Raw genomic sequence first — 72,089 nt, forward strand, 5'->3', positions numbered from 1 at the left:
TTTTATCATATTTGCTTTTTTGACATAATATCTAGAATTACCCATAGTCCCTCCCTAACCTATAGATAGGAAGATAATGTTCATACCAATCGAGTTAAGACTCAATTAGCAAATGAGTAATTTATTGTATAAAGAGATTTAAGAAAACGTAAGTACAAAATGTCAATGAAAAGGTAAGTACAAAATATGTTGATTGATTTTATTAAATTTAATAATTATTTTTTAAATTTCTAAAAGTTTTCATTTTGGATTTTTATAAATTTTAATAAGTTTATAATTTTTAATAAAATTTGGTTTTTTAATTTTTCAAAATTTTCATAACATTTTAATTTAAAAAGTATTATCGAGCTATTTTTTATTCTTTGAGATTTTCTTGATATTTTTTGGTTTTTTAATTTTAATTTTTAGTTATTTTTCTTAATTTTAAAAAATATCTGTACACTTAATTTTATAAGTTGATGTGAGGATGAATGTGTTATTTGTAGTTGTTTCAGTTTGCATATGGAATGTTTTAATGTAGGCAAACTAGCCGTGCTCAAAATGTGAAGGTTATATGGTAGTCTTGAAATAGGTACCTAATGGCTCAAATTTTGTCAAAAACAGATTCCATGTCCTGACGAGCAATCTTCCTTGTTGCAATGTCGGTTGACAGTGAGTCACATTTTAACGTCGAGTGGCCTGAGGTCACGATGTGACAAATTTTTTGGCAACATCATACCATGAAGGAAGTGACGTCACGACGTCAGTCTTGAAATTTTAAAACTTTACGATTTGATCCTATTTCACGCTCAGACAAACAAAAGAGATTTTGTAAGCTCGATTAAGACTCGAATTTAATTGTGTATCATAATGTGAATGTGTTTATGATATGATTGAATGTTTGAATAATTTATTTACGGTGTATTTGATGGTTGTTGCTTCGGCAATGAATGTGACATCTTGTAGTTCGGCCCAACAATTGAGTCGGGTAAAGGGTGTTACAGATACGCTCAAATCCTCCATTTGCCTCCATTCTCAGATGTCATTTACACTTCAAAGAACATAATTTTTTTTGTCTCTACCACCTCATATTTTTGGTGCCTCTTAATAAAGTACAATTGCATAACTTTTTTCAGTTCTGGCTTATCTTGGAAAATTAATACTTTCTTTAATTCAAGATCAGGATTCCAAGAAATAGTTTCAATTTGTGGAGCTTAATTACAAATAAAAACATCATTACCTCTATTAATATTTGTGAAGAATGATATATTTGGCTCTTGAAGTGGCACCTCTAAAGGGATAGTCTTAGTTTCTAATCCAACTTCTTCTAGAGATTGGGCAATGAATGGAGTTACAGAAGCCTTGTTATTATTAACACTTTCATCTTCTTCAAAATCATCTTGCTATTCATGTGCCTGATTTTCTTCTTCAAACATTCCACCATCCATATTCGTATTCTCAAACATATCATTAGCTTCGAACAAAATTAATCGTCCTATTGTTTTCATATTTTTGTCTTGCTGACTAGTTGTCCTATAATTTGAGAATCCAAAACCATTATCGATGTTTTTGCCTTTGCATTCTAGATTCATTTCTTGGAAAGAATGGATAATTAGCATCATTAAGCAATGTGTCATTTTCTTATATCAATACTCGAGTAAAGGATTCAAAACCCTTATATTTACTCTCACGTTTAGAAAATTGAATGATTATGGATTCAACTTCTAAATACAATTGAATGATGTATAGATGGAATTTCCAACATGAAGTCTATGTTGGCATCATCCAATAAGCTTTTCCAAATGGAGAGAACTCGGGTTTGAGTGAATAGAACTATTATTTAATTTTTATTAGAAATTTATGATTTAAAATTGAAACGCTCAAACTCGGCTTAGAAGTTTAAATCGAATATGGATGAGTTACACCAACGTATTGAAAACTGATTTTAGTAATTATCCAGAAAACATTCAAAATTTTACTTGATTCATGGCAAAAAATCTTTTTAAAGTTTAACATTGAAAACCGAAATTCGTTTTATCTAGTTGAGTGGTTTTGTACTGTCACATTAAAAATTATCAATTATTGACGAGTTTAGCAAAAACCAAGACAAGCTCAGAACACACTACAAACCCAAAAGATCAAAAGCATTTTTACATTATTGCAAAACAATCCGAGCTCCCATATGTCGTCCGGTCCTAAGTCAAAGACTTACCTGAGCACACAAATATAAAACCAAAAGGTGAGCTATAAAGCCTAGTGTATAAGCAACATCAATTACAATTAACAAAACATAGTTTATTAATCAGAGTAACATAGTGAACTTAATAGCGAGTATAAGACCAGAATGAAACTGACTAGTGTTTCACGGAGGTTGCAATCATGCTAATATAACAGAACAACACAAACCCAATAGAACAAGACAGAGCAGAGCAGAATGGAACAGAGCAAAACTGAACAGAACAGAATAGAGCAGAATTGAACATAACTACACAGAGGATGTATGTTCATGCAGACGCGGTATTTTTCAAAACCGATCAGAATGCAGATTTATCAGAAAACATCATACCCAACTCCGTTACACACCAAAATAGAGTCCCCCCCTGAACTCATCCAGCCAAATTACACCAACAGATAACTGTGGACAATGCTACCAGAATTTTACAGTTAAAACTGTTAGATCGGATACATGTGGTCAAAAGCCACTATATTGTAGCCAAGCTGCCATAATAGAAACGTGGATAAACCAACAGATAATGCAGATAATCAAACTGCCAAAAACTTCCTCCTTTCACATCATCTCAAGTCTTATGCAATGTGTCATGGCATGCATATACAAAAGTAGAGTGATAAACATGTAAGTCATGCTATCGTACAGTAACAGAGTCAGTAGGCATGGAAGTCCATGCGTTATAAAGTAGATTTATCAAAACTTAACAAATAATATCAGATTTTCCATGAAGTCACATGCATGGTTATAAACCAGAATCAGTACCAATCAATTCAACATATTTGAATATAACATGTTCTTAAGCAAAAAAGTCACGTAAAGGCGTACCAACAAACCTAACAAAATACATATCGTACCTAGATAATTAGCACACTTTAGACAATAGCACATTACGTTCTGACATGTCCTACATACTTAGGTTCAAATATAGTAGACACGCGTATAGATTACAGGTTGTTCATCATCAGATCATCATATATCGAGTTAAATAGCCTAATTTAGACCATACGGACCCTACATTAGGCCTGCGTTCATTTCAAATGACACTTGTAGCCCGAGGGAAAAATTCCAAACATTGGTCTACACACTCATATGGTTTCACATGGCCTAGATAGCTGGCCCGTGTGCCTCTACACAGTCTAGCCCACACCCTTGTACTTGTCTGTGTGTCCTACATGGTCTGATACACGTCTGTGTCACCTACCTATTTGGTCCCAATTCGCAATCAGTGAGTTACACGGCCTGGACAGACGTTCGTGTCATTAGCACGTGTGAACCCTGCATAACACATAACCGCACACAGCTTGGGCACACGCCTGTGTGCCAAGCCTATATGCCTTCAATTTTCATGAACAGTGAGTTACACGACTTGACATACAGCGGTGTGGCTCACATAGCCTACCACACAATCATGTGGCGTCGACAGTCACTTTTTTTTATGACTAAAATTCGAAGAAGAAGGGGTTTCTGATACCCACCTGTTACAGATTTGATGCAGGAGAAACAAGGATGAATTCCCGTCCCTAAATGACAAGCAATTTCCTAACAAACGATTAATTCATAGTCAAATCGCTAAAAACTAACATTTCAAAATCTAAGTTATGTTGAAGAAATTTCGACACCAAAACTTTAAATCAACTTACGGGTCAACGAATTGAACTAAAAAGGAGAAGTCAAACCCCGTATAAAATAAGTTCGGCATAACATAGTAAAAAAATGTAGTTTGAAGAGAAGAATCAAACAAAGAAAAATAAATAAAGAACGGAAGAATGGTAGAAACAGAAATGGCAAGTACAACGAAAATAAAGCAATATCATCAACTCAGGAGGTTTTTGGGAAGTTTACTTAACCACCTGAAACTAACTACCACACAAAGAATTTCAAAAATAAAATATTCCTTATTGCTTTCGCAAAGATCCGAACACCGACCAAAGAGTATACAAAAGCCTAACCATTGAACTAGTAGGCTAATTCTTGTCATCAATTGGCTGAATTTAACTTATAACTTGCATATCTAAAAATAGGGATTTAATCAAAAGAAGCAAAATTTCAAAAGATAGGATTCGAACCTAGAACCTCACACATATAACCAAAACACTTAACCACTAAATCAAATCAAATCACTTGTCAAAAATTTCTAAAATCTAAACTCAAAATCAATGGATGACCACTCTTGGTTTCAAAACCCAATTTCTTCTAACCCTCTTTTTAGGGTGTTACAACTCTCTCCTCCTTAATATGATTTCGTCTTCGAAATTCCCACAGTCTCATCAGTTCTTAAACTATAGAATCTATATTGTTCCTATTCATACAGACCACTACTCAGTCACTGCGCAACTCAAATTTAATACAAAACAAATAATATTTTCAATGACTTTTTATTCATTAACGCAGATTATTACAAGAACACATCATAGAAATAACTAATGATTTTGTAACACCCCTAATCCGTATTCGTTGCCAAAATAGGGTTTCGGAGCATTACCGAGTAACCATAATCTAAATCATTCATTTCAAATATTTCAAAAATCATAATATAATTAATCATTAACATGCATAATATCCTTTATTCATGCCTTCGAGGCTTAAAAATAATTTTAGAAACAATTTGGAACTAAATCAGAAACATTTGAAAAATTTAGGAAAAAGTTAGAAAAATTTTAACTGCAGGGTTTACATGGTCGTGTGACTTACACGGCCAAGTCACATGCCTGTGTGTTTGGCCATGTGGGCATTCGAAGTAGGGACACATGGCTGTGTCCTAGCCCGTGTAACACATGACTTGGGTCACATAGCCAAGCCACACGTCCGTGTGCTAGGCCGTGTAACCCTCGAAATGGTCTCGCACACCCGTGTGCTAGCTGAGTGTCTCACACGGCCAAGTCACACGCCCGTGTATCTGGTCGTGTGGACCTAAAATGTGCCTTAAACCACAAGTTTACCATTTCCTACTTGCTTGGGCATTAAGCAACTCAAAAAACATTCGTTTAATCTATTCAAAACATGATCAAACACACTCAAAACATGCCAAAAAAATCATCCTAGGTGCCTAACCAATGTACCCTCATTAGTACTACATTTATATCATTAAAACATATCATCAATGCATCATTCAAATCAAAATTTTAAACATGCCAAAATCCATCAATTTAGCCTAGCTCATATCTACTTAAAACGTCAACTTATATTCACATACACATAACAAGAATTGGTTCAAAACAACATGCCAAATTATGGCTTCAAACACAAACAGACATTTATATACCCAATAACTTTATTTACAATCCATCCAGAAAATAACTATCAACTAGACATCCTAGGTACATACCAAAACAAAAAGATAAACATCACCACATTGGAGATCAGGATTGTTGCTGGGTGCTGAATCAGTAATCAAAAGAGAAGTATCTAACCTACGCACAGGAAAAACAAAATTGTATGTTGAGTAAAACTTAGTGATATTTCTATAATTCAAGCATTTAAAGACAAGAGAATACAAAATGTACAATAGAATTATAAACACATATTAATGTCTAATATCACAACTACCATATGCCAACCTTTTGAATTCATACATAATAGCATATCATTTCATACTATATTCAATTTACACATGCTGTTATATTTCATTTGTTTAACAAATGTCCTAATTCACACACTTTTTATATAAATAGCTTTTCACATATCAAACCACATTTGTTTATACAATGGCATTATCCATTCAATATTCAATTCATGAGTACATAACTCATGTATCTCATTTAATCACAACATATCTCATTTTTCATATTTCAAATCAGTATCTCATTTTCAATTCATATACAATATCATTCAATATTGATTACAGAACTTTATTATTTGATTACCTCTATTAACACGACTCGGACTCAGACGGATACATGGATCCAACCAACACACCAGTTTCGATCCGAAGTAATAACTGCATCCAGCGCTATATAAATTGACACCTAGTGTCTCATCGGTTAAATTGAAGTATATCTGACTTAGCTCGATACAGTTAATAGAGTTCCAACTCACTTTCCAAAGACAACCAATATCCAATTATCATAATTGCATATTATCAAATTTACACATATATTTATTTCAATTCAAATAATCAATACATTCATAATATATATACCAATTCAATCCATTTCAACCAACTATAATTTCAATTCAATATCCAAGTGCCAAAATACTCACCTCAACCATTTAACATATGCATTAAATCAAAATATAACAATTAGTAACTAGGTTCGGATTATAGAAATACAAACCTTGGATTCTGAGCTATTTGACGTCGATTGTATCATTTCCCTTTTTAGTCAAGGATTCTGATACGATGTTAGATACGTAATTAAAACAATTAAAATACATCAATACAACACAATTTAATTTCATATTGAATATTTTAAAATTTTACTCAATATTTGCTTAAATTCCAATTTAGTCCCTAAATAGAAACTAATTTTTATCCCTAAACCGAGACTAATTTTATTCTCACATTTAATTCTATATTTTATACAAATTTCACATTAAAAAATATAACTCCCTATTTTTATTAAACCCTAAATTTTAAAATTTTCACAATTTAGTCCCTATTACCCAAAATTTGCAATTTTTTCTACAATTTAATCCTTTTTCATTTCTAGCTTAAAAATATATCTATTTAATCCCTAATACTAAAACTATTTAATAATAAAAACATTTAAAATCTTAATAAATGCTAAAATTACAACATGGGTCGAGCAGCCCTAGCTACCGAGATTCCAAAAATATAAAAATTACAAAAAAAATGACTAAATTGACTAACCAATTAAAGTTTGAACCTTAGAAGTCCCTAGGCCGTGCGTGACTTCCTTTCTCCCTTTCTTTTCTTTTTCTTTCTTTTTTCTTTCTGTTCTTTCTTAATTTGCATGCCACTACTAGTTTTATTATTCTTTTATTCTATTTTCTTTTCTATTTCATTTTATTATACTATAATATTATTATAATACATATACATATCTTTAACTTTTATTTATTACCCAATATAATATAAATATAATAAATTTATATATATTATACATTAGTGTCGACCACCAGAACAAGGTAAATATATATTTATCATTTTAGTCCCTCTAATAATTTTAATATATAATTATACTTCTAATACTTATGCAATTTAGTCCTTATAAACCCTTAATTCAAGTAAATTCGCTTAATTGGAACCTAATTAAATATACAACTAGCTTCGTAAATAATTTTTAAAAATATTTACGAGTCTGATTTACGGGAACGGAGTATCAAAAATACACTTTTTGACACCCCTGACTATAGGGTCGTTACAATTCTTCGGTCGCGGGTTCAAATTAATAGCACTCACACTCCCCTCATAGTTGGAATTGTTCCATCTAGGACTTTTGCCATAGATTCAAATTGAGTCTAATCGATCCTTTCGAATCACTGAACACAACCCGAGCACCGCAATGTCCCATGTTTCCTTATTATCGCCATCAGATTTGAGCATCTTTACAGATTCATAAATTCTCATATTGGGCTCATTGCTTCAAAAAAAGGACTCAACTCAAGTCGTTCAATGGTTAAGGCTACCTAGACTTATTATACTAATCTACAATTTCAGAGATTCTATGAGTTAACTTACGTTTATCAACAATCTTAAGTTTTAGGTTTTAACAGAAGTTTTCATAGAATTTTCACAATTTTAGCAGAATAGAGTAACCAAACACTATAGTATGTGTTAGCTCATTTAACATAGCTAAAGTAGAGATACTTACAGATCAGCGTCGGAGTCTCGGATTCTCTGTTTACACACTCGAAAATAATCAAAATCTGAACATATACTTTTCAGAAACCTCACATCTCAAAGTTAGTCAGAAGTTACATTTACTTAAAACATTTTCCAGAAAGACTTTTAAACCCGAAAATCATAGCCCTAGTTTTGCAAACCTAGCTCTGATACCACCAAATGTAATATTCAAACCCAACCTAGAAGTTTAAGTCGAATCTAGATGAGTTACACCTACGTATTCAAAATCGATTTCAATAATTATCCAAAAAACATTCAAAACTTTACTTGGTTCGTGGAAAAAAATCTTTTCAGAGTTTAACGTTGAAAACTAAAATCCGTTTTATCGATTTGAGTGGTTTTGTAGTGTCAAATTAAAAATTATCAACTATTGACAAATTTAGCAAAAACCAATACGAACTCAGAACACACTACAAATCCAAAAGATCAAAACTATTTTTACATTATTGCAAAACAATCTGAGCTCTCACAAGACGTCCAATCCTAAGCCACGGACTTACCTGCACACACAAATATAAAACCAAAAGGTGAGCTATAAAGCCTAGTGTATAAGTAATATCAATTACAATTAACCAAACACAGTATATCAATCAGAGTAACACAGAAAACTTAATAGCGAGTATAAAACCAAAACGGAACAGACTAGTGTTTCACGGAGGTTGCTATCATGCTAATATAACATAACAACACAAACCCACCAGAACAAGCTAGAGCAGAATAAAACAGAGCAGAACTGAACAGAACTACACAAATGATGTTTGTTCATGCAAATGTCGTATTTTTCAAAATAAATCAGATGTAGAGTTATCAGAAAACATCCTACCCAACTCCGCTACACACCAAAATAGAGTCCCCCTAGAACTCATCTAGCCAAATCACACCAATAAATAACTATGGATAGTGCCGCCAAAATTTTAAAGTTAAAACTGTTAGATTGGATACATGTGGTCAAGCCACTATATTGTAGCCCAACTGCCAAAATAGAAACGTGGATAAACCACCAGATAATCAAATTGCCAGAAACTTCCTCCTTTCACATCATCCCAAGTCCCATACAATGTGTCATGGCATGTATATACAGAAGCAGAGTGATAAGTATGTAAGTCATGCTATCGTATAGTAACAAAGTCAGTAGGCATGGGAATCCATGTGTTATAAAGCAGATTTATCAAAACTTAACAAATAATATAAGATTTTCCATGAAGTCAAATGCATGGTTATAGATCAGAATCAGTACTTCAACATATTCGAATATCATATATTCTTAAGAAAAAAAAAGTCACGTAAAGGCATACCAACAAACTTAACAAAATACATATCATACATGGATAGTTCGCACACATTAGACAATACTACATTATGTTCTAATGGATCTTACATACTTAGGTTCAAACATAGCAGAAGCGCGTATAGATCACACATTGTTTATCATCAGATCATCAAATATTAAGTTATATAGCCTAATTCAAACCATACGGACCCTACAGTAAGCTTGCATTCGTTTTAACAACGCTTGTGGCCCGAGAAAAAAATCTAAACATTGGTCCACACGCTCGTGTGGTTTCATACGGCCTAGATAGCTAGCCCTTGTGCCTCCACACAGTCTTGCCCACACCCTTGTGCTTACCCGTGTGTTCCATACGCTCATGTCACCTAGCTATGTGGTCCCAATCCGCAATCATTGAGTTATACAGCCTGGAATGATGCCCATGTCATTGGCACGTGTGAACCCTTCATAAGACATAACCACACACAATCTGGGCACAAGCCCGTATGCCTAGCCCATATGCCTCTAATTTTCATGAACAATAAGTTACACATTCGTGTGGCATTGAAAGTCTTGTTTTCTTACAACTAAAATTCGAAGAAGAAGGGGTTTCTGATACCCACCTGATACAGATTCGAGTAGGAGCAACAAGGATGAATTCTCATCCCTAAACGACGAGCAATTGCCCAACAAATGATTAATTCGTAGTCAAATCGCTAAAAATTAACATTCCAGAATCGAAGTTACGTCAAAGAAGTTACGTCGAAGAACTTTCGACACCAAAAATTTAAATCAACTTACCAATCAACAAATTGAACTAAAATGGAGAAGTCAGACCTTGTATAAAATCAGTTTGGCATAACATAGCAAAAAGAAATGTAGTTTGAAGAGAAGAATCAAATGAAGAAAAATAAAGAAAGAACGGAGGAATGGTAAAAACAGAAATGGAAAGTAAAACAAAAAAAAAAGCAATATCATCAACTTAGGAGATTTTGGGAAGTTTACTTAACCACCTGAAACTAACTACCACACAAAGAATTTCAAAAGTAAAATATTCCCTATTACTTCCTAAGAGATTCGAACATCAGACCAAAAAATACACAGAAGCTTAACCATTAAACCAACAAGCTCATTCTTATAATTAATTGGCTAAATTTAACTTATAACCCATATATCTAAAGATAGAGACTTAATCAAAAGTAGCAAAATTTCAAGGGATAGGATTCGAACCTAAAACCTTACACATTTAATCAAAACACTTAACCACTAAACCAGGTCAAATCACTTGTCAAAATTTTTCAAAATCTAAACTCAAAATTGAGGGATGACCAATCTTGGTTTAAAAACCCAATTTCTTCTTAACCGATTTTTGGGATGTTACAAAAATTTAATTTGAGTTTAAATTTTAATATTTAGCATTTCATTTAGATTTAAAAATATAGAAGTATATTCAAGGTTGTTTGAATTGGATTAGATTGGTTGATTGAATTAGTTAGGTCGAGAATTGGCCGGGGTAACGATTCAAAGAAGCATTGAACTAATATGGACTGGTAAATTTTGATTGAACATAATTTTTAATATTTTTATGAATTTTTAATAATTTAATTAATTGAATTGGATAGATCTATCGAACCGATTGAATAAACAAATTAATGATTAATCGATTTGACCACCAATTTGGTTTTAAAACCTTGAATATATCAATAGAAAGTTAGAGGTTATTTTATTAAAATTATTAATAAAGTTTTAATTTTAAGTACATAAATTTAAGTTACGTTATTAGAACTATTATAATTATATATGACCTAACTTAAATGATTAAAATTATCAAATTTCAGTTTGAATGGTTTAAAAAATATATAATTTCAAAGACTAAAAGATACGAAAAATTTTAAATGAGGGTTAAAATGATTTTTTATAAAATTTAAAGAAAAAAAAGTTATTATGTGAAATATATGTCCAAACAAATTATAAAATAAAATAAAACTATTATAATCACAAACAAATAAAGAATCGAAAATGATCCAGTTAAAACCCATACATTTATAATTTGTATAATAAAACAAAATACTCACAAATATGTAATTGCATAAGGTAAAAATCCAACCCCAATTCTTAGACATGAAATAAACAAAATCAACTATACTTGCAAAAATACATAAATCATCAAAATTAGGTTACTTACATGAAAATAGCTGGAAAAAAAACTTAAAAAAAGAAACCCCAATAATCCCATTTCTTAGCCGAAGCATCTTTTTATTGTTTGGTAGCAGTTATCTTTGCCTTTAGAGGTGTGCATGGGCCGAGTCGGGCCGAACTCATAAAAAAATTCAGCCCATTTTCAAGGCCCGAGCCCGGCCCGGCCCGAAATATGGGCCTAGAAATTTGTCTAAGCCCGGCTAGTGAAAAAAGGTAGGCTCGAGCCCAGCCCGGCCCGGCCCTGCCCGGCTATATTAATTTTTTTTTACTTTTTTATTAAATAAAAAACTTTAAAATATAATAAATCAAATACATTTAAAAACATAAAACAAATATTAAAACAAAAACAAATAAAAAATAGACTAAAATAATTCTTAAAATAATACATAAATTAAAAATATAATAAAAAGTAATTATATTAAAATTGAAAAATTGAAACAAATTAGAACTAAATTAAGAACCAAATTATATTAATAACAAAAGTTTTACAATATCAAAATAACATTAAAAACAACAAAAAGAGTAAAGTAAAAGTACTAAAGTTACTTAAAATTAAAAATAAAAAAATTTAAAAAATAATTTAATATTAAAATCGGGTAGGGCCAGGCCCAGCCCGGACAAAAAAAATCTTACCCGGGATCTAGCCCATTTTCTAAACGAGACTCGTTTTTGTCCAAACCCATTTTTCGGGCCTATATTTTTACCCAAACCCTCCCATTTTTCGAGCGGACCTTCGGGTAAGGTCGGGCCACCCGACCCATGCACACCTCTATTTGCCTTAGAAGCAGGATATAAATTTGAATTAAAATTATAGTAAATAAATTAATCATCCAATAAATTATTAAAATTGCTACTTTTTGTTTCCCTCAAATTATATTTTAGTCACTTATGTTAACATGTTATAATATTTTAATCACTCAAATTACATTTTTGTTACTTATTTTTGAAACGTTACGTTTTAGTTACTTAATTAACATGTTGTAACATTTTAGTCACTAAGCTATTAATTGTCATTAATGGTATTACGGTAAACTGATGTAATACGTTCAAACATCATTTCAAACAAAAATTTTAGCTTAAATTACTCAATTGGTCCCCATATTTTTTCGTTTTGAGCAATTTATTTTTTTCTTTTATGCTCTTTTAACTTTCCTTTTTTTTTCATTCTCTGTTGCTTCTCCCTCTATTTTCCTTCATTCTCCATCTCTTTTAACGTAAAAGAAAAAAAATTAAATTGCTTAAAAAGGAAAAAATATAGGGTTCAATTGTATAATTTAACCTAAAATTTTTGTTTAAAATATTAACTTAACGTGTCACATCAGCTTACAGTTACACTGTTAATAGCAATCAACGCTCAATGACTAAAATGTTACAATACGATAACATAAGTGACTAAAAACGTAACATTTCAAATATAAATAACTAAAATATAATCAGAGAAAAATAAAAGTAATAATTTTAATAGTTTACCATTAATCAATCATCTGAATTAATTGATAATAAATTAAATAGTAAACAAAATTATTATAAAAATTTAAAATAAAAAAATTTCTTATAAAATTAGGGGAAGGTAAAAAAGAAAAAAACACCTGTCAGTTCTCGAAGGGAAGTTGGCAGAGTGTATTTTCTTTGTTGAAAACCAAAATGATTTCTACAATCGTTTAGACTTTTTCTTCCATGTGGTTCCCGATACTGCGTCTCATGAGCTAATCGAACGGTTGGAATTGGCTTGGGCTCATGATTCTTTAACTGCTCTGAAGTTGATCTGTAATCTCAGGGGTGTAAGAGGGACGGGGAAATCTGACAAAGAAGGGTTTTATACGGCGGTGCTTTGGCTTTTCAGTAAGCATCCCAAAACCCTTGCTTTTAATCTTAAGGCGATTTCTGAATTTGGGTATTTTAAGGATTTTCCGGAGATTCTTTATCGGATCCTTGAGGGACCTGAATCGCGAAAGATCCAGAGAATGGAGTGGCAAGATAGAAAGAGAGGGGGGAAAAGGTCCTCCAAGAAAATCAAGAATCGTGGAAAATTCAAGCAAGAAAGTAATGAGAAAGTAGAGGCTTCAGAAAAAAAATTTGAGGGTGTTTTAGAGAACGTAGAGGAAATGGGTAGGGGAATAGATAAGGAGAAAGCTAGAGCTTTGAGGAAAGAGAGGGAGAAAGCGAAAGCGAAAAAGGCTTTCGATAAGTATTATTCTGATTCAAATTATAGGCTTTTGTTTGATTGTGTTGCTGAATTCTTTGCTGATTGCTTGAAATCCGATTTTAAGAAGTTGAATGATGGGAAATTGTTTGCTATCACTTTAGCTGCAAAATGGTGCCCTTCAATTGATTCATCTTATGATAAGGCTACTTTGATATGCGAGGCGATTTCTCGGAGGGTTTTCCCTCGTGAGAGCGAGAAAGAGTTCGAGGGATTGGAGGAAGCGCATTATGCATACAGGTTTCGGGATAGATTGAGGAAACAAGTGCTTGTTCCGTTGCATAAGGCGCTGCAGTTGCCGGAGGTGTACATAAGTGCAAATAAATGGAATTCTCTCCCTTATAATAGGGTGCCATCCGTTGCAATGAAGACTTACAAGGAGTTGTTCAAAAAGCATGACAAGGAAAGGTTTAGGGAGTACCTTGAGCGGGTGAAGACCGGGAAGGCGAAGATTGCTGCTGGAGCGTTGCTTCCCCATGAAATAATCGCGTCACTGGAAGACGAAGATGGAGGGGCAGTGGCTGAGCTCCAGTGGAAGAGAATGGTGGAGGATGTGGGTAAGAAGGGGAAGCTAACGAACTGTATTGCAGTTTGTGATGTTTCGGGGAGTATGTTTGGGATACCCATGGATGTTGCGGTGGCCATGGGATTGTTGGTTTCAGAGTTGAGTGAAGAGCCTTGGAAGGGGAAAGTGATGACTTTTAGTGCAAATCCACAGCTGCATTTGGTTAAGGGAGACAGTCTTAAAGCCAAGACTGAGTTTGTGCGTAAAATGGAGGTGGGTTTTAACACAGATTTTCAGAAAGTGTTCGATGAGATATTAGCGGTTGCGGTGGAAGGAAAACTCAGTGAGGAACAACTCTTAAGGAGGCTATTCGTGTTTAGTGATATGGAATTTGATGATGCCTGTGGCAATTATTCTAAATATATGAATATGGAGAGTGTGTGTAATGATGATGAAGAGAAACCGGATTATGAAGTCATAAGAGAGAAGATGAAAGAGTGCGGGGGTGAGATGTGGAAGACAGATTATGAAGTTATAAAAGAGAAGTTTCAGAAGTGTGGGTACAAAAGGGTGCCGAAGATTGTATTTTGGAACCTGAGGAACTCGTCTTCGACTCCGGTGGTTGCTACTCAGGATGGAGTGGAGTTGGTGAGTGGTTATTCCAAGAATTTGCTGACATTGTTCTTGGACGAAGGGGGAATTGTGAACCCTGAGCAGGTAATGGAATTAGCCATTGCTGGTGGAGAGTACAAGAAGCTTGTCATCCATGATTGATATGTAATACCAAATAGTGGTAAGGTTTTTTTTTTATTTTTTATTTTTTTTCAGAATTATTATAACTAGTTACTTACTGTTTCTTTGGTTATAGAAAAAAATACAGCTGAAATCCAAAGGTTTTGAATAATTACGTCTTCTTTTATTTGTTTAAAAGATTGCTTATCCACTTCATCTTGCCTATCTCATTTTTTTTATTTATATTTTACCCACAATATTTAGTTATATCAATTTAAAGATATATTATTGTTTTTTTAAATGTATGTGTTACGAAGAGCGTTATCACATCGTAACTCCTTAAAATTACATTTGAAATTCTTTGATTTCAGTCAAAATCTTAAATTTAAAATTAAAACCCTAAATATTAAAAATTTTAAACTTAAAAATATTAAATACCTAACTCTAGGAGAGAGAAATGGAATTGGACTTGCTTTCCGTTTCTCACTCTAAAAACAGTACATTCCCGAAATAAATAAATAAAACGGCTCATAAACCTAATTAAAAGAACAGGCATATATGGTTAATTTAGCGGAATTTTAAGTTAAACAAATTAATTTTTATTTTAGAATTAATTTTAACTTGTTCTCGATAAGATGGAAAATTTTGAGTTTAAAAAATTATCTTTTTATTTCCTTTAGTGTTTTTTTAAAAAAAATAGTTTTAGTTTATTTTGGTAAGAGAGAAAGAAAATTGTAGAGATTTTTATAATCAATTTAGTTTTAGAAGAATTACTGGACTTTTATAAGGAAAAACTTGAATATTTTGATGCAATTGAATTATAAGTGAAAGAGTAGATTTTATATTAATAGTTGAATAATTTAATTCATTTGTAAATTTCAGTAATTTTTTGAAAAATAAAAATAAGTAATAAAGTAAGATTATTAAAATGAGTATAGGTAATGAGAATGATTAAAATGATGAAAGTATAGCAATATTAGAAGCCTTTTATTTTATTTCCCAAAATAAGAAAAACAGTTGGGTCTCTTACCTAAAAAAAAAATGGAACAGATTTGTTTGTGCAGGAATTATATGGTTTTATAATATAATTAGATTATAAAAAATGGAACAATAAAGCTGGAAGCAAAGCAAATGGAGAGTGAGATTATCTTTCCAGAATGCGACCATAGCTTTGAATATATTCAATCTCATAGCTGCTCTCTTCTTGCTTTCTTCTCGTACCAGGAACCAACCCAAATGAGGTTTAATGGTTTGTTCTTTGAATGAGATTAAAGCTGTGGGATTTTGAGACATGGTATAGAGGTGAAGGTGGGAGATTTTGTTGTTTAGGGGTTTCGGAAAGCTAAATTAGGGTTTACACACATGCATTCAGAAAGTAGTTTTTGTATGCCTATTTTCATCAACCATCACTCGGAAAAGAGAATCAATTATTAAAAAGGACAGCATCTTGACGCCGCCAACTTTAAAGGTGACCTGTTTCTCAATCATAAAACACAATATGAATTTAGTTTGAGGCAAAGCTTCTTCCATTTTAATTAGTTTGCTGCTAATGAAACAAGTCACAGTAATTCCTTCGTTGCCGTTCGACTAATGGTTATGGATTTTGCAGCTCTTGAAGAATGGCGAAAAAGGAAGATGGAACGAGCTGGAGAAAAATGCTCAAGCTTAACCTCCATTTTATGTGTCCAAAGCATTGGGGTAAGATTTGGGAAATTATTGATAGGTTATAAGAATACTACTTGTATACATGTAGATACAACCAATACTATTAAAAAGAATTAAATAAATTTAAATTGTAATAGAGTTAGTATTTATTATATAAAATAATATCTTAAATTTCTTTTCCATTATGACTTAATTTGAAACAAAAATTACATTTACAGAACTATAAAAATTTAAAAATATTTAAAAATATTAATTACATTACTCAATAATTGATATTTTTAAATAATAAATATTTAACTCTGTTCCAATCACATGCGATTTGATACTTTTTAATAGTATAAGAATTGATCCATTTAATAATTGAGGATTACTTTGATTGTATTCCTATAATACGTACATTCACGAAATAGTTACAATAAATACAATAATGTAAAATTTCCATTAAATTTTTCTAACTTTTGGTATTATAAAAAGTACCAACAATGTAAAATAAAATTTTCAAACCCATGACATTGTAACAATATCAGAAGAATCCTATAAACAAGCCAAAGATGAACAATGAACTTTGTAAAAAGAAGAAACCTTTTACTTTCATAAATGGGTCATTTAATGTGAAAGACAATTTTGTTGGAAGCGTTCTGAAGTTTAGTTTTATTGAAATGGGATAAATTTTAAAATTATATATATATTATAGTTTGATATGTAATTATATATATAAATTTTGATTTTGTATAATTTTATACATAAAATTTTGGTTTGATTCAATTTTATAAATTATTAACACAATTATTGATATAACATCATTTTATGTTTATATATTGCATACATAAATAATTATATTTATCTAATATAAAAATAACTTGAGGTATTTATTTCTTTAAATGTGCATGTCAAAATTAAAATTTCAAGTATATATTTGAATCACAAATAGAGTTCCATGTGTATAATCGCTTTTGAATTAAAGTTCATATATACAATTACATACTAAATAAAATCATGTATAATTTTGAGATTTATCCTACTAGATAAACTTTTCGAGTTAAATTAACTGATTTTAAAGACTTTTCGAGTTAAATTAACTGATTTTAAAGTTAAGTTAAATTACAATTGGATTTTAAAATTTGGGTTGATTTAAGAGTTAAATTGGATTTATTTGTAATTTTACTTTTGAGGTAAGTTAAAGCTGATCCAGGTTCTTTGCTCACATTAAATTGATTTATTATTGAACTCACTTTGATTAGATGGTTGGTTTGATTCAAGGCCAATTTTCCAGTTTGAAGCCCAAGAATATAGTCAACCCTAAATTCAGTTTTGAATCCTGTTTTGTATTGCAATTCAATCATATTTTAAGCTTCGGTTTTAGCAACTTTAAAATGATATTTGTTCAAAGCCCACTTCATTAGTAGAGGACGTTGATAATTTCTCTTTGCAATTTAAACTTAAATTCTTCCAACATTGAATGCAATCTATGTTTGTCTCGTATTTTCCATTTTTATGAGCTTGTGAGCTTGATCATGTTGATAATGCGACAAGTGTTATACAATCAATTGAGGAACTGTCACTCAAGTTCTTCTCAGTTGTAAATCATTCTAAGCTCGAAAATAGTGTACCAATCAAAGACATTTCCTTTCAATAACCAAACCAACTGTTTCACCATGAGATCTCTATCAATATTAGCACTATTACAAGTTTCCATGCTGATGTAGATTTTCTTTGCCATTAAACTATTGGAATTTCGGAGATTGATCAATTTTAGGCATTTTCAAATGATCAGTCTTCTGAGTGTAAAGCTTTAGGTGTGTTTATGAATACAGAGCAACATTTTCAACTTAATCTTTGATGACCTTATTGATGAGCTCCTTGAGTTGATCTAAATAAACATTTTGAAGTCCTCATTCAATGACTTTAGTTTCACTTACAGAGTTTGATGTTGAACTTTCTTGGTAGGAGTTTGGTTGTTTCCACTTAAATGTTCAATTTGAGCCATCGTGAAAACATCTTTATCATCCATTCCTTTAATGCTTGTTGCAATAGATTCCATAGCTTTTGCAAGAGAAGCCATTGGTTCTTCCAATGTTGTGGCACCAATTTTTATAACATTCAACACTTTAAAATTTGGTTTAGCAGGAAATGTCCGAAGGAAAATGCGCTCAGTTCTCATCAATATATAGTCGAAGTAACCTATACTCAATCTATCCTATGGCAAGCCAATTATATCTAATTAGCCCAAATAGTTAATAAGGTAACTAATAATCCAATTTTATTATATAGCTTGATTCACATTTTATCGTTTTCAATTCATAATCCAATTCATCATTTTATAACATAACATAACATAACATATTTCAACTCAATTTCAAATTAAACACCATAAATCATTAAGCTATGTTATTTTTCATTCTATTCAATTTAGTCCTCTATCTCGATAACCAATCACAATCATATCAATTCCAAATAATCATTTTTGACTTACTTCAATATTACACTATGCAAAACAATATAAATATGCAACAATTATAGTGATTCGAATTATAACAGCCCATTTTTAGAGAAACCGAAATAGTGGTTTCGGGACCACAAATTCAATTTCGAAAAGAAAATTTATTTTAATATTATTTTATGGTCTGTAATATGATAATAATGTTGTGTGAAAATTTCGTAAAGAAATTTATCAATTATGTGCTTAATTGTGAAAAGGATCAAATCGAATAAAATGCAAAAGTTAAATTCTAATAGCTAAAAGGAACAAATAGCTATGGAATTCAAAAATTGAGGTCCTTATATGGTAATTAGACCATTAATGAAAAAGTAGTAGATATTTTTGGATGATTCGTCCATGGAAAATTAGAAAAAGGCTAAGGACTAAATTGGAAAGTGATAAAATCAAAAGATAATAAATAATTAAATAGAAATAAAAATAATTTTATATTATATTCTTCCCCAAATATTCCATGGAAACCGTAGGAAAGAGAAAGCAAGCTTTCTTGGCCAAATTAGGTAAGTATTCAAGCCCCATTTTTAGTAATTTTTATATTTTTGAAACCGGGATAACTTAATCTATCTATTTGGGGGATCAATTTGAAAAGTTATCAAACTATAGAAATAATGTCATGGATGAATATGCTGAAAATTTGAAATTTATGGTAGAATATGAAAGGTTGTTGATAGATAAACAACTTTTACAAAGTGATTTTTGATGAAAACATGATTTAGGGGCTAAAATGTAAAGTTGTGAAAATTGAAGAAAAATTATGAATTTTATAGAATACATGTTCTGTAAATTTTATATTGTATTTTTGGTTAGGCTTGGAATAAGGAGTAAATTGCTTAAATTTTATTTTTCGAGCCTAGGGATGAAATCGTCATTAATTAAAAGTTTAAAGGCAAAATGGTAATTTTGCCTAAGATGTGAGTTGGACTGAATTGAGTTTAAATTGTATTAAATTGATGTTAAATTTACTCGTATAGATCAGGATAGACCAAATTTGGAGTTAGAACGAGGAAAAGAAAAAAATATCGGATTAGTAGATTTTACGTATACGAACATTTGTCGAGGTAAGTTCATGTAACTAAATTGTGTATATTTCTATGCTTGAATTTAATGTTGTGTTTGTGAATTGTATAAATATCATATATATATGACATTGAAAACATATCTGACAAAGCCCGATCAATGATAATGCCCGATAAATGATAAATGATAAAAATGTTACTTTTATACTTGAAATGAATGTGAAATGTGTTTATTTGAATTATATGAATGTTATAGATGTATGAAATAATTACATGCCTGTTAATGCCTGAAAAATGTTAAACCCTGTTTCAATAAATGAAAATCGATGTATAAGTGTGATTTCCCTTATTGAATGAAGTCTTGCATTTGTTGTTAATTGGATTTAGCTCAGATGAGTAATCCTATTGACCTCATTACGGAAAGGATTTAGCCTGGACTGGTAATCTTAATATAAGTCCTCTCGAGCATATGTTATGGATTGGATTTAGCCCGGACGGGTAATCCAGATCAAGCTCTTTAGAGCATATGTCATAAAAAGGATTTAGCCTGGACCGGTAATTCTGACTAAGCTCTATTGAGTAAATATATATTGGAAACAGGATTTAGCCTGGACTAGTAATCTTGTTGTATACATGTGTGGCTCGAGAGTGTACTCTCTGAGATAGTACGTTGTGGGTATCATTGGACATGAATTGATGGATCCTAATTTGTACACCTCAAGTGTACTACCTGTGTATCCATCGATATTCCCAATAAATTCAACGGGTAAAAATCTAGACATGAGAAAATATTAATAAGAAATGGGATATTACACATATCTTCCTGAAATACATGAAATGATAATACATGATAATTGATATATGGAAACATGAGATGATGATATTTGTACACGGAATTTATTTGATGAGTATGTTCATCCTTGATTATAGATTTGTACACCTTAAGTATACTACTCGTGTGAAATTGATATTTCGAATTAGAGGAGTTAAGTTCTGACATAGAATAATCTAAACTCGAGATGAATTGTTATGAAAATATACTTGTAATATAAAGATATGATTTATACGTGTTGTAACAGCCCAAATTTGGGGTTAGTCAAAATAGTGGTCTCGGGATCACAAATCTAGAGTTTAATAAATTATTTTATTATTAAATTGATGTTATGGCATGTTTATAAGAGTGCATGAAAAATTTGATGGATTAATTTTAGCATTTATGAGCCCAATTGTGAAAAAAGACTAAATCGCATAAAGTGCAAAAGTCTTGAATTGATAGCTAAAGGTGTTAAATAGTTAGAGAACCAAAATTAGGGGTCTTTAAAAGGCAAATAGACCCTTGGAAGAAGGCATAGCAGGCCATAGAGTCAAAGAGGAGACAAACTTGTCAAAATTAGGTGAGTTGGTGACCAATTTTGACTAGTTTAAAAATAAAATAAAGGGAAATGATATCATTTTTTTTCTCCACCGAATATTCAGAAAAATTAAGGGTTTGAAAGCTTGAAAAATTTTAGCAACTCATTCCTCTTGCAAGTAAGTGATTTTTATAACTTTTCTTGAATATTTTTGTACTTTTAAGACCCTTGAAGCATAAGCTTTCTAATGGGGGAACTATTATGCAAAACGATTAAGAGTCTAGGGTTTTGCCATGAAAGGATTTATGATTTTTTCTGAATTTTTATGGAAGAAAATGAGTCTTGTGTGTCTTATAAACAACTTTGTGAAAGGTGTAAGCATGAAAACACTAAAAAGACTACACTGCATAAGTTGTAAAATAGATGTTAAATATGTAAAATGGTGGGAATTTAGAGTTTCTACAAGAGCAAAAAGGGTTCAGCTAGACTTAAGATGTGAAGAAATTCGATAAAAATTGATTTTCAGGCTTAAGGGTAAAATGGTCATTTTGCAAGAGTCTAGAGGCAAATTGGTTATTTTTCCCAATTAAGAATTTTAGAGAGCCTAGATTTATAAAGTGACTAAATAATTGCATTTTTCTATTATAGATCAAGAAATATTGAATTCGAACCTAAATCGAGGAAAAGCCAAGTAAATCGACTAAATCGACTAGTCGCCACATTTTGTAATCTGAGGTAAGTTGTATGTCAATAATACAACTACATCATTGATGTATATGTGTTGAATTGTATTTGAATTAATATAGCATGAATTGCTTGATTTTGAAATTGAAAAAGTATGATGATAATAGAGATGGTAAAGTTCCCGTTCGAACCTAAGGAATATATCGGATATTCACGCCATAACATATGGGTTATTGTGGGCAAGTGTAAGACATGTCTGGGACATGCATCAACCACATTATGAGAGCCAGTGTAAGACCATGTCTGGGACATGGCATCGGCATCGAGACAGGTGCTAGTGTAAGACATGTCTAGGACATGCATCGGCCTCGAGACGTAAGCCAGTGCAAGACATGTCTGGGACACGCATCAGCTATAAGATGATAGTCAGTGTAAAACCATGTTTGGGACATGGCATCGACATGAGATATGAGCTAGTGTAAGACCGTGTCTGGGACATGGCATCGGCACCTTACCCACGTTTGAGGCTTAATACATATCTGGTAGTGTTCTGAATGGTCTAACGATGGGTATTATGACCTTAAGTTAATGAGCATGGCATAACTGTGTTGTGAGTGGTATAGGTTCCTATTTGAAATGTATGAGATATAACCTCGATATATGCTATGAGATTTATATGGATAGTGATGAGTAAGTTATGCTTGCGCCTACTTTTGTGTTATGAGCATGTTAATGAATGGTAAATTGTTGTTGTATATTTATTTATATGCAACTTACTAAGCTTTATGCTTATTCCCTCTCATTTCTTTTTTCTTATAGTGCCGCCTATCAAGCTCCAGGATCAACAGAAGTCAGAGATATCGATCACACTGTCAATCGAAGAATTCAGTATAGTTTGATTTATATTTTGAATATGGCATGTATAGGGAATTAGACTTATGTTTTGTGTTAATATTAACTTGGCCAAATGTATTGGCTTGGGGTAAATCCCTCATTTTGCATTAAGCCTTAAATGATGGCTAATGTTCATTTTGATTTATATTGACTGTTGTCTATTGTGGATGATTTGGTTGCTTGAGATAGTCTTATATTGGATTTGGTGGTTATTGTGTAGGTTATGTAAGTAAGGGTGGCAAAGGGACTTGGTAAATAGCCTTATATTGTTCACACGGGTAGACACACGAGTGTGTGTCTAAGCCGTGTGTCACATATGGCCAGCCCCATGGACGTGTTGTCCAGCCGTGTGTCCCCTACATGTAAAAATTTCAAGTCAGTATGAATGGTAGTAAACACACGGGCAGAGACACGGCTGTGTGTCTCAACCTTGTGAGGGACACGGCCTAGCACACGGGCGTGTGCCTTAGCCGTATGACATTTTGGATATGCTGACGTCAGAAACAGAATGTTCATGTTTTTGTACACGGGCTAAAACATGGGCGTGTCATGGTCGTGTAAAGGACACGGGCCAGGGACACGAGCGTGTGCCAGGTCGTATGAAAACCCTTGTAATTGTGTATTTAGAATTAATTCCATACGGGTGAAGAACACGAGCGTGTCCTTGTATTGCTTAGGCTATATGAGCCATACGGGCCATCAACACGACCATGTTGAAAAGGCACACGGGCGTCTTGCCCTTCTACACGGGCGTGTATCCTGTTTCAAAGTCAAATTTTCTATAGTCGGTTTAAGAACCTGGGTTGATCCTGAATAGTTTTTGATGGTCGATTTGGGTTTTGTAGGCCCATAATAAAAAGTTTAAAGTAGAAATTGAAAAATTTCTAAAATGGACTAAGTCCTGACAACTTGAGGAACACTTGTGTGCATGAGACCGAGTTAAGTAATGCCTCGTATTCTGCTCCGGTGTGAGTTACGAGTACAGAGTGTTTCATTTAGTGGTATCAGATCTATGATTTAGTCAGTTCTAGGACTAACCTAGCGAGAGTAAGGGTCTAGCTATACATGCCATAACTGTATATTGATAGTGTGACAACTTCTAATGATTATAAATTGTATTTTCTATATAGTAAATGGTTCCTGATAGAGCCATGGCAGATGATGTAGAGAGTAACGCGCCGGCTCCAGTCGAGGGGATCGCGCCAGTTGAGAGTGAGCCCGTGATTATGGGCCAAGACGGAGGGATTAGAGAAGCCTATCTCCGAATGATGGACGCTTAGTACACGGAGTTCGTTCATGCGAATCTGAACACTCCACCTTTCCCACCTCCTCCGATTCCTCAGTATGCCCTAATAGCTCCACAAGGCGCAGACGTGTTTAGGAGAGAGAAGCCTCCGGTAGAGAAGATCCGGAAACAAGAGGCCGAGGAATTCCTGGCTAACATAGATGACGACCCAGAGAAAGCTGAGTTTTGGTTAGAAAATACCATCAGAGTGTTTGATGAACTATTGTGTACGCATTAGGAGTGCATGAAGTGTGTAGTATCGCTCTTGCGAGATTCAACCTACCAGTGGTGAAGCACTCTCGTGTTTATGGTACCGAGAGAGAAAGTAACTTGGGAATTCTTCCAGGAATAGTTTCGAAAGAAGTATATTAGTCAGAGGTTTATAGACCAAAAGAGGAAGGAATTTTTAGAGTTAAAGCAAGGCCGTATGACAGTAGAGGAATATAAACGTAAGTTTGTGAGGCTTAGCAAGTATGAGCGGGAGTGTGTATCTACAGAAGCTACCATGTGTAAGAGGTTTGAATACGGCCTCAATGAAGATATCCGAGTTTTTGTCGGCATCTTAGAGCTGCAGGAATTTGTAGCACTTGTTGAAAGAGCCTGTAAGGTCGAAGAGCTAATTAAAGAAAGGAGGAAAGCGGCTTTTAAGTTGCGGGGTATAAAGAAAAGATAGATAGAGAAGTCACATCAGTCCTCATTAAAAGGATCAAGAGAGTTCACGACCCGATCGAATGCTTCGATAGGGTTCTCGAATAGAAATAAAAACATACAGAACATGGCATCTAAAGTTCAGACCGCTTCTGTAGCGAGCGTCAGTAGTGTTCGGCCAAATAAGCTTGAATGTTCACAATGTGGTAGGTGTCATTTCGGTGAGTGCCGAGGGAATGAAAGGAGCTATTTCAAATGTGGATCATTAGAACATTTCATCTGAGACTGTCCTGAAATGGAAGAGAGAAAGAGAGAAAAAGCAAGGAGCGAAGGCAAGTAGTGCTCCTTCGAGGGGTAGACCACAAAAGAACTTTGGAAGTGGGGCTACTAGTAGGGGTGCACCCAGAGATGCTGCAGTGAGGTCCGAGGGCAGAGCGCCTGCAAGGACTTACACTATTCGTGCCCGTCAAGAGGCAGAGTCTCCTGACGTGATCACGGGTACCTTTTCTATCTATGATATATCTGTCATTGCTTTAATTGATCTGGGGTCTACCCACTCTTATATTTGTATGAATTTGATGTCTAGTATAAACATGATAGTAAAGTCCACTGAGTTTGTGATAAAAGTGTCCTTTAGGCAGACATGTACTAGTAGATCAAGTGGGTAGAAATTGTCCTTTGACAATTAGGGGTCATTGTTTTCCGGCCAATTGATGTTGTTGCCGTTTAATAAATTTGATATAATCCTTGGGGTGGATTGGTTGGCTTCTCATAGTGTTGTAGTGGACTGTGGGGGAAAAGTTATCAAACTAAAATGTGAAGATGGAAATGCCATTCGGGTTGGACTAGATGAATTGGATAATTTACCTATAACGATATCGTCTCTGACTGCTAAGAAATATTTGAGAAAATGATATGACGTTTACCTAGCTTTTGTGCTTAATACCTAAGTATTTGAATTGAAGATAGAATCATTACCAGTGGTTTGTGAGTTTACAGACGTGTTTCTGGAAGAATTACTCGGATTACCTCTAATGAGGGAAGTTGAATTTGGAAACGAGTTCGTCCCTGGTACGGCACCTATCTCGATCGCTCCGTATAGGATAGCTCCAACATTATTGAAAGAATTGAAGGCTCAGTTGCAAGAGTTAACGGATAAGAGCTTTGCGAGACTGAGTTTTTCATCGTAAGATGCTCCAATACTTTTTGTAAAAAATAAAGATGGGTCGATGAGGTTAAGTATCGACTATAGACAGCTTAATAAAGTAATAATGAAGAACAAGTATCCTTTGTTAAGGATCGATGAGCTGTTTGATCAGTTAAAGGGAGCCACTTTATTTTCCAAGATTAACTTGAGGTCCGGATACTACTAGTTAAGTGAAAGAGGAAGATGTACAGAAAACTGCGTTTCGAACGAGATACGGGTATTATGAGTTCCTCGTCATGCCCTTTGGTTTGACTAATGCCCCGGCGGTGTTTATGGATTTGATTAATTGTATTTTTCGGTTTTATTTGGATAAGTTCGTAAGTGGTATTTATTGACGAGATACTGATTTACTCGTATGATGAGAGTGAGCACACAGAGCATTTGAGAATGGTTCTACAAACTTTGAGAGATAACCAGCTTTACGCCAAGTTCAGTAAGAGTGAATTTTGGCTTAAAGAGGTCAGATTTTTAAGGCACATTGTGTCGAGTGACGGGATCAGAGTTGACCCAAGCAAGATCTCGGCAGGAATGTAATTGAGGTTCCAAGCTTTTTGGGTTTGGCTGAATATTATAAACGGTTTGTAAATGGATTCTTTATGATAGCTACACCGATGACAAGGCTACTGCAAAAGGATGTCAAGTTTGAATGGACAGAAAAGTGCCAACAGAGTTTCGAGAAATTAAAGGTTTTGTTGTCTGAAGCCCTAGTGTTAGTGCAACCTGAATCGGGCAAGGAGTTTGTGATTTATAGCGACGCCTCCTTGAATGGTTTAGGGTGCATGCTTATGCAAGAGGGTAAGGTCATAGCTTACACTTCGAAACAGTTAAAGCCACATGAGAAAAATTACCTGACGTATGATTTAGAGTTGGCGACCATTGTATTCGCGTTGAAAATTGGGAGACACCATCTATATGGTGAGAAGTGTCGGATGTTCACCGATTACAAGAGCCTTAAGTACTTGATGACTCAAAAGGAGTTGAATCTAAGGCAACAACGATGGCTAGAACTAATAAAGGATTATGAGTTGATTATCGAATACCACCCGGGAAAGACGAACGTTGTCGCTGATGCATTGAGTAGAAAATCATTATTTGCATTGAGAGCAATGAACGCCAATTTGGCCTTGTCCGAAGATGGTTCAGTTCTAGCAGAGTTGAGAGCTAGACCGATGTTTCTACAAGAGATTCGGGAAGCTGAGAATAACGACAGTAATTTGCAAGCCAAAAGAACTCAGTGTGAGTCGGGTATCGAGTCAGATTTTTGTATTGGTACCGATGGATGTATAATGTTTAAAGATAGAGTTTGTGTACCTAAGGACAGCGAGCTTATTCGGAGGATTCTATAAGAGGCGCATAGTGGTTGTTTGTCCGTCCACTCGGGTAGTGTGAAAATGTACAATGACCTTAAGAAAATGTACTGGTGGTCAGGAATGAAAAGAGACATTTCAGAGTTCGTTTCTAAGTGTCTAGTGTGTCAGTAAGTGAAGGCTGAACACCAGGTACCTTCGGGTCTACTTCAGCCTATCATGGTCCCGGAGTGGAAGTAGGATCAGATTACTATAGATTTTGTGACGAATTTACCGGTAACCCCAAGGAAAAAGGATACTGTTTGGTTAGTAGTGGATAGGCTAACAAAGTCGGCACATTTTATACCAGTGCATACCGACTACTCCCTTGAAAGATTGACTAACTTATACGTATCTGAGATCGTGAGGCTTCATGGAGTGCCGTTATCGATTATTTCAGATCGAGACCTGAGATTTACCTCAAGGTTTTGGAAAAAGTTACAAGAAGCATTGGGAACAAAGTTGAGTTTTAGCACAGCATTTCACTCGCAAACCGACGGCCAGTCAGAAAGAGTGATTCAGATTTTAGAAAACATATTGCGGTGTTGTGTTCTTGAATTTCAAGGTGGTTGGGAAAGGTACTTGCTATTGGTTGAATTTGCCTACAACAACAGTTATTAGACAAGTCTGAGAATGGCGCCTTATGAGGCTTTTTATAGGCAAAAGTGTCGAACGCCCTTATATTGGACCGAGCTCAGAGAGGGTCAAATTCATGGGGTAGAATTAGTCAAAGAGACTGAAGAGAAAGTTAAAGTGATTCATGACTGCTTGAAAGCCGCCTCGGATAGACAGAAATCCTACGCGGATTTGAAACGAATAAGGTATTTTTGAAAGTGTCCCCATGGAAGAAAGTCCTCAGATTTAGTAGAAAAGGCAAGTTGAGTCCTCGTTTTATATGACCTTATGAGGTTATCGAGAGAATAGGACCGGTTGCCTATCGATTGGCTTTGCCACCAGAGTTGGAAAGGATTCACAATGTATTTCATGTATCCATGCTACGTCAGTATAGATCAAACCCTTCGCATGTGATTGCGCCAACAGAGATTAAAATTCTTCCGGACATGACTTATGCCGAAAAGCCTGTCAAGATTTTGGCTCGAAAAGTCAAACGGTTAAGAAATAAGAGTATTGTACTCATGAAAGTTTTGTGGCAGAGACATGGAGTCGAGGAAGCCACATGGGAACCTGGTGAGACTATGAGGGATCAGTACCCGAACTTATTCGCCGGTAAGATTTTCGGGACGAAAATCTCTAAGGGGGGAGAATTATAAAAGCCCAAATTTGGGGATAGTCAGAATAGTGGTCTCGGGACCACAAATCCAGAGTTTAATAAATTATTTTATTATTAATTGATGTTATGGCATGTTTATAAGAGTGCATGAAAATTTTGATAGATTAATTTTAGCGTTTATGAGCCCAATTGTGAAAAAAGACTAAATCGCATAAAGTGCAAAAGTCTTGAATTGATAGCTAAAGGTGTTAAATAGTTAGAGAACCAAAATTAGGGGTCTTTAAAAGGAAAATAGACCCTTGGAAGAAGGCATAGCCGGCCATAGAGTCAAAGAGGAGACAAACTTGTCAAAATTAGGTGAGTTGGTGACCAATTTTGACTAGTATAAAAATAAAATAAAAGGAAATGGTATCAATTTTTTCTCCACCTTCTTCTCCATCGAATTTTCAAAAAAAATAAGGGGTTGAAAGCTTGAAAAATTTCAGCAACTCATTCCTCTTGCAAGTAAGTGATTTTTATGACTTTTCTTAAATATTTTTGTACTTTTGAGACCCTTGAAGCATAAGCTTTCTAATGGGGGTACTATTATGCAAAATGATTAAGAGTCTAGGGTTTTTTCATGAAAGGATTTTTGATTTTTGCTGAATTTTATGGAAGAAAATGAGTCTTGTGTGTCTTATAAACAACTTTTGTGAAATGTGTTAGCATGAAAACACCTAAAAGGGCTACATTGCATAAGTTGTAAAATAGATGTTAAACATGTAAAATGGTGGGAATTTAGAGTTGCTATAAGAGTAAAAAGGGTTCGGCTGGACTTAAGATGTGAAGAAATTTAATAAAAATCAATTTTCGGGCTTAAGGGTAAAATGGTCATTTTACAAGAGTTTAGGGGTAAATTGGTCATTTTCCCAATTAAGAATTTTAGAGTGCCTAGATTTATAAAGTGACTAAATAAGTTCATTTTTATATTATAAATCAAGAAATACCAAATCCGAAACTAGACCGAGAAAAAGCCAAGCAAATCGACTAAATCGACTAGTCGCCACATTTTGTAATCCAGGGTAAGCTGTATGTCAATAATACAACTACATCACTAATGTATACGTGTTGAATTGTATTTGAATTAATATAACATTAATTTCTTGATTTTGAAATTGAGAAAGTATGATGATAATAGAGATGGTAGAGTTCCCGTTCGAACTTATGAAATATATCGGATATTCATGCCATGACATATGGGTTATTGTGGGCTAGTGTAAAACATGTCTGAGACATGCATCAGCTACATTATTAGAGCCAGTGTAAGACCATGTTTGGGACATGGCATCGGCATCGAGACGAGTGCTAGTGTAAGACATGTCTAGGACATGCATCGGCTACGAGATGATAGTCAGTGTAAGACCATGTCTGGGATATTACTTTGGCACTTTACTCACATTTGAGGCTTAATGCATATCCGGTAGTGTTCTGAATGGTCCAACAGTGAGTATTATGACCTTAAGTTAATGAGCATAGTATAACCATGTTGTGAGTGGTATAGGTTCCTATTTGAAATGTATGAAATATAAGCTCATTGTATGCTATGAGATTTATATGGATAGTGATGAGTAAGTTATGCTTGCTCTAACTTTTGTGTTATGAGCATGTTAATGAATGGTAATTGTTGTTGTATATTTATTTATATGCAACTTACTAAACTTTATGCTTACTCCCTTTCCTTTCCTTTTTTCTTATAGTGCCACCTATCTAGCTCAAGGATCAACGAAAGTCAGAGATATCGATCACACTATCAATCGAAGCATTCGGTATAGTTTGATTTATATTTTTGAATATGGCATGTATAGGGAACTAGACTTATGTTTTGTGTTAATATTAACTTGGCCAAATGTGTTGGCTTGGGATAAATCCCTTATTTTACATTAAGCCTCAAATGATGGCTAATGTTCATTTTGATTTGTATGGATTGTTGTCTATTGTGGATGATTTGGTTGCTTGAGATAGTCTTATATTGGATTTTGTGGTTATTGTGTAGGTTATGTAAGTAAGGGTGGCAAAGGGGCTTGGTAAATAGCCTTATATTATCCACACGGGTGTGTGTCTAGGCCGTGTGTGACACACGGCTAGCCCATGGGCGTATTGTCCAGCCGTGTGTTCCCTACACATAAAAATTCAAGTCAGTATACATGATAGTAAACACACGGGTAGAGACATGGTTGTGTGTCTTAGCCGTGTAAGGGACACGGCCTAGCACAAGGGCGTGTGCCTTGGCTGTGTAACATTTTAGATATGTTGACGTCAGAAATAGAATATCTATGTTTTTGCACACGGACTAGGACACGGGCGTGTCATGGCCGTGTGAAGGACACGGGCCAGGGACATGGGTGTGTGCCAAGCCGTATGAAAACCCCTGTAGGTGTGTATTTAGAATTAATTCTATACGGGTGAAGGACACGAGTGTATCCTTGTATTGCTTAGGTCGTGTGAGCCACACGGGCTATCAATACGACCATGTTGAAAAGGCACACGGGCGTGTTGCCCTTCTACACGGGCGTGTATCTTGTTTCAAAGTTAAATTTTCTATTTTTCAATGGTCAATTTGGGGCTTGTAGACCCATAATAAGAAGTTTAAAGTAGAAATTGAAAACGTTATAAAATGGACCAAGTCTTGACGACTTGAGAAACGTTTGTATGCATGAGACCGAGTTAGGTAATGCCTTGTATTTCGCTCCGGTGTGAGTTACGAGTACGGGGTGTTTCACGTGTTATATGGATACGTGATATGGAAAGTATATATATTCAGAAATCTGATTGTGTTGAGCCCATATATGTTTCTTGATGTTATTATGAAATATATGACTAACAAGGGCAATGAGGATATGTGTAGGGCATGAGATGAAATTGATTGAATGTGCCTTACATGTTTATCTTGCAATACAATGAATGGTAAGTTAAGCACCATGTTATATGAACTTACTAAGAATTATATGCTTACTTAGTTTTATTTCCCTATTTTATAGTAAATTGGAAGCTCGTTGGATTGGAAGCTTGGCAAAGATCACTCACACTATCCATCTGCTCATTTCGGTACATATGGTAAAACAATTGTGGTTATAATGGCATGTATAGGTTAATTGGTCATACTAGCATGTAAATGTAAATGATTATTGTAATCTAGCCATTAGAATGGCTAGTGATGATTATGTATTGATATCTATACACATATTAAGACTATTTCATGGTGATAACATAAGTGTTTATTATTGATTGATTGAGAAAGGTTAAACGAGTATGCTTAATAAGGTAAGATTAAAAGTATGAAAGCATGTAGTGACATACCATGTTAAATGGTAAAATTAACTTGATTAAAATGCTTGGATTGGTTGGTTTATGAATGCTAGTTCTGGTATAGGTTTATGGTAAGGTTTTGAGTGAGAAATGAAGCTAGAAATGGTTTTATTTTGTCCACATGGGTAGACACACAGGCGTGTGTCTTGACCGTGTGTGACACACGGCTTAGCACATGGGCATATGGTCTGGCCATATGTCCCCTGCACCTTAAATTTGAGAAATAGAATGCTCAGAATTGAGCACACGGGCAAAGACACGAACGTGTGTCTCAATCGTTAGCTTATTCAAGCTTCCAAGATAAAAAAATTATACAAATAAAAAAATGGCTAAGAACTTAGTTGAATTAAGGACCAAAAACTTCAAAAACCTAAAATTTCGTCAAGCTTCTTTTTCTTCTTTTTCTAATAGTTGGTTGGAGAATATAAAATTTATCTCTCCATCCACCAAATTTTCATTTTTATACTTGGATTATGACTTAATTAACTTTATTTAATTATGTTTTAGTTATAATTAATCTTAATTTTACTTATTTAATCAATAATCCTCGCACCATCCAATAAAGAATGTTTAAAAATGGTTTATTAACCATTTTGGTCCTTTAGATAATTGCAATTTAAGTCCCCAAACCATTTTCTAATTAAAAATTTATAACAATTCAAATTTTATAATTTGGTCTCAAGGCCTAAATTAAACAAAATTTTGGCTAAATTGACTGTCCAAATTTCAATTCGTCTAAATATTAACTCCGTAAATATCCTTATTTAATATTTAGGGACTCAATTTACGAAAATGGATCCCGAAATTGCATTTTTTTATAACACTAGAAATTGGGTCATTACAAAGGGTCTTTGAGACTTGATCTTGGATGGTTGAGTCTACTTTAAGGGTTGTCGAGACATGATTTTTAAAATAAGTTTTATATCTTTAGTGTTGATGCAACCGAATTTGAAAGAGGTTTGATCGAAGGCTCTTCTAGACTTATTCTTATGGATGGATGATTCTGCTTCAAGGGCCTTTTAGGTTTGATCTTGAATAAACAAGTTTAGCCTATTTTCTGTTAGTTAAATAAGATTAGAAGGAAACTTTCTTCAAAACTAATATGGTGTTATTCAAGATTTCTTCAAAAAACATTCTAAGATTTTGGAAGGAGCTTCGAGTCTGCAAAAATCTTCTCTTCAAAGAATTACTGAATTTTTGAACTTGTAAATGTGTGTTGATTGGTTTGGAGGTGATCCATTTTAATGCTTCAAAAATATAACATTTTCATTTGAGTGGTTTATAAAAATTAAACATTGGTTGTTATCATATATGTTTTTTTTTATGTCTAAAAGTATCTATAATCCCTCCCCAACCCTTAGATAGAAGAATAATGTATTTCAGTGCACTCAAACCTATATCTTCCTGCATTGATAATAATATCAATGCTAATCGAGTTAAGACTCAATCAGTTGTAATTTTTTAAATTGTTAGATATAATTGTTTGAATTGTTATTTAATTATTTAATTAATTTTTTACTGATTTGAGTATGCAACGAAAATTTTCAAATTCGAATATTTCATAAATAATAATATTTAATTTGAATTGAAATAATAATATTTACGTAATTAATAACTGATAAAGAGAGTTGAAATTTTAAACAAATTTAGGAATTCTAGAAAATGCACCCATTGGATTAATAGGACAATAAGAAATTTGAAACTGATGAATTTAAACGCTGGGTAATAAACTAATAATACATTCTCAGAAACACTGGATATGAACACCGTCAACAGAATTTCTAAAGCTTCCAGATTCCAGAAGAGAAGGATCACTGTAAAACGTAAACACCATTTTCGACAAGTGTCCTTCCACCTGTATCCACTCCCCTGCGCTTGCATGCATTGCCTCACTGCTGTACACGTAGATCCCATCCACCTTATAACTTCCCCTATATTAACCATCCATAGCCATACTCTTTTGCCATTGCTCAAAATCTTTAGGCTCAAGTCAGCAAATTTGCTTGGGTTGTCTGCTTCTTCAACCGTTCTATCTGACTTAACTATGGCCACAGTTGGAAGGAATATAGCAGCTCCATTGCTGTTTCTCAACTTGATCATGTATTTCATTGTGCTCGGATTCGCTAGCTGGTGTTTTAATCGGTTTATCGATGGCCAAACTGCTCACCCAAGTAAGTGATAACCCTATTGTTACGTTTAAAAGAATACATTATGTTGCTTGGTTTTAACCCGAGGGAAGTGTTTCAGGTATGGGTGGAAATGGAGCCACCGGTTTCTTCTTGACAATCGCAATCTTGGCTGCTGTAGCCGGCATAGTTTCAAAGTTAGCAGGAGGGGGTCATATTAGGTCTTGGAGAAGTGATAGTTTGGCTGAAGCTGGTTCATCTTCGTTAATAGCTTGGGCCTTGACTGCATTAGCCTTTGGGTGAACTTCGCATTTTACCCATTTTATGTATTTATCAAACTCGACCATTACTCCATTTTTCATCTTTGAAAACAACTGTTTTCCCTTGACAGGTTTGCTTGCAAGCATATAAATATAGGAGGGTGGAGAGGGTGGAGATTGAGAGTAATTGAAGCTCTCATAATAATCCTCACATTAACCGAACTCTTGTATGTTTGTTTGATCCATGCTGGTCTATTTGGCAGTAGGTATGGACCAGGGTATCGAGACACCGAATACGAGGACCAGCCGGTGCCTAAGGGCGGCCATGCTATAACAGGATCTAGGGTTTGAAGGACCATAGTGTAGAACTGGAACTTGCCTTCCTTAAAATGTAGTTTTGCTTTGTGAACTCTTTGAAGTTCCTTCTATATTTGTTGACATGGGATTCGCTGCTTTGCATCTGTTGTGTGTATCGTTTAATGATTCAGGTTAGAAAGTAGATCAGAGAGTGCCTCATCAGAAAATAGTTGCATTGATAGAACTCCTGTAATATGAGACTTGGCAGCATTTTCTGTAGGGGTGTGAAAAAAAAAATTTCAAAAACCCGACCGAAGTGAATCAGACCGAATAAATTGCACAACCCATTTTCATACACTTAAATATTTATTATTAAAACTTAATCTTATTAAACAATCCACAATATTCATCAATATTTTAATAATTAATATATATAAAAAATCTAAATTAACATATGCTCGTCAAGAACAGTAAAAAATATGATCATATATAGTGACCATGGAAATATATCTTGGCAGGTACCTTTTTGAGTTCATTAAACATTATTTGATTTAGATTTTTAATAAATTTTATAAAGAATTTGATATAAAACAAAATTGAAAGTATACCAAATTTAAGAAAATACAAATTAAAGAAAATAAAACTATAAAAACCTAAATTAAGTCAATTCGGTTTATTTAGCTTTCACACTCCCAATTTTCTGGTTGGGGATCAGCTTGACCAAAATTTGAGAGTAACGGGTATTTCACAAAGATATTCCTTCTTTAACATAATTGAATTCACCAATGAAAAAAAGATTAACAAAGAGGGACTTTCTGCCTAATATTCCTTTACAATAGAACATCTACATGAACAACAAAGGTACCAAAAATAAAATACATACCAACATGCTTCGTGTTCAACAACACACAGAACCCTTTGGTTATCCAGCTACAAAAGAGCTCTCTTTTTGCCGCCTACAGATGAACAAAGCAGCATCTTATACCAAAGTTCACTTCCTTAATTACCACTACTGTTTTCCACTTTTCAAGTGTTCCTCAACTGTTAAAATCTTCCTTTCTTAAGGTAAAAAAGGCCACCAGATAAATCTAGTGTAGGACCTTTACCGGGAAATCAGGGTGTTAAGTCAAAATTGGATTTCAGAAGAGAATGAACTTCAATCAGGGAAGACACTTTGAAATCTGGTGTTAGATCCAAGTTGGCGAAGTCTTGAGAGCCATATCTCCCATTTTCATCAAGCAAACATGTTAATGCTCCTGCATTTTTCCCACAAGCCACCTGCAAATACATGTCGTATGAAGATGATAAATGAGATGGATAATCAGTTTTCTCTTCATTATTTAGTATCCTTGCTTTTGAAGAGAACACTCACATCATCTTTAAGACTATCACCAACCATCATCACTTCATTTGGTTGAACGTCCCAAGTCGAACATATATGCAGCAGAGGAGCAGGGTTCGGTTTATAAGGACGAAACTCTCGGCTGAGTGCCGGAGAAAACATCATCTGAAAACTATCAATGTTAGATTAATATTCATTTGTCTCCCAATCTAACCAAACAAAAAAGAGCTCAGAATGGTTCAGTTTCACGCTTCACATAACTTACTCCGAATCGTTGATGAAACAGATCAACTGCATCTTTGACATTGCGAGTGATTAGTCCCCTTCTGAAATAAATGGAAGCAACTAAGGTTAGCATCTAGAAACACCACCATGAAAAAAAGAAAGGTTGACAGATTAAAATCCTAAGTACTACAGAAAAATGAAACACAGCAAAGCAAGTTGTTATTTATAGCTATAGTAGTTGGTCCAACCTATGGTGTTTCAACTCTTCAATTTTCTTTAAGTACTTGTGCTTGGACATGGATATGGAGATACGATTATCTAAGAATCCTCCAAACACACAGAGGATCTTAGAAAAGAAGAATATACCCATGTTGGATACATACTTGTATCCGGCACTCGTACCTAAGTCCAAATAATAGAGAGCCAAATAGTCAAGACACATGGAGCATACATGGAAGCTCAGTGATTTGGTGCGAGGCAATAACTATAATACCAATAGGTATCTTAATATGAAAAATAGATAATTGTAGGAGCAAAAATTGACCGTATTTTCTTTGCATCAAGAAAACCACAGAGTTCAGCTGCACCTGCAACATTATCAACCAAATGTCACAAGCTTAAATTGGTTAGCATGTAAAATGGAAAATAAATGAAGCTCTTCAGCTGAAAGATAGAGAACTGCGGTTGCTAAATCTAAACTTAAAAGGAGAGAGCCCCAGCAAGCACAAAGGCAAAATCCAAGACAAACATCAAATGAAAATAAATCAATGGAAACCCCATGAAAATACTCCAAAATGTTTGCTATCTTGTAACTATTGGGAAACTATGAAAGATATCTACATTTGCCCAAAAACAAAGCATATGAACTTGCTAGCTAATGATATTCTTAAACCCAAGTTTTTCACAGTTTTTTTAATTGTTGTGTTCACAAATACATTGAGTGATGAAAAGAAAAGCAAGTTTTTCAGATTTCATCAATAAAATTCAGAGTACAATTCTCTCCATTGACATTCTTTCAGTCTTCTTTAATCTTCTTGAAGGATACATGAATTTCAACACTCTGCAACTGAACAATCCATCAGCTAATTTTACTTTAAACCCCACAAACATAAGTACATTTTCCAAATAATAATGGACAAATATTCATGTTCTATAATTGATACCAACTAATTCAATGAAACACAAAACAAGAAACCAAACGGCATATCCATATTACATGGACTCAGATTGATTGTCAAACAAGGATGAGTTCAAAATAAAAATGGGTATCCTTGTTTACTTTTTAAATGTTTCCATATGTTCAAAAAAATATTATATATTAACAAAATTGTGTATATGTATTCGAATATGTACGAAAGAAGCAGATTTCCTCTTCAAAAGGGTATCCTTGCATTTTAATGCTATTCAAGCATATAACTTGAAAATTGAACTTGAAAGCGACAGAATCAAATCATCAAACAAAATCAAATAATAATTAACATGAACCTGACATTTTCCTTTCACTTTAACAGCCACCAAAAACTAACCAGGCATGATTTGGAGGCGATCAAGGCCCTGTTTTTCGAAATCAGCAATAATCTTGTAAGCTTCTTGCTGCTTTTCGGCAGTCCAACTCTCAATGTGGTGCAAGATATCAATCCCAGAGGGGTTTTCAGCTTTGATTCGCTTGTACTCGACGTCTCCGAGGACAGCCTTATACATTGCGGCGAAGTCGATGACAGGGACGGTGAGGGTGCCATCCATATCGAAAACGACGCCGCGGAGGCGGGATTTGGCTGCTGCGACAGTGGACATGGTAAAAAGAAGGGATTTAGGGGGCAAGCGGAGGAAGGATTTGGAGAGAAATGAAGGCATTCGAGATTGAGGGAAGGATGGATTTTGAAGGCTATTTATGGGATTGAGGCTTTGGGGGTTTCTGGATTTTGGTGGGCAATTGATGTGAATCATCAGTCATCAATGTGTGGCGGTGAAATTATTAGCTCTAAATAAAAGCCGCAAAAAAAATAGAGGCGAAAATATTGTGAAACGGCAAAGCGTATAGGATAAAACGACTTACAGAAAAGAACCAAAACCTTCAATACGCGAAGTGCTCTTCTGTTAGCGTATTTTCAGCAGACGAAACTAGAGCTCTGCAAACACGTCTGGCCTCGCAAATAACAGCGACAAGAAGATTTCTTCCATTTTCAAAGAGGAGAAACCAAAAGAGAGAGTTTTAATTTCTATGTGTTCAGTTGTGTCATTGTTTATGCTACCTCGTTGATTATAATGAAGGCAAGTTTTCTTTACCTTGGAGAGATTGATGTAGCTGATTACGGTTGAGAAAAGAACAGAATCGAAGAAACAACTTAGATTACGGTTTGCAGGCATGAGCTGTTTGCTATGCGTTTAAAAAGACTAACTCAATTCAATACTGCATTGACATGTTTTACATGTACTCCTTATGCTTTCATAATAATTGAAGATGAAAGATGGAACTTTCTAATATAAGAGTAATGTCCGCATGTATGGGATGATAATATCATCTTCGTCTACCGTAATAATACTTTTATCATGAATCGTATAGATGCAGGGTTGAAGATCAAGATTCCTATCTGTATTATATTTAACAATAGTTTTCTGTACACCAATTGCAGCTTTGCATCATATTTCCTCCACCCATATGCAGCAGCGAGTTGGGTTGAAGGTTTGTTTCCTCGAGAGTGTCATTACACACTTGTTTGTACATAGCCTGGTCTGAAGATGTTGGTCTTTTTCTAGGTTTCAATAATTTAGCATTTGGTAGTTGGCCTACGTGCTTTGCAAGTGCATTGCCTTCATATGCAGGAAAGCATCAAAGGATTTCCCTTAGAGAACTCGTACTTAGCTGTTGTACTATACTTTTGAAGTGTTACAGAATGATAATTCTATGGAATCCATCCCAATAAATGAGCTCAATTCATTGTACTCGCTACTTTTTTAACAATTTTCTTTGTATAAAGCGTTCTTTTGTTTAGTTAAGGAGATGTTACAATATAATAAAACGAGATGTTTTGATAGAGAGGAAAATTAGAGTAGATTTTGGAAAATAAGTGTTGTGTCATGTAGTGGTGATGGAGGGTCTAAAACAAATGAGAGTTACATGTTGCAAGAAAGTTTTTAGCATATTCAGTTTGCCCAAAAAATCAGAAAAAGTCTCTTTAAGTGGAACTTCGGATCTTCTATTTATGGTCTTTGCAAATTAATTATCTCAAAGAATGGTCCAATTATATATGTTTATTGGGCTTTTCATCTATAACTTTATAATTTAATTTTCTTATTCAACGAATTCGTAATGATTAATTAATTTAATTTCATATTTGAACTTGTTATTTAATTATAATTAATTAAATAATAATTTAAAAATCTTAAATTAATTCTAAGTCATTTCTATACTTAGTGAGAAAACATGTTCGTGAATGTGATTTATTTCTCTAAATTCATTATTTTCATTCATTTTTGTCATTTGGTTCTAGATGCAATTCATTTCTGGATTCAATGAGCTAACAAAAAGATCAATTGGACATATATAATTAGGGCCCAAATAATTCATAATTAAGTTTTAGCCTTTTGCCTATTAATTATGAACTTATTTAGTTATGAAGTCATTCTACTATAGTATCGTGATTGAGCTCTCTATAATTACATACCATTATAAAAACTACTTAATAAGTGTTCATCTAATGACACTATCATAAGTGTGTTACCCTCATAGGATATTCTTAATCTCTTTGGGATAACTTCGTTCTCCCAATATGATCCTATTTTATCTAATGGTAATCATTATATTTTCCTTCATGAAAAGTCAATTACTATAAGATAGTAATTAAGTCATTTATTATAAAGACAAACGACTCATGGTTGCTTTTATATTTCACCTATCATGTAATACGGATAAGATGATGTCATTTACTTATTAGTTAGGTTACGAATTTCACTATTTAAATGAGTCTACATACGGCAGAAGTCATATAACCAATGCATCAACTTTTGGTTTATTATCTATTTGAACTCGGGTTTTTACTTACATCAGAGTATATGAGTCACACATACATAGCCTATCATCCACTTAAGATTAAGGTGTGTCACACTATGAACGTCATAAGTGAATAAATCCATAAACAGATCTAGGATCTATTCTACTTGGGTCCTGTCTGATGTACTATCAGTCTAATCAATCACATCTATATTCTTATCTTCTAAGAGTCATTCGCTTCAATGCTCAAGACAAAGCATCTCCCAAATTGAGCTTTATAGATGACATATTTATCTTTTAATCGGTTTGCTTATTTTTTATTAGGCTAAGGACATGTTTAGGTTTTTCTACTATAGAAGCTATCTTTCCGTATTATTATCCGACCACGTAATATCACTTAGTATGAGTTAAGCATTAGATAATCAATGAGCCAATACGTGCAAAAACATTAAGGAAAATATGCAAAGACTATTAATGTAATCAATGAATATTTTATTAAACCAATTTGTTAAAAAAATACAAGTATACAAAATGAATATACTACACTTAAGGCATTAGATCCAACAATCGCTCCTTCACAGTGGAATTGCCAAAATGTAAAAGGTTCTTTTGGTAAGATGATGATACATTAAAATTTAAGAAAATGAGATGTGGAAATTAAGATGGTGGAGAGGAAGATTAGAGCAAACTTTAGAAAACAACTATTGTGGTAAGTGGCGGTGATGGATGCAATAAGGGGCTGAAAAAGATGAGAGCTATAGTGGTTGTTGTGATTGTAAAAATAAAGTTGCAAGGAGAAGTTTGCCCAAAAGATTAAGAAAAAATTCCCTAGATGGAACTTTGGATATTCTATTTATAGCCTTTCCAAAGTAGTTATCCCAAAGAACATCTATGAAACAAAGTGACATATTTTATAGAACGTGGGAGAGATATGGGTTAATGCGCAAGAACATGTTATGAATTATTGGGTAATTAGAGTGAATGAAATCGCATTTATGTTACTTGTAGTGAGTAATGAGAGACAAGTTATGAAAATAATCGATATAATGGTAATTTAGTGGAAGTTACTCATTTTAGCAAGGAGAGTGCTATCTGCAAACTTAATTGTGAGCGCATGGATTGATCAACGAGGAGAGAGAGACAAAGACACTTATATTTCAAAGAAAGGTTAAGAAGCAGAATTCTTAACAATATCCGTATTTAAGCCCTCAAACTGTGCTCTCCAATACATTCCAACAGCTTAACTCTATAACCTTCTTCACAAGTAATTATGCAACTACTTTGATTGAAGAATTAGTAACCAAAAACAAATATTTATATTTTTGAAAATCAAATTTGGTGGAGATATTGTAATCTCATGAGTTTTGAAATGGAAATCAAATGGCTGATATGGAAAATCTGATCACATCTTAACCCAATACTTGTTTGAAACCATGATTAATGCAAAGAGACAATCAAGTTGGTTGCGAGAATAATGGATAATCTACCACCACACTTCATTCTGCTTCAATTGCTGGAGATTATAAGTCGTGGCATCCAGATTTGTAAAATATTAGGTTTTAGAAGATGATGGTACAAGGAATCTAGTTTGACATTATAAGCCGTATTTGTGTTTTCATAAAGTTATACGCAACTCATTTTCATTGGCGTGCATACAGCTTCAAGATAGTAGATATTTGTTTATTATTGTGACAAGTTGTGGTTTGATTAATTCTAAGTTATTTTCTTAATCTCGACTTGCGATGATCATTAAAGCCCACAAATTATTTATAGAATGATTCATGTCACTACTTTTTTTTAAATTCACTATCAATTAATCTTCGCATTTAAACTAACAACCCAATCGGTTGACATATGGACTATTTTACAACAATAACCAATAATTTCATTCTCATCAAAACTTTCATAATTTATTCTTTTAAGAGTTCTATTTATCTCTAATGTAGCTAATGAAGCAAATAGGTATCAACATGTTGCATCTCATGCTAATTTGATATTTTCGCACGCCAACAAATATTTAAGAAGGATAAATAAAATCTTAAAAACCACATCCGAGATAATCTAGACAAACATTTATTTAAGATATAGTTTTCAAATAATTATAAAAATTATTCGAATTGAAAATTAATTATCATCATCGACTTATAATTTATTTATTATGATGAATTACTATAAATATAAACAAAATTGAAATCACTTTAAAACAATTGAAATGACGAATAAAAAGAAAAATAATGTAAAATTTAATGTAAGTAAAAGCCTGCTCTGCATTTTGTCTACTACTAAGTGGATCAAATTTGGGGAAAAAATATTTAAGGAAATATGATCAAAGTAAATAGCATTATATATTAATATTGGTAGTCGAAAATCAAAAGTTATGGATTCTATTATTTTGGATTTGTTGTTTGGTGAGAGTTATTTTAATTTTGATTATTTAATTTAATTTAAGATTAATTTTAAATATTTTTTATAATTCTTGAATAAATTTATACTTTTTTAATAATTATTTGAAAAATCAACTAAAATGAACATGGATAAATTGTTCATCATATTCAAATCTTTTTAACGTGGATGTGATTTTTCAAATAATTATTAAAATTTATTTATTTTAGGTTATTTTAATTTTTTAATATTTGCTCACTTGGCATTTTTTCATGTTCGCATAATGTACATGTACTAATTTACTTTTTTATTTAAATAACAACTGGGAATATAATATTATTGAAAAAAAACCAACTGTTACAAAAAACCCTTAAAAATCGAAGGATACCAAAAATATCTTGACCTTGAAATCACCACCCATTATTACTAAAACCTTATTTCCCCAGTCAATTAAAAGACCTTAGCTTCCTTTACAGCCACAACCATTCACAAGAGTTTTTTTAAAGTCCTAAATTTTATCCACCATGAGAAACCCCCTCCCTTGGATCCTCATCAATTCGAGTAGTTTAAGAGGAATCATCTCCCTGATCATATCTCATCTCCAGTCTCAAACTAGTTTGCTGAACTTGGACCTCCCCATTCATGTCATCGAAGCTTGCTCTATATGCATAATAATCTGATACGCCGCTCTTTAGGCGCAGTCTTAGCATCGTTTCCCCTAGGCACAGCCTCACATTCAACCTAAAATAGAAAACACAATCAATGTAAGTTCATGAGAACTTAGTGAGATAAATACCCATTTACCTGAATCGTTTTTGTATTTCGCATCTGTTAATTCAATTCACCATCTCATTTTCTTTGTTCTTTGATAAATGCCAAATTATACATATTTTTACCCTAAATACCTAGCATATTTATGGATGTTTATTACTAGATTTGTGGATTTTGGTGCTCTTAATCCGGTTATTTCATGTTTTGTACTCAGGAGAGCACCAAGAGTCAAAAGGAGCCAAAAACATTGAGAAGATGACATGGCTTAAGCCTTGCCACACGGGTAGCTCACACGTCCGTGTCTTTTGAGGGTGTCGACCAAGGCTTTCACGATTCACACGGCCTGGCCATTGACTCACACGGTCGTGTGCAATTTAACGGATCGAACATGGCCTGGCAATCACGTCACACGGCCGTGGCACACTGGCATGTCCCTTTTTCAAGAAGTTGTATTTTACACGGAAAAGGATACTTAGGGAGGAAGAAAGCCAATCCAAGGCCTATATAAACACCCTAAGTATGACTTAGAAATGGGTCCCCCTCAGAACTTTTCTGGAGTACAAAACCACACGCTGAGAATTACTTAAAGGAAGTCAGACGATCCATCCCAAAAGTCGGAGCTACTCCAAAACTAAAGATCTCTCTCAGAATTCCTTCAGGGGTTTTAGAGTTTTCTTTATGTTTTGTTATTTTCATACTTTTGAGATGTATTCTTATTTTATTATGAGCTAAACCCCTTAGATACCTAGGGAGGTTGAAACCTATGATGGATCTTGTTATTATTATCTGAACTGTATGATAAATACTTGATTTGTTCTTAATTATGTGTTCTTAATGCTTGAGTTAATATTTCGGGTATTAATTCATGATTTGATGTGCTTATGCAGAGGAGCAAAAGTCCCTGTCTAAGAGTAGATTTGGCATAATTAAGCGGAGTTGATCAAACGCCTAGAAATAAGGTTACGAGATTTTGCCTGATTAGGGTGAAACCTAATATAGGAGTCCATAGATCGATTTACTGTTTCCCTAGGGGTTTTAATTAAGAAAGAGATTTCAATTAATTCAACTAAGGGTTAGACGTTATTAGTCTCAAAAGAGATAATAATATAGGTTAGGGAGTCTCACGGATCAAGTCAAGTGAATAAATCGTCTGGTTCAAAGTCAGATAACAAGTGAAATCTAGGTGGACTCCTCCTTGGGTGTCGTCTTTATCAATTACTTTTCTTCAAATTTTTTTCCAAATTTTCTCTTTGCTTTAGTTTAATTAGTTAATTAGTTTAGTTAATCAGTTTAATAAACAACCCCTCTTTATTTCTAGGTTAAATAATAAAAAGATAGTTATTATTAGTACTTTTAGTTCCCTTGGGTACGATATCCCGGTCTTGCCATTACTATACTATTGTTCGATAGGTGCGCTTGCCTTTTCGTCGTGATAATAGTTAGTCTAGGTTTGATCTTCATTATAAATATTTATTACTTGTTACGAATCACGCGATCAAGTTTTTTGCACCATTGCCGAGGAACTAAGATATTAGGAACGCTTAATTTTTATTACTTTAGCCATTTATTTTTCTTGCAATTTAATTTAATTTTTTTTTATTATTATTTATTAATTTACTTTTTCTTTCTCTTGGCAGGTTTTTATAGTTTATGACTAGAAGAAACCCGTCGAGACCATTACTTTTTGACGAAGAAATCGATCGCACAGTTCGTAGAAACCAAAGAGAATTAAGGCGCAGCTTAAGATACACGGAGAATGAGCAAGAAGACAATACTCAACCCCCAACCAAAGAGATGGTTGAAAATAAGGCAATCAACTACCTCCTACAATTGCGGCTAATCAAAATCCTGCCCTACGCACTATGTATGATTATGCTAAACCTTCTTTAATAGGAACTGAATCTAGAATAGTTAGAACGGCTGTAGATGCTAATACTTTTGAACTGAAACCTAACACAATTCAAATGATACAACAGTTTGTTCAGTTTGATGGTTTGCAGGATGAAGATCCCAACGCTCACTTAGCAAACTTTCTAGAATTTTGCGATACATTTAAAATCAATGGCGTTTCTGATGATGCTATTCGTCTTCGGTTATTTCCTTTTTCATTGAAGAACAAATCTAAACAGTGGTTGAACTCGTTACCACGATGGTCAATTACTAATTGGGAACAAATGACTGAAAATTTTTTACTAAAATACTTTTCGCCGGCTAAAACGGCTAAATTATGTAATGATATCTCTTCTTTTGTGCAGATGGATTTAAAAACACTTTACGATGCATGGAAGAGATACAAGGACTTACTGAGAAGGTGCCCTCACCATGGGTTATCGCTTTGGCTTCAAGTACAAACATTCCATAATAGTCTGAATCCCTCGACTCGGCAAATGGTTGACACAGCTGCTGGCGAAACCATCAACAATAAAACACCGGAAGATGCCTATGACTTTATAGAGGATATGTCACTGAATGACTATCAGTGGCAAGTTATGAGGACAAAGCCAACGAAAACAGTCGGCGTTTATAATGTCGACTCAGTTACTATGCTGTCAAATCAGGTAGAACTTCTCAATAAAAAGATTGATGGTTTACTTAGTTCTACGCAGGTACATCTAGTAATGAGGTGTGACTCAAGTGGAGGAGGTGTGCATACATAATATCAATCCTTCAATCCTACAACTGAAGAGGAACAAGTCAACTGTATGGGTAACAATAACTTTAGATCTCAAAATAACCCATACAGTAATACTTATAATGCAGGTTGGAGGAACCACCCAAATTTCTCCTAGGGTGGTCAAGGGAATCAAAAGCCATGAAATCCTCAAGGTTTTCAACAGCCACTTTATCAACAAGAGAAGAAACCAAACCTTGAGGAGATACTCTCAAAATTCATATCAGTGTCAGAAACCCGTTTCCAAAATACTGGGATAGCATTTAAAAATCAACAAGCATCGATCCAAGGACTCGAGACTCAGATAGGCCAGCTATCCAAACTAATTTCCAAACGATCATAAGGTAGCTTACCAAGTAATACTGAACCTAATCCAAGGGAACACCTCAACGCAATTTGTACCTAAGATAAGGAAAGATTCATTGCGCCTGAGCCAAAATTGATGCAAGAAACTGTGGTGAGAAAAGATAAAAGTGAGGTAAGTCATAAAAAAATGGTAAATAAAGAATATAGACCTCGTATCCCATACCCTAACGCGACAAGGAAATACCGCTCAGACGAACAATTCGGTAAATTCCTCAAACTTTTGAAAAAATTACATATTAACTTACCGTTTATTAAAGCCTTGTCGTAGATGCCAAATGCAATGAAATTTTTAAAAGAGCTTTTAGTAAATAAGCAGAAGTTGGACGAAGCGTTGCATGTGAAGCTAAACGTAGTCTGCTCAACTATTCTACAGAATAAACTACTCCACAAATTGAAAGATCCAGGGAGTTTTACAATTCTTTGCTTAATTGGTAGTCTAGATATAAGTCATGCATTAGCTGATTTAGGGGCTAGTATTAACGTCACGCCTTACAAAATGTTTCAGCAACTAGGTCTTGGGAAACCTAAACAAACTAGGATGAGCATTCAATTGGCAGATAAAACTATAAGATTTCCTAAGGGTATTATTGAAGATGTACTAATGAAAGTAGATAAGTTTATATTTCCTGTTGATTTCGTTGTTCTAGACATAGAGGAGGATAATAACACCCCTTTGATTTTAGGGAGGCCCTTTTTAGCAACTGCTAAAACAGTTATTGATGTTGGCATAGGTGAGCTTACACTTCGTGTGGAAGACAAAACAATCACCCTTCAAGCCCGTACTTCTGGCATCACATCGAACAGTGAAGGTAATGGTCCACACCAGTCTACTAAAACTAATAATATGACACAGCCTACTTTACAGAAATTAAGTTTCAAAGAAGTTCACGAGCCATGTTCCAGCAATGATAGAGGATACACTCTTGAAGAACGAAGGTTACGAATAGAGGAGCTAGACGAATGGCGAGCACACAAACTGAGAACATATGACAAACCGAAACTACTCCAAAACAAGGCCGATACCTCTCCAAATCAACTTAAGGCTGGCGATAAAGTCTTACTAGATGCCGCAGATCATCATATTGTCACTACCATATCAAATGAGGAAATCCCTCTTACAGTACTCATTATTTTTCCATTCGGTACGGTGGAGGTGAGTCATCCTAAGTTCGGCACTTTTAAGATAAACAACACCCTTTTAAAACCTTATTTTGATGAGATTGATAGCAGGAATGAGGAGTACGAACTCCTCGAACCACCCTGACCATTCACTAGAGAGGTAAGTCGAGCTTAGACTATAAATAAGCGCTTCTCGGGAGGCAACCCGAGCACTAACATATTTTGATTTCTTTATTTTTAATTTCTAACACTTTAAATCATTAACTTTATCTTTGAATTGCAAAGTTTTTCAGCACACACAGCCAGGAACACGGGCGTGCTCAAAGCCGTGGCCAAACAGGGGAAGAGACACGGCCGTACGATACGACCGTGTAGAAGCAGGACATGATTTCCTCAAAACACGGGATACGATAAATCCCCATAGCCGTGCGACATGGCCGTGGGTGAACTTGATAGGTGAACACGGGCATGGGAATGGAAAAACACGGGCGTGCTAGGGGCAAGGTTCAATTGTGTTTCTTCGACACGAGCGTGAGACATGCTCATGCCGTTAAGCAGTAGACAATAATATATGGGCACGGTACCCTAACACACGGGTATGGGAGAAGCGAAAAAAGCTAGGCACGACCGTGCGACATGACCGTGTGCCACATATGCCCAAGATACACGGGCGGGGGATAGTAGCTGAGTACGACCGAAGTCGCAAAATTTGAAAAACACGGGCTCATCTTCAGAGTACACGGACGTGGCCCTAGGCTGCGTGACCCTCCCCTATATAAGCAAACCACTGTTCATCTTCTTCCCCCTTTCAAAACCCTAGCTGAAATCTCCTCTTCTCTACTCTCTAACCCCTATCCCGACCACCATTCCCCAGATTCTCATTTCCCCAACCTCCAAACCATCCTAAAATCTACTCCCTCTGTATTAATCCTCACTTTCCCATCTCTTTTCCCTCCACACGGCTGTACCCTCATGGCACACGCCCGTACTCGCCTCCGACACGCTCGTGCGCCACCCTACAGTAGCTTTTGGTTCACTTTTTCACCCTTGTTTTTTCCAATCTGTGTTACTACATGGGTATTCTTTATACCTTACACAGATATTGTTACTGTTACCAATTTGTTATGAATAATTTAGGAATTTGCTTTAGTATTTTCTATATTTGAATTGTTAAAGCTACTAAATAGCATATACTAGTTTTAGGATTCTTACTTAACTGCTAATCCATCTTTGATTCCAGTAAATGTTTCTGAATAGTCATATAAAATTTTCACCTCTCGTTTGATATCGTTAAATGTTCACATATCTTGGAACTACTGTCATAAGATTTTATCAATGCTCATACATTTTTAGATACATTATGTCATCATCAAGAGGCAAGAAGGCCGCGGTCCCATCTTCAAAAAGATGTAGGGGACCGGGTTCTTCCTCGGTACGTGCTACAACCGAAGTTCGGCACCTGTTCATTGAGTTTCTGCAAGCTTATTTAGGAATAGATATTTCAGATACTACGCGCGCGACCCCTCACTATAGGTCGTTGCATCGATTGGGCTGCCGTGGAGCAAATCCAGCTAGTTGATGCCATCCGCGCCCTCCTGTCCACAGGCCTAGGGGAACGGTTCTTCGCTATTACTGAACCTACTTATTTAGAGCTAACTTTAGAATTATGCTCTACTTTTCATCTACAAGTGGTGATGACGAATAATGACGGCCCCGGCACTATTCAATTTCGATTAGGCGGTCTATTTCATGCGATGAGTGTCCTAGAGTTTGGAGTCGCTCTGGGACTTTACACCGATGAGTTTATGAAGGAGGAGGACATGAATGCACTACCACGTAATATCCACATTTCTCCCTCCTTGTGCTGGAAGGCTTTGGCACCACTCTCTTCCACCTACGACCCCAGCCACTCGAAGGCCTCAGCTCTCGCCCCTTCCCTACGTTATCTCTATGCCATATTGGCACACGCCTTGACCGGAAGGAGAGAGAGCACGGTGTCGACAACACCCACGACACCTACTATTTATGGTGCATGGCGAATGCACACATGACTGACTTGGCATACTTCATCGCCTTCGCCATTCACCATCAGACCGAGCGGCATCAGAAGGGAGTAATCTCTATCGGCCCTTACATGACGCGTCTCACCAGACACTTTGGCCTCCTCAACACCGTGGCCCAGTCATCAGCGCTTACACTGATATGTCAGATGTCCCCACAGGGTATCACAACTATGTTACACATGAGGATGATCAAGCACCAACATAGGATCGATCCTCCTTAGTAGTGTCTCACTCATGCCATTGACGAGAAAGATCTTGAGGACATTCCTGATGATGTCCTTCCACAGCACGAGGAGCCTTCTACCACGCCACTTAGGGAGCGACCAGTTCATGCGGCTGCTTCATTGGCACACCTTTCTGACCGACTCATTCACTTCGAGCAGTATTACACTACACAGTTCGATATGATTCGCAAGCGAGATCGGCGACGTGATAGACAGATGGACGATATGTAGGCCATGATACAGTAGCTATGCCAGCACTTTCACATCGCCGCTTCAGCGCCACCACCTGAGGGCCCCACTGATGAGGATCATTGAATCCTCCTATCTTTTTATTTTTATTTTTATTTTTATTTTTATTTTATTATTTTCTTTTGAAAGACATATCTATATTAGTAAAATTTTACCTTCTTCATTTTTCTGGTATTTCTAACAAGTAATCCCACTACGCTCTCTTCCATACCCACTCTTAATAAGCTCTTCATGATTCTACAGACTTCCAAGCAAAGCTGCTAGGAATATTTTACGGAATGAGGAAACAAATAGGGAACAATATCTCACGAGTGCCATGTTCAACGACCCAATTTCTTCATCTAGCCAAGAACAGTGGCAGCTACCACCCTCCCCAAACACTCCAGCCGCAGAATCAAGCTCCGTATCCATATAACAGGGAGTTTCACCTCCTTCCCTCTTATGATTTTCTTTATTTTGAATAGTCCATCTTTGTACATTGAGGGCAATGTACATCTTAAGTGTAGGGGGTGAACATGAACATGATGCCTAACTTTTTGCATTATTCTCAAATCCCTGAATCTGATCTTGTGCTTAAGTGATTTTTTCATAATATTGATTGAATGAATTCTGATTGATCTATAATTATTGTTGATATGTCATGAATTAGACCATGGGAATTATGCATGATTATTTGATTATAGGACATTAGAGAATCGAGCATGATAAGTTGATATTTTGAGAACTAAAATTTTTTATTTTCCTAAATTGAGGTATTATCTTGAAATCTTAAGTATACAGGAATGACATCAAAAACCCAAATTTTTTGTGATATTTTTGAGCCTTTTGAGCATATAGCTTTCTTTCTTGCTCACTTCTTTTGTGGTTTGAGTGTGTCAACATTGAACTGTTATTCTAAAACTTGCTTCGATTATACATGTCGAGATTACACGTATGATTTGGCATAATTAAGCGGGGTTGATCAAACACCTAGAAATAGGGTTATGAGATTTTACCGGATTAGGGTGAAACCTAATATAGGAGTCCATAGATCAATTTACTGCGTCCTTAGGGGTTTTAATTAAGAAAGAGATTTCAATTAATTCAACTAAGGGTTAGACGTTATTAGTCTCGAAAGAGATAATAATATAGGTTAAGAGTCTCACGGATCAAGTTAAGTGAATAAATCGTCTGGTTCAGAGTCAGATAACAAGTGAAATCTAGGTGGATTCCTCCTTGGGTGTCATCTTTATCAATTACTTTTCTTCAAGTCTTTTTCCAAATTTTCTCTTTGCTTTAGTTTAATTAGTTAATTAGTTTAGTTAATCAGTTTAATAAACAACCCCTCTTTATTTCTAGGTTAAATAATAAAAAGATAGTTATTACTAGTACTTTTGGTTCCCTTGGTTACAATATCCCGGTCTTGCCATTACTATACTATTGTTTGATAGGTGCGCTTGCCTTTACGTCGTGATAATAGTTAATCTAGGTTTGATCTTCATTATAAATATTTATTACTTGTTACGAATCACGCGATCATTCTTCAACTTGTCTCTAGCGAATACCTTCCCAGAATGTTATTCTTCGTATCATAGATGTCACCCCTGACTCTGAAGTCATACATTACTTTCTGCATATTTGATACACTACTCACGTTATTCATTCTACACCTTTATGATTCTTTAACTATACCCATTCCAAAGGCCCATACAGACAAAATATTGTTTTTCTTACATACATACTCTAAGTTATTGTTTCTTCGAAATCCATGAATAAATTCAGACTTAAACAGAAGATACATTCTTTAATTATATGACTTGATCCTTTTTGGAGAATACCAATTTTCTTCTAATACTTACAAACATATAACCTTTTCAATTTACCAGACATGACCTTACTTAGATTTGATCTTCAAGTCTAATTAATCCATACTTTGAATTCATCACATGCTCTGGCACATTTAGATTTCTTTGTTTATTGTCTTAATACCATTCAAGTACGCCATAACATTTTATACAAAGCTCGTCACAAAGGAAGTTCATTAGAATATCTCATTGAAGATGTAACATGATACACCATAAGGGATTTTCCTTCTGAGTTCATTACAACTATCGTTCCCTCGGAGTTTGCTGTGAATGTCAGTTCTTTCCCTCAAGGTCAACCACAGAGGCGTTTCCTTCAAACGATTACCATAAAGATCATTCTTTAGAGTACGCCACAATGGCTTTCCTTTCATAGATCGCTATAAAGGCTTCCTTTTTCATAAATCACCACGAAGGCTTCTTTTTTCATTGATTGCCACAAAGGCTTCTTTTTTCATAAATCGCCACAAAGGCTTCCTTTTTCATAGATTGCCACAAATACTTCCTTTTTTTTGGAGTGTTTACGATAGAGATTCATCTAGACTTACATTTCGTAATGTTTGCCCTCGTCGTCCTAGGTCACATAGAGAACCCCTTTTGGGTAATCACATTCCTTTAGTTCTTTTCCATATGATGTCATAGCCCAACTATAGTCTTACACAATATGGTGTCATGGCCATGGACTTTTCCTTTTAGAGATTCACATCAAAGATCGTGTTTTTAGCCTTGATAGACCCCTTTAGACTCTACCGCAATGAACAGACACAGACTCTTAATAGAATGACATCATTCAAGACTCAACGCTTGATTCATATAGACACCTAAGCTATTTCTAGACATGCCCATACAACCATACTTTAACTTCAAGATTCCTATCACTTACTTAAGCTTGTCAAGTTTCATATAAACTACACATACAAAGTCCATCAAACATTTATGCAATAGTATAATCATCATGCCATAGTTTTCTAATTTGATTTCATAAATAAATCAACTTTCATAGAAGCTCTCACATGAACAATATGCAAACAAGAGTTAGCTTAGAGACTCACCTGACAACCATGAATAGCAGCTTGAACCTTAGATCTTGCATCTAATCAAAAATTGCAACAACCATTGCCTTATAAAATAAAAAATCACCATTAGAACTCATTTCAAATAACTTGGTTATCATCTCTAACATAGATAACCCACATAAAAAGCCTTACTTTTGCATCTTATGGTTCATACGTTTTTAAAAGCCTAATCTTTCATCCATACAAAGCCATAAAACTTACTTTAACATGGAAAATCATCCATATAATTTAGGATTTCATCTTCAACTCAAAGAAATACTTTTTTGCTTCTTAAGCCCCAGATAACAATGTTCTAGAAGAAGGAAGAATAGAACTCAATTATCCCAAATCCTGAATATCTATTAATATAATCTAAATCCCTATTGGAACTTGACATGTATCACATTTTACTGTATTGCCTTATCCAGAAGTTCACAACTTCCAAGAAACCTACTTGATTACCCATTTATCTTTTAACTATTTTGATTCACATTCAGTTGATTCTTAATCGGCTTACCTTGCAACATAACTTGCACAATACCACGATTAAAGCACACTATTCTTCTGACGTGAACTCACATTCTCAATACCCTTCCACTTGGTCACTACTTTATTCCAATTGACATAGCCATCTAACATAACATTTTCATTAACTAAAACACATAACTGTATCCGCTCACTCTATAAGCCCAAAATGTACCTAGGCGAGTATCACTTTGCTAGCCATAATACCTTAGAACTATTTGTCAAACCTTATACCTGCAAAAATTGGGGCATTACACGGTAAGTGTATCACACTCATCGTAAGAAAACAACCCATTAAATAGAGATTGAACATTTGCTTTTATTCCCTAGCACCATCTTGAAATTCCCACACTTCATCTTCACCCTCTGTTATGCGTAACCCTGCTCCCTTTCCATTGTAAACCCCCTAGAAGGAAAAACTAAAGAGACTTGGGAAAAACCCTAAAACGAGAAAAAACACAGAAAACTTAGAAAAACCCTAAACAAAACAAAGAGATGTGCTCACTAGAGCAGACAGAAACGTGCCATTTTGGTAGACACTATCATTCTTATCAAATTCAATTCGACTGGAAATATTAATTTGCTTTTTTTTTTCAAGCAAATGGATAAAATGCAATTAACTCCTAATTAGAGGTGTTCATGGGCTAAGTTAAGCTGAGTTCAGGTTGGGCCTATATATTATATTAACACACTTTATACTTGCTTAAGCCTGATTTGGCCTAAAATATAGACCTGAAATTTTGCACAAGTTTGTCCATATTTGTAAATGGATAATCCAAGTTTGTTTTAAGCTCGTCCATATAATTTATTTTTAGAATTTTAAAAAATATATTTATATTATTTTTAATTTAATATTTAATATTTATTACATTTATATATTTTTATATATAGTAATCTTAACTTTTTTAATGTTTACATTATAGTAGTATTATATAGTACTATAGATTTAATTTTTTATATGTTATAAATTACATAATATATAAAAAGAAAATGATTCGTATTTTGTATAAATTTATTTTTAAACAAAATAATTTTAATCAAACCTTACGTAACCATTAAAAGTGTACTCCAACTACAATTACTTCTACTATACTTTATGATAAAATAAAAAATGCATGGTCAACTTGGTTTGGTCATTTGTTAATTAACCTTTCTTTTTCATTACTCATTCTAATTTGCGGTCATTGTACGGTTCAACCGTCAAATTTGAATGATAGAATCACACATTAAATATCAATTAACATTATTAGTTATTGAATATTTCTTTTAAATTTTATGCTTTTTAAGCCATCATCATATCATTTGCTTCTGCTTTTCATTAACATTTTCTGACACAGTTTTGATAAGGGTTAGTTTAGGATTATTTTCGAATATTTTTAAGTGTTTTTTAACCAGATGTGACAAAATAAATAATATGTTTAAATTTATTAATATTATTATCTTTAAAAATATTGTTAATATCTTTATATTTTAATTAGAATATAAAATAATTTATTTAACCTATTATTAATATTTTGATATATAAATTATAAAAATATTTTTAAACAATTAATATTAATTATTTGTAAAATTTAATTTAAAGATATAATGTTATAGGCTTTAAATAAATTTCAATAAGAAAATAATTGTAAATATAATTTAAGTATGACATTAAATACATTAAATTATAAACGAACGTTAAAAATGTCATTTCACTGCTTTTCTCTAACGCAAAAGCTAAAAAAAAATTTGTATCTAAATTCAAAAGCACTTTTGACAATAGAATATATTATAGAATATATCCAACAAAACCTGCTTTTGAGTAGTAATTAAATCTGTCTTCTTTTATCCAGATGGAATGATGTTTTTTATAGATTTAATTAATTAAATATATTTTAAAGAAATTCATAATATTTTTTAGTAATTCTACTAGAAAATGTTGTTACTTGTATCTATTTTTATAGAATTATTAGTTTCAATTTTAAATTAGTTCAAATATTTGCTTTCAAAGGAAAAAATAAATAAAATTTAAAAATAAATTCTTCTCTCAATCTTAGCCTATTTAAATGAATCTTGTATCCTTATTTTGTGATGCCAATCACAAAAATGGTTTTACTTTGGGGGCGACAAAATATAGCTGTACATGAGTTTTGATAAGAGTTTCATGGTAATTATAGAGAGTATTCTATATCCCTTTTATGAGTGCATTATGAAGATTTAAGGTTTTGTTTACTGGTTTGTTCTTGGGGATTTTGAGTTTTGTATTTGGGATTTTAGGTAATGAACATTTAGTACATTTAGGTTTATTTTCTCCATATTGTACTCTTGTTTGTTTACTCTTTTAGTGAAAAGTTGAAGCCTTTTTTGCATGTTGTTTTTTCTTCTTTAAGGGATTTTCACGTAAAATATTTGTATTCGATCTTTTTAATTTCTTCTCTACTTTTCTTGTTCAGTGTTTATACGGGTTGATCAACAAAGTTGTACTAAGTAAAAACATTATTCTTGACTTTTTATTTAATTATATCTATATATAACTTAAAATTTTTGCACTTTAATTCAATAAGGGGCGTTTGATTCACCGAATCGTAGATTGTGTTCCATAATAGGATTACGAGAAGGTAAGATTAAAAGTGGAATGTGAGATTACTTTATTTGGTTCATTTGGTCGAAATGTAAGATTCAGATGTTTGGTGTAAGATTACCTAGAAGCACATTTTACTCAATTGTACTTGTTTGAATTTTTTTTAAGTTTAGTTTCTTTAAGTTTCAATTTCGTTAAAATTATGATAAATTATTACAATCATTACTTTTTATTACAATTTATATATTAATAAGTAAACATATTGTGTTGAAATAAATTCTCATATACAACTTCAGACGAAGTATACGCTTTAGGTCAACATATATGTCTGTCTGCTCACAAAGCACGAAGAATAATTGATCAGATTCGTGGACATTCCTACGAAGAAACACTTATGATATTAGAACTTATGCCTTATCGAGCATGTTATCCCATTTTAAAATTGGTTTATTCTGCAGCAACAAATACTCATCACAATAGGGATTTTAATGAAGCGAGTTTAATCATTAGTGAAGTCGCTAAGGGATATAAATCATAAATATAATAATTAATGAAAATAATTGCAATACTAACCATAATTATAGTTATAATAATAATAATTAATATATTAATAAATAAAATATAATGATTATAATTGAATGTATGATATCTACTAACTCACTATTAAGAATATATATATGTTTTTAATTAGTCTTAAACTTTATTTAAGGAAAAAAACCTAAATTGATTAGAATAATATAAAAATGGAAAATTGGTCCAAATTTTAAGATTACGTGTGTAATATAACATTATTTAAGGAATGGACCGTAATAAGATTACACCCTATATTATGAGATAATCGTAATGTGAGATTACGGGATGTCAGGATGTTGAAATCTAAACACCATAATCTCATTTTGGAATGTAACATCACGAACCGTAATGTTACATTCGGCGAACCAAACTCCCCGAGGCATATGCAAGGGAGGTAGGCCCCTGGCCCCCAAAATTGAAAAATTATAATTCTAGCTTCTCTATAAATGACCAAATTATAAATTAATACAAGAAAAATTTATATTTTAACATTGAAATTAAAAAATATTTAATTTAATTCCTTAAAATAATAAATAATAAAATCTATATTTAACATGTAAAAAATTATAATTTAATTTTCAACCACAAAAGAAATTTGGAATAAAATCTCATTATAGTGACTACATTTCTTAACAATAAAATGTATGGTAGATTGATATTAAGATTATTTAGAAAACCAAATGTTAGTGAAAGTCAAATTAAGAGAAAACATTGGGGTACTAATGCCTGCAAAATTAAATAATTATAAAGTATTTTTACTTTTTATATAACTGTTTTTTCATTACAACAGCCAGATTTTCTCCATTTCCTTCTTTAAAAACACACAAAAATAATTTTATTTGAAAAGTCTTCATTTCTCCCAAAAAAAAGTCCTCTTTATAAACCCTTGCCCGCCTGTAACCCTCTCTGTATTTCCTTCCATTCGCTTACCTTTTCCTTTTTGGCCATGGCTACTTGTTCAGCGGACTTAGCTCCGCTTCTTGGCCCCAACGCCACCGCAGCAGCCGACTACATATGCAACAAGTTCAGTGACACTTCCTTTGCCGTTGACAACACTTACCTTCTCTTCTCAGCCTACCTCGTCTTCTCCATGCAACTTGGCTTCGCCATGCTTTGCGCTGGTTCAGTGCGTGCCAAAAACACCATGAACATCATGCTTACTAACGTCCTCGACGCCGCCATTGGTGGCCTCTTTTACTACCTTTTCGGGTTTGCCTTTGCCTTTGGTTCCCCTTCCAATGGCTTCATTGGTCGCCACCACTTTGCCTTACGATCCGTTCCTTCATCTTCGTTTGATTATAGCAATTTCCTTTATCAATGGGCTTTTGCTATTGCAGCTGCTGGCATTACCAGTGGTTCCATAGCTGAAAGAACCCAATTCGTTTCTTATCTTATCTATTCTTCGTTCTTAACCGGTTTTGTTTACCCTGTTGTTTCTCATTGGTTTTGGGCGACTGACGGTTGGGCCAGCGCTTCTCGAGCAGATGACTTCTTGTTTGGCAGTGGGGTTATTGACTTTGCTGGTTCGGGGGTTGTTCATGTAGTTGGTGGTGTAGCCGGTTTATGGGGTGCACTTATTGAAGGGCCAAGGATAGGCCGGTTCGACCATTCGGGTAGGTCAGTTGCCTTGCGTGGTCATAGTGCAACCCTTGTTGTTATTGGAACTTTCATGCTGTGGTTCGGTTGGTATGGGTTCAACCCCGGTTCGTTCAACAAAATCTCCAGCTTTTACACCTCTGGCAACTATTATGGTCAGTGGAGTGCTGTGGGGAGAACGGCGGTGACCACCACTTTAGCAGGATGCACGGCGGCGTTGACTACCCTTTTTGGGAAAAGGTTTTTGACCGGTCATTGGAATGTGACTGATGTTTGCAACGGTTTGCTTGGTGGGTTTGCTGCTATCACAGCAGGCTGCTCTGTTGTTGAACCCTGGGCTGCCATTATTTGTGGCTTTGTGGCTGCTTGGGTGTTGATCAGTTGCAACAAGTTGGCCGAGAAAGTGAAGTTCGATGATCCACTAGAAGCGGCTCAACTACATGGTGGATGTGGTGCGTGGGGAATTATTTTTACAGCTTTGTTTGCTTCGGAAAAGTATGTGAGGGAAGTTTACCCCAGCAGGCCAGTTCGATATGGGTTGTTTATGGGAGGTGGAGGGAGACTGTTGGCTGCTCATATTATCCAAATTCTGGTCATTGTTGGCTGGGTGAGTGTTACAATGGGGACTTTGTTCTATTTCCTTCATAAATTTGGGCTTTTAAGGATTTCAGCTGATGATGAAATGGCTGGCATGGACCTGACAAGACATGGGGGGCTTGCTTATGTTTACCATGATGAAGATGAATCACAAAAACAGGGGACTCAGATGAGGAAAATTGAAAGCCATCCATCTCCGCCTTCAGTCTAAAAACAGTGGAATTCATACTTTTCAAAAGAACAAAAAAAAAAAAAAAGAAGTATTTTTCTAGAAATTGTGTAAGATAATTTTCCAAATATGTGGTTGGTTCATATTTCAGAAAATTAAAATGCTTGACTAAAAGGCAAATCAATGGTTTGATTTTTATTATTATTATTTATTAGAATATGGCAATGTGTTGGTGAAAAAAGTCTTTGGCAGATAGTTAGAGAAATCCCCCATTGATGATGGGGCTTCTTTTTGTCTTTTTCAGTAACCGAAGTATTTCATTAATGGGCATATGATATGGCTGGACTGCCTCTTGGCTATTCTCATGGCTCCCCATACCTCTTGCTAGAAATAGATAAAGTGATTAGTGATTAGCCAATCACACCACTTATCTTATCCCAACACCAAGCTGGTCAAGCTTAGAAGGGCCACTATAATACTATTTAGAGATGGGTTTGTGTTTTAGTTAAGAAAAACGAAAATAATACAAATTTTGTCCTTTCAATGTCTCTGATTTACTAATCTTTTAATCAAAAAACATGTTGTAAGTATTAGGGTTTAAATTGAGTTCCAAATAATTTTATTTTCTTCCCCAATTATATAGAGAAAAAATGATCTCTAAATACTTTCAACATCCTCACGTTAGGATTTAAGTTCTCGCGCTTTATCATTAATCAAAAAAGATAGGTGGTATTTGACGTGGTTGCTGATCATGGTGAAGAAAGCTTATAAATACCAAGCTGGTAGGCGCCTGAGTGTCTAAGTGGATACTTTGCCTTGTGTTTTATTCCATACTCTTTTTAACTTTGCTTTTTGTATTGCGCAAAGAGTGATTTATACAACCTAGGTTTAATATTGGGCCGCAAATATTTATCAATGTTGTTAGGGGTAGTTTAAGTTTTAGTCAATAGTCAATTGGAATAAATATTGAGTATTATTTTTCTCTTTATTTTGCTTCTTGTTTCACTTTATCTTTAATATATTTTGTTCGACTCTCTTCTATAAAAAAAAGTAGAGCAAAATTAATTAGAACATTAAATTAAAATGTAGTGTAAACCAAAAAATGTTTTATCCACGTTTTATAATCCCTCAATCTATATGTAGATTACTGATGAGGAAAAGAATAAGCAGTGGGAATTTGATCGGTAAACGATCCTATTCACCAGTACTTGAATGGTTGCTGGTCAACCGTTGAACCTTACGGCTTAAATAAAGCTCACATAGAAAAGGTAAAGGCCAAGTGAGAGATTTGGTACAAATAATTGTCAATTTTAAAGGCGTTGAAGACGACTTTCGAAAATCTTTTGTTCACCCAAATTTGTAAACACTGTATTTGAGGGAAAATTTTTGAGACTTTTAAAAGCTTAACATTTTACAATTCTTTAATTTAAAATGCTAGTTTTTCTAACTAGCCGATTTAGGAAAAAAATAGATTATCGGAATTTTATCAATTAAAAATAATTATAAAATATAAATAATATAAAATATTCAATATAAATATCATTATATTTGTAAAAAATATAAATAATTTAAATAAAATAAGTTTTAAGAAATATATATTAAAATTAAATAAAATAATTTTAAAGTTTAATTTTTTATCGTATAATGAAAAAAAATTGAACTGTTAAATTTCCTCTTCAAATTACTCACAATTTTAAAATTCTTCAAGATATTTATCTAAACAATTTTTTTAGAATTTTCAAAGAGTTATACAAATGAAATTCCACTTTCAAACAGTTCTCTTTCCTTTTCTATTTCTTTTTAAATTAAGAGTTTAGATTAAAAGGGAAAAAAAACATGAATATATAAAATTGTAATAAAATAGTATAGTTATAAAACAGAGTCACAAACTAAGCCAATAGGCTAAGGACATTAAGCCCATGCAATTTGAGAAACTATGAATTCCCTTCAAACTGGACGCTTGGTAATTCGGAGGCACAGCTCACCCTCTTTGCTGCTTTTGTTGAAATTTGGCAGATAAGACTTTTGTGGAAGTCTCAAATTGGTTGTTTTCCCATTGTGAGTTTTGGAGGTGTAGTTTGGTGCTTTTTGTTGGCTTCATTTCGGATTTTGGGACTTCAATATTAGGACTTTGATACGATCATAATAGTATTTCGATTTTGTAAAACAAACCACTCCTTAATATTTTTTATCAGGTGTGATAGGCTTTTTTTATAAAATATTTTGTAAAACAAATTTTGGATTTTTTTATTAAAATAATATAAACAATTAAATACAAAATTGGCATAGAATGTAGTTTATTAGTTTGGATGGGTCATCTACTATAGTAAAATATAGTATTGCCTGATACAATAACCACATCATTTAGAGAAGCGTGGTTATCATTATCAAATCATTAAGTCAACCCTTTCGTTCTCGGCAGCAACTTTGGTTTCCAACAGCAGCAAGCAAGGTAAGCCTTTTCTTTTCTTTTTTTTCTTTTTTAATTTTTATAATGACTTATTTGGTATTTTTAACTTTACAAGAAAATTATTTTAATTTTAAATTTTTCATCTCTTTTAGTATTTGAATTTATATTATTTTTAAATTACTCCAATGGGATGGAAAGCTAACGTTAACTTTGCTAACGTGACAGTTCACTTGTATAGAACATTAAAATTAATTAATTTTTAAAATATTAAAAAATTATAATTTTTTGAATTTTTAAATGTGGATGCCACGTCAGCAAGTAAACAAATATAAAGTTTTCCATTCATTTTGGATTGATTTGAAAAATAATGCAAATTTAAGGGTTAAAAAAGTGAAAAATTAAATGGAGGACTAAAATAATTTTTTTGTAAAATTGAAAGGCCAAATAAGTTATTATGCTTTTATGCTTTTTTTAATGTTAGATATTATATATTTATATGTAATATAAATAAAATTACTTATTTGTTATTATAGAGTACATAAAATTTAAAGTGGAAATTTTGAAAAATAATATGTAAAAATAATTTTAAAAATTGAAGTTAAATATGAAAATAGTATATTTTTTATAACAAAAAGTTTTGTCGGCAATGGTATTTTGGATTAATTTGTTTCAAAGTTTCATATTGTATTAATATGAATTGTTTATTAACTTTTGTTTGTGCAAATATATCGAAATAACATGAAACACTTCTTACCCGACTCAGTTATCAGGTTCAAATTACGAGATACTATAATCATTACTGAAGCAATTATGAACAATTAAAATTAAACATAAATCATACAATCATAGTCATTTCAATTCATAATTACCATTTACAACCTTTTTCGGGTTTTAAACGAGCTTACATATGCTCTAGAATTAACCTGGAATCAAACAAAGACCATGTTGTAATATTTGTAAAATTTTAGAACGATGTCACGATGTGAAGGGGTTCCTTGTCGCAACGTGACATGCTGACTTTGCCTCATTTTGATGATGGGATTCCTTGTCACGTCGTGGCATGAAGTCCAAAGCTCGTCATGACATGGACTTTATTTTTTGCTCAATTTAGGTCACTTGGTGCCTATTTCATGTTAACCTTTCAGCCTAACCATTTGGTGCATTTTGCACAACATTTACTTGCACAAAATCATTCCAATAACATACCAAATTATCATTTTAAAACCAATTCACACCAATAGATTCAATATGTCACATTTGGAACCCAAACATACCAATTCAACCTAGTCAAACTCATTCTATTCAATCATCTTTTAACCATTCAAAATAACATTTTAGCATTCCATTTTATGCCCATATATGGCATTCAAACATCACAACATGTTACCAAGGCAAACACATATACACATATAGCCTTTCTAAAATCATGTATTAAGTAAGGTTCAACTAAGTTAATTTCCAAGTTAACACATATAAATACCTATGTACAAGTTACATAACCGATTTAAAATGATAAAAAGACTACTGAGTTAGAGCTGGATAGTATGAACTTCAAGGGAATCTGATTGACACGTTCCGTAAATCAACAATCTACACGAAAGATGGACGTTTAAAAACAAAAATTTAGAATATGGGAAAAGTTTGAATTGTCTCTCTCTCTATAAGTTTATGCTTTATATTATTAAAATATGAAAAATTGTTTAATTATAATATAAGGAAAGTGCCATGTGCCATTAAAAAAGAATGCCACGTGTTATTAAAAAAAGTCATAATGCCACGTGTTATTAAAAAAAGTCATCCACATTAATGGGAACTTAGTACCTTCTAATATAATATATATGATGTATTATTATATTAAATTTTTAAATATTTCATTTAATAATATATTAAATGGGAATAATTTATATTAGGATGATCCTAAAAACTAAAGTTTTTAGGCACTAATTAAAATTTTCCACATCATCAAATTTTAAAGAAAGGAAATTATTATACACCCATCCATATTCAACCTACTCGTCAACTCTAGTTTTTTTTCTAATAAAAAAATGAGTAGTTAAAATAAAAAAAATCAAATAACATAGAAACTGTCATAAAATAAAATATAGAGAATAAAGAACAAAGAGGATGGGAAAGCAAAAAAGAGAGTGTATTTTATTGATCAATCGATACATTTACAATGCTTCTCTAAAGTCTCTATTTATAGGCATAAAAATTATAAATGAGTAGAGATCTACTTCTAATCACTATTAGAATTTAAAGTACATCAAAACTTATCTTGATGTTGATGGACATCCACTTAATAAGATATTCGTAACACTTCCCCTTGGATGTCCATTGGTAGATAATGTGTCTCGTTAAAACCTTACTAAGATAAAAATCTTGTGAAAAAAAATATTCCTAGTGAAAGAAAAATAGTACATATATCTATAATACGCATAATATGTTGCCTCATTAAAAACCTTACCAGGAAGAACCAATGGGACAAAACATTGGTTAAGGAAAAAAGAGTACATCGCATATTTACTCTCCTTCATAAAAACATCACATTATATCTCATATTCTACGTATTTAATCTTGAATACTAGTTTTTCAAATGATTATTTGAACGTATTGCTAAGCATTTATATCATCATTCTTTTGAAAGTCACGAGTGCTGGAAAATTTTGGGGAAATATATTTTGATCTCTTTAAGAGTTTCAACAATAATCATAGAAAACTTTAATCATAATTCTTCTATAAAAATATAAATAGGTATTTTGGATCATTTTATTATCCTCCTTCAACTACTATTCACTCAGTCAAATTTACCGCATATGTTCAAATTATTTCAATTCATATAAGTGAACAATTTCCCAAGAATTTCAATATGCTTCTAGCATTCTAAATCATTTAAGAATTTTAATATAAACTTTACTAAATAGTGATTCATAAAAAGTTGTAACAACAACTATTAGACGCAAGTTAAATCTTTTATGAACTATCAGTTTAATAATATAGCTAAAGTTTATTGCATCTACCACAAAAGAATATTATATCTTTTCATAATCAACGCTACGACTTAGCGAAAAACTTCATATTTTTATTCCGTTTTTGCAAAACTACTTCATTTGTATATTCATTGGCTTTATACCTTTAGATATTTGGACTACTAGTCCAAAAACTCCACGAATTTAATTGTACTCGAGTTGCATCTTTCTATTTTGAACAATCTATTCCATATCTATATTTCTCAATATATTTATTCAAGATCCTCCTTTTATTTCATTATTTCAAAAACAATATTTCATACAAAACCATTGTCAACCAATTTTATTATCGATTCCACATTTTCTCAAATTGACATAACTTATCGAGATATCTTATTTTCACTATTTTAATCTTCAGTTTCAGGTACCTGAATCTCTTCTGGAGTTTTACTTATTAGTTGTGTCTTAGGTCTTTTTTGGAGCACCTATCTTCACAATATGATCATCTAGATTCACTACAGCAAAAGAGGTTTTTAGCGGCATTTTTTTGGCCTTATAGCAGCGCTTAAAACAGTTTGCGACGCTTTGATAAGCAACGCAAAAAATTTCGCTTTAGATAGTGCCGTTAAAACTTGCAGCATTTATGTGGTAAAACACCGCAAAAGAGTCAAGCATGTTGTGGCGTTTGTAGCTAGAAGCGTCGCAAAAGATTATGTTCTTTAGAGACATTTGCAGTAAAAGTGTCGCTAAAGATCATGTTCTATAGCGGCGTTTGTGGGAAAACGCCACTAACATTAACAGATTTTACCAACCCATTTTATTTCATATAGAACCCGAATTTTCAACATATTTTCCTGTAACTTCAAATCTAAATGATACTATCACGAAAGAAATATGTATATGATCTAAATTAATAATTGCAATAACAAAATATGTGACAGCCCAAAATAGACCCTAGCCAGAATGTGGTTTCGGGACCACAAAACCGAGGCATAACAATAATTTAAAATTTATTTTGATGCCTATAATATGTGAGTATTCATGTATGACATTTTTTGATGATTGATTTAGTGTTATAAAGGTGAATTTCACTAGAAAGGACTTGTGTGAGAAAATTTAGAATTTGAGATAGGCAAATGTGGAAGTGGCCTATTGATGCACACTAGGAAATGTTGTCCTTGCATGTCAAATTCCCAAATTTGACTATAGTGGCCGCCATGGTGATGAATATGGGCAAAAGAAAACATGTCTTAAACATGTTTTGCTAGTGGTGCATGTTTGAAATAATAAAATAAGAGTATGAAAAAAAAGGAAAAAAATGTTCATCCTTCTCCATAGGCTTGGCGAATGTACTAAGGAAAGAAAAGAAAATTTGTTCATCCTTTCTCATCTTCTTGGCGAAATTACTAAAGGAAAAGGGGAGGATTTTTGCTTCATGCTTGGGTTGGAAGAGACCTAGAAGGAGATTTGGCTAAGTTTACATCAAGATTAAGGTATGTATGAGGTTGTGTTAGGAGTTTCATGCATGACTTGGTTGCTAACTTGATGTGCATGTTAGCCATGGCTCAAATCTTTGTTATGCCATGGAAATGGTATTTGGGCAAAGTTGTTATGGTGATAAAGCCATTGCATGCTAAGTGTGAAGCTTGATGATGATGCATGCAATGATGGATTTTCTACTCATGAGTAAGATTTTGAGTTTTCTCTTTGTTTTATCATGATTGAAGTTGAAAAGGAGCATGATTGTCATATTCGCCATGATGCATTCTTGAGCATGATTCATGCTTCTTGCATGTTAGTTAAAATTTGTGTTTTGAATGGCTATGGACACCTTGAAAATTCGGCCATGCTCATATATGCATATATATGATTAGCATTATGTTTTGGTTATGAACTAAGTGATGAATATATTGGTTTAAAGAAGAAGATGTGGAAGAATGCTTGTGAAATTTCAAGCACAATTGACCTAGCACACATGTAGGTGCTTGATGCTATGTTATAAGTTTTGGGCCACAATGTGCAAAGCATTAATTAGTAAATTGCATGCTGTTTTGTGAGGTATTAAGTGCAAAATTGACCTCAACATGTACATGAATATTCGGCCTTGGGTAGCCCATTGAAGGCCTTAGCATTTCCTTGATGCTCAAATAAATTGTATTGAATTGCTTGATGTAGTATAAAATGTGCATGACCATTGTGTATTCAAGTTAAAGAGTGGCCATATGACCATTTAAAATCCTTGTCATATTCGGCCATAAGCAAGCACAATGAGGTTTTAATAAATTGAATTTGTTGAATTAGCTCAAGAGCTAAGAGGGCCACAATTGGACAAGGGAAGGAAAAGGTGATCGAATAGCGAAAAAGCCGTTCGACAACATCCGAGGTAAGTCCTCAAGAAGTGACCTTACTTGAATTATGTGAGATGAAATATGGTTGTGTATGATTATTGATTATGTGTGTATGAGTATTTGAATTCCACGGGCTAAGTCCCGGCGAATATGCTAATGATTATAATTGTGTTTGAGCCTTAGTAACGAAAATGAAATATGTATGTCCAATGATTATTGATGTATGTGTGCATGAGAAATTGAATGATATCGGGCTAAGCCGAAGACAATTATGCTGGAAATTATATCCGGGTTAAGACCGAAGGCAATTGTGCTAGTGGCTATATCCGGGCTAAGGCCGAAGGCATTCGTATGCGAGTTATTCTATCCGGGCTAAGACCCGAAGGCATTTGTGCACGTGATTATATCCGGTTATATTCCGAAGAATCTTGGGCTGGAGGTGAGTGTTGGTTGCTGAAATGAATTCAATTAGTACACTCGGTAAGCCCAAAGGATAAGGTACGTTATATGTGCATTGGAAAGTCGGCGTGTTTGAGCAACATTCGCTCAATCGACTAATGAATTTCAGTTATTGAATTGATTGATGCTTTGCGAACTTATATAATGATGAAGTATGAAGTAAGAATGTGTATTAATGAAATGATGCATTTGGCTATGTGAATGTATTGCTGTAATTAGAGTTAATTATATTCCTTGAGACTTACTAAGCATAAAAATGCTTACCCGTTGCTTTGGCTCTTAGTTTTCTAGATTTCGCTCAAGCAATCGGATTTGGGATCGTTGAAGTCGAAGTCATCCACACTATCGAGCCTCCATTTTGGTATAAATTTTTGATTGAACTTGAGATGGCATGTATAGGACTACCTCTTGTTTGTTAAATACGTTGTAATGTAAGTATGTATGGCCATGCGAAAATGGCTCGAAAAGGGAGCATGAACTTAGACTAATTGTGGGTTGTATGTATATATTTGGTGTCATGATGTGGCTATGGTTTGGAAATGGGAATGTTGGTCATATGATCAGCCATTGGCATGGTTAAAATGATCATATATGAACCTATGTATGGCAAGACTAGTTGAATCATGGAGACTACCAAATAGGTAAGTCCTACCTTAAAAACAGATGCTGCCAGCTGCAGTGGCGTGAATGTGAAAAATCACCAAAATTCATAGGAATGGAATTAAATAGTGAATAAGCTATGTAAATGAACCTTGATGAGTCTATTTTCATATGGAAGAAACGAAATGGTCATAAGAGTTACAGGTTAAGAGTTATTAAAGCTATTGTGAGACAGGGCCAGAATGGTTTCTGGGTTCCCTGTCGCAAATTTAAAAATTCACTATAAATTATCCAAAAATAATTAGGAGACATACCTTATATGCACGGATTCCATTTTGAGTCTAGTTTCATTATAAACAAACGAAACCAGCATTAAATCCCTATACAGAGAGATATTCAAGTTATACCGCGCGAAGGTCAGAGCAGTCGATCCCTATAACATGGGTAACTTTAACTAATAAACTGTACCAATTGGCCCGACCAAAAATCCTAGAAATAAATTCATGGATGGATATATGAGTCTAAATTCAGGGAAAATTTACGAAACCAGTTTCCGAGTTTTGAAACTCGAGATATGATTTTAAGGCGACAGTGACGCAGTTTTCCAGCCTGACTGGAAATGTCAAATTGGTGGGCAAAACATGTGAATCGGGCTTGTTAACCCCTCGGGTCCGACACGGCGATGGTCTCGGGTTTGGGGTGTTACAATTTTATTGGTATCGAGCCACGGTTTAGTCAATTCTAGGACTACCGTGATGTGTTTGGGGTCTAGCTATACATGCCATTAAATGATGAATCGATAGTGTGGTGATTTCGACAATTTGACTTTGTGTTTGTTTATAGCAATGGATCCCGATCCCAACCGAAGCGATAGCTGATGATGTGGAGAGTGTGGCGCTGCTCCGCGCAAGGGACAGCGGCGGACTCTCAACCTATGGCCAGCAATCCTAATGACGAGGCTAAGCAAGCCTTTTATAGTGTGATGAGCGAATGGTTTAATCAATACATTCGAACCAACACTACTGTTCCACAACCTCCATTCCCGACAAATGCAACCCCCGCACCTACAATACCTCCGGTGACTGACCAAATAAGGTCAAGTAAGCCCCCAGTCGATAGGATTCGAAAACATGGGGCCACTGAATTTAAGGCTACGGATGATGATGATGCCGAGCGCGCTGAATTTTGGTTAGATAACACTATCCGGGTGCTTGATGAGCTATCCTGTACACCCGATGAGTGCTTAAAGTGTACCATCTCCTTGCTACGCGAGTCCGCCTACTATTGGTGGAGTACTCTGACTTCTGTGGTGCCTAGAGAGCAAGTGACTTGGGAATTCTTTCAAACCGAGTTCCGAAAAAAGTATATCAGTCAGAGATTCATCGACCAAAAGCGGAGGGAATTTCTTGATCTTAAGCAAGGTTCTATGTCCGTTACTGACTACGAACGAAAGTTTGTGAGGCTTAGCCTGCTGCGAGAATGCATTTCGTCCGAAGCTATTATGTGTAAACGCTTCGAGGATGGGCTGAATGATGATATAAGGATGTTTGTTGGCATTCTCGAGATACGAGAGTTCGTAGTACTTGTTGAGCGAGCTTGTAAAGCCGAAGAGCTTAGAAAGGAGAAACAAAAAGCTGATGTGGGGATTGGAGAATTCGAAGAGGTTCTCGGAAAGTCTCTTCAACAAGCATCGAAGAGATTTCGAGATGATGCGAGCGGTCTAGAGGCATTTCGGGCTTTTCTAGACGAGGACGCGATCGACCCCTGTGACCACACGAGTCACCTCGATCGCGGTGGCGGAAATGATCGCCGAGAGAGGCGGAGTGTCCACATTGTGGCAAATGGCATTCGGGAGCTGTTGGTTTCGTGATCGCTCCCGCTATAAGTGTGGATCGGCCGACCACTTTATGAAGGATTGCCCGAGGATGCATGAGCAGAATGCAAGTCGAGTGCAAACCCGGGTGCTACCTTTCGCCGAGGTAGGCCACCTAGAAATATGGGCAATGTCGATTGGCGGTCGAGAGGATCTAGAGATGCTACCATCGGATCGAGGCTCGTGCTCCTGCTAGGACTTATGCCATCGCGCACGCGAGGATCTTGCCTCTCCGGATGTTATTACCGGTACTTTCACTCTTTTCAATACAAATGTAATTGCTTTGATTGACCCCGGTTCTACTCATTCATATATATGTGAAACCTTAGCATCTAGTAAGACTTTGCCCATTGAGCCTCTCGAGTTTGTAATTGGTGTCAAACCCTTGGGTCATTACGTGCTTGTTAACAAAGTGTGCAAGAAAAGTCCCCTAGTGTTCCGAGGTTCTTGTTTTCCGCGGACTTAATGCTTTTGCCATTCGATGAGTTCGATGTTATTCTTGGTTTGGATTGGTTGACCATGCACGATGCGGTTGTAAATTGCAAGAGCAAAACTATCGATTTGAGGTCGCGAATAATGAAATAATTCGGGTTAAGTCCACGGACTTAAAGGGTTGCCACCGTAATATCGGCGATGTTGGCCCGAAATATGTAAGAAAAGGGTGCGGCGTACCTTGCGTCACGTACTCGATGACAAGGAATCGAGAAGAAACCCGAATCGTGCCCGTGGTTTGTGAATACCGGATGTTTTCCAGAAGAATTGCGGGTTTACCACTGTTCGGAAATAGAATTTGGCATCGAATTGGTACTGGTACCACTCCAATTTCGATAGCTCCGTATCGTATGGCACCACGGAATTGAAGGAGTTGAAAGCTCGGTTGCAAGAATTGGTGGATAGAGGTTTTGCTCGCCGAGTTTTTCGCCTTGGGGTGCGCGGTGTTGTTCGTGAAGAAGAAGGATGGAACCATGCGATTGTGCATCGACTATCGTCGACTTAACAAAGCGACGATAAAGAACAAATATCCGTTGCCACGTATTGATGACTTGTTCGATCAACTGAAGGGAGCCTCGGTGTTCTCGAAAATAGATTTGAGATCGGGCTACTATCAATTGCGAATCCGAGATTGAGGCGTGCCCAAGGCGCCTTGAGCGAGATATGGTCACTATGAGTTCTCGGTGATGCCGTTTGGGCTCACTAATGCCCTGCGGTATTTATGGATTTAATGAATCGAATCTTTAGACCATATTTGGATCGATTCGTAGTCGTGTTCATTGATGACATCTTGGTCTATTCAAAAATGAGACCGAACATCTTTGAACACTGCGGTTAGTCTTTGCAAATTTTACGGGACAAGCAATTATATGCTAAGTTCACAAGTGTGAGTTACGGTTAGAGAGGTTAGCTTCTTGGGTCATGTGGTATCTGCGCCGGGTATTCGAGTCGGGCGAATAAAATTTCAGCCATACTAAATTGGAAGCCTCAGAAATATTCTTGAGGTTGAAGCTTTTTGGGGCTTCGGTTATTACCGACGATTTGTAAAGGCTTCTCAACGATAGCCACGCCGATGACGGCTACTCCAAAAGGATGTTAAGTTCGAATGGACGGAGAAATGCCAAAAAGCTTCGATCAATGAAAACTTATTTGGTGAAGCCCCAATTCTAGTGCAACCCGAGTCAAGCAAGGAGTTTGTTATCTATAGCGACGCCTCTCTACTTGGGTTAGGTTGCGTATTAATGCAAGAAGGTCGAGTTGTGGCCTATCGTCGAGGCAATTAAAGCCACATGAGAAAAATTATCCGACTCATGATCTCGAATTGGCGCCATCGTATTCGCCTTAAAGATTTGGCGACATTACTTATTTGGTGAAAGGTGCCATGTATACTCGGATCACAAAAGTCTCAAGTATTTGATGACCCAACGAGACTTAAATCTGCGACAAAGACGTTGGCTCGAGTTGTTAAAGGATTATGAGTGATCATTGACTATCACGGGAAAGGCTAATGTGGTTGCGGATGCCTTGAGTCGTAAATCGTTATTCACTTTACGAGCGATGAATGTGCACTTGTCTATCCGATCCGACGGTGTGTTAGTGGTGAAATGAAAGCCAAACCATTATTGACACACCAAATTCGAGAAGCTCGGAAAGTCGATGACGAGTTGGTTGCAAAAGCGGCTGCGTGTGTTCGAACAAGGACTCGGAGTTTCAAATCGGCGATGACGATTGTTTGAGGTTCAAAAGTCGTCTGTGTGTCCCAAAGAATTGAACTCATTTCGATAATTCGAATGAAGCCCATTGTAGCCGAATGGCAATCCACCCGGAGTACGAAGATGTACAATGATT

At 34.4% G+C, this 72,089-nt stretch overlaps 4 protein-coding genes and 1 non-coding gene across 5 annotated transcripts; 3 read left to right on the top strand and 2 right to left on the bottom strand.

Annotated features, from left to right (window-relative positions):
- Positions 1–12,497: 12,497 nt before the first annotated feature.
- LOC108455460 (uncharacterized) lies at positions 12,498–15,119 on the top strand. The gene is made up of 2 exons (XM_053020292.1): positions 12,498–12,508; positions 13,061–15,119. Exons 1-2 carry the CDS (start codon positions 12,498–12,500, stop codon positions 14,961–14,963), a joined length of 1,914 nt encoding a protein of 637 aa, XP_052876252.1. The 3' UTR covers positions 14,964–15,119.
- An 18,927-nt stretch (positions 15,120–34,046) lies between these two features.
- LOC108455924 (membrane protein PM19L-like) lies at positions 34,047–35,080 on the top strand. Its single transcript, XM_017754501.2, has 3 exons — positions 34,047–34,262; positions 34,339–34,516; positions 34,609–35,080. Exons 1-3 carry the CDS (start codon positions 34,136–34,138, stop codon positions 34,826–34,828), a joined length of 525 nt encoding a protein of 174 aa, XP_017609990.1. The 5' UTR covers positions 34,047–34,135; the 3' UTR covers positions 34,829–35,080.
- Positions 35,081–35,517: 437 nt separating this feature from the next.
- LOC108454605 (haloacid dehalogenase-like hydrolase domain-containing protein At2g33255) lies at positions 35,518–38,339 on the bottom strand. Its single transcript, XM_017753119.2, has 5 exons — positions 37,868–38,339; positions 36,886–36,928; positions 36,382–36,442; positions 36,147–36,281; positions 35,518–36,052 (listed from the first exon to the last, which is right to left on the bottom strand). The coding sequence occupies exons 1-5, from the start codon at positions 38,286–38,288 to the stop codon at positions 35,888–35,890; spliced, it is 825 nt and encodes a 274-aa protein (XP_017608608.1). The 5' UTR covers positions 38,289–38,339; the 3' UTR covers positions 35,518–35,887.
- Positions 38,340–45,707: 7,368 nt separating this feature from the next.
- On the bottom strand, positions 45,708–45,814 carry LOC128282723 (small nucleolar RNA R71). The gene has a single exon (XR_008273078.1). It is a non-coding gene; the product is annotated as a small nucleolar RNA R71 (small nucleolar RNA).
- An 11,737-nt stretch (positions 45,815–57,551) lies between these two features.
- LOC108455896 (ammonium transporter 1 member 1-like) lies at positions 57,552–59,452 on the top strand. Its single transcript, XM_017754470.2, has one exon. It carries the CDS (start codon positions 57,678–57,680, stop codon positions 59,133–59,135), a length of 1,458 nt encoding a protein of 485 aa, XP_017609959.1. The 5' UTR covers positions 57,552–57,677; the 3' UTR covers positions 59,136–59,452.
- Positions 59,453–72,089: the final 12,637 nt, after the last annotated feature.

Source organism: Gossypium arboreum, chromosome 10 (genome assembly GCF_025698485.1).
Source record: "Gossypium arboreum isolate Shixiya-1 chromosome 10, ASM2569848v2, whole genome shotgun sequence".
Classification (NCBI taxonomy): Eukaryota; Viridiplantae; Streptophyta; class Magnoliopsida; order Malvales; family Malvaceae; genus Gossypium; species Gossypium arboreum.

Coding starts and splice junctions, on each gene's coding strand:
- LOC108454605 (XM_017753119.2), bottom strand. CDS start 38,288: ATGATTCACATCAATTGCCCACCAAAATCCAGAAACCCCCAAAGCCTC. Junction 36,282..36,381: donor TGTTTCATCAACGATTCGGA/GTAAGTTATGTG, acceptor GATAGTTTTCAG/ATGATGTTTTCTCCGGCACT. Junction 36,053..36,146: donor GTGATAGTCTTAAAGATGAT/GTGAGTGTTCTC, acceptor ATGTATTTGCAG/GTGGCTTGTGGGAAAAATGC.
- LOC108455924 (XM_017754501.2), top strand. CDS start 34,136: ATGGCCACAGTTGGAAGGAATATAGCAGCTCCATTGCTGTTTCTCAAC. Junction 34,263..34,338: donor TGGCCAAACTGCTCACCCAA/GTAAGTGATAAC, acceptor GAAGTGTTTCAG/GTATGGGTGGAAATGGAGCC. Junction 34,517..34,608: donor TTGACTGCATTAGCCTTTGG/GTGAACTTCGCA, acceptor TTCCCTTGACAG/GTTTGCTTGCAAGCATATAA.
- LOC108455896 (XM_017754470.2), top strand. CDS start 57,678: ATGGCTACTTGTTCAGCGGACTTAGCTCCGCTTCTTGGCCCCAACGCC.